Source organism: Eurosta solidaginis, chromosome 3 (genome assembly GCF_040869045.1).
Source record: "Eurosta solidaginis isolate ZX-2024a chromosome 3, ASM4086904v1, whole genome shotgun sequence".
In the NCBI taxonomy this organism is placed as follows: Eukaryota; Metazoa; Arthropoda; class Insecta; order Diptera; family Tephritidae; genus Eurosta; species Eurosta solidaginis.
Window position 1 is genome coordinate 162,671,067 of NC_090321.1, and position 71,105 is coordinate 162,742,171.

Genomic DNA, 71,105 nt, shown 5'->3' on the forward strand with positions numbered 1-71,105 from the left:
ATCGCATATGCAAAGAGGTTAAGTTTGTCCACGCTCAAGGCGGGTTTCAACTTCGATCAACGGCTGTAGAGTTGGGTCGTTTCGTTCTGAACTTGTTCAATTGACCGGGTCTCTCAACTGAACAAGTAAACTAGATCTTCGATTTCGGTTCTATTTGTTCTTTTAGTTCTTTCTCTCTTCTCGTTCCCGAACATTGTAAATTCTTACATACATATGTACGTAGAATTTCACAGTGAACACGAATGTCGGTGATGCCACTTACACTAAAGATATGTATGTCACTGCTACAAAAAGATATGTGTGGACTATTTATGAAAAACATCTTTTGTAAGAAACTAATTATTGCATTTATTAAACTTAAAAAGTTCATATTTACAATTTGTGTCTGTACTCTTTCAACTTCCTGGATCTTCCGAAATTTGTAATTATTTATTATTATTATATTTATTCATAACACATTTCAATATACCTACACAAAGCATTGCTGTATACACACCCCAGGCATGCTTAACGAACGAAAGGATATCATTTCGTTACGATAATCAACGTTAATAAACGAAACGAAGTCATTTCGTTTCGTTTATTAACGTTAAGAACGCCAAATTAACGTTAATTTGACGATCTTAACGTTAATAAACGAAACGAAGTGACTTCGTTTCGTTTGTTAACGTTGATTATCGTAACGAAATGATATCGTTTCGTTCGCTAAGCATGCCTGACACACCCCCATCTATACTTGTTGACTTTTTTCGTAGGTGGGAGCAGCAGTGAACAAATTTGCTTGAAAACAAAGAAGGAACAGATGAACTAAAAGAACAACTTGTCCGTTCATTAGAAAAAGAAAGAAAGAACCGAATCTCTGAAATGAACGAAAAAGCACAACTCTAAACGGCTGTAGCCAATGGCCAGAGAATGGGAGAAAGGTTTGTTTTTTGTTAGCGGTTATTAAATTGAAGCGCCATGAATTGCCCATTTGCGTTTCAAATCAGCTTTTCTTTTAAATGTGTATATAGAAAATCAGTCTACATATTAACATTCATTTCTAAAATCTAGTTAATATATTAAATTTGAGCAGCCAGTTAAGCAAGCATTTTAAAATATGTAAATAAAAATGCAATATACCAGTCGTCTACAAAAATGTTTGAAAAACACTATTGAGAAAATGATTTAAGTAATCGAACAGCGATTGAACAGGTGATCGAGGCTGTTTACTATTGTGAACGTTTTTATCGAACATTCGCCACTTGTATAAATTCACAATGGCCCTTTTTTAAATAAATTGTCGACATTAAAAATTCTATATTTGTTTTTTTATAAATTATTTCAGTTTTTAATTCAGTAATTAAAATTTTCTTTTTGTTTAGCTCCGAGCACACTCGTGAAACAAAACGTAGATCAACTCAGGAGAGAAGAAAGTTTGTCATTAAACACAATTATGCTAAATAATTCACCCTAGAGTAATCTAGTGCAGCTCTATGAACGAGAACGAAGTTCAAGAGAATATCGCCGAGAATCCACTTTATCGACAAAAGCGGTCTATGGTTTCTTTGATATGCGTCTGATTCCTTCTTTTTTCAAATGACGCACAACGCCTTCCAGCGAATTTCCTCGAGCTAAATACGTTTAGTAATTAATCTGCGAATTTTGTTGTTTTGATGGAATGTAAGATTTTACTGTCAAAGTATTTCAATAAACTTTCATCTACTAACGGCCCTACAAGAATACTGACTATCATATGACTATCATCTGATTGTCAGCAATGTCAACCTAACGATCAGCGCCTCACACAAACTTTCTATCACAAACTTAAGGGGACTTGCGCAAATGTGATGTAAACAACTGTGTACGTGTGAGTTTTTGTCTCCTTCTTATACACCAACATCGCCTACTGATTAAGTATATAGCCGTACTGCTAACTCTCATTCCTTTTCCTGGATCAGTGCTGACACTAACTATCAAAAAGTGCCATAAATGATAGTTTGCTGTAGATATCAGGTTTGACTGTTACACTATCATAAATGACAATTGTTATATTCCGCCAAAAATGAAACAATGCTTTTTCCTTTTTATTTACTTTATTTCATTACGTTTTTAATTTTGTACGTGATAAAAGAATGAGAATAGAACAGAATAGCGCTTTCCTCATGCGGAAACACATTTAAAAATGAATCACCACTAACCACTATTATTTTTCGCGTATCAATTTTGAGTGCGCCCCATACATTCCGACAGCTTTTGGTATTTTTTAATATTATTTTCAATTTTTTTTCTTTTAGCATGGAGCTTTGAATTGCTCTCTTTTTCATTTTTTAAACTTATTTTTTATATGGTTTTCGTCGGTTGAAAATGGCGGAACTTAAAAAATAACAAAACAACCGTGATAATCATTTGATTGTCATATGACAGTCAGTAGTGACAACATGATTAAATCGGATAAACTGTTCTCGCATACATAAAATTCCGTTGAGAATTATGTATCTATCTCACATGCACAATGGTATCTGCTGTATGTTCTTTTATTCTGTACCAGGTGTCCGAAGCTTTCTTAGTTTGAGTCCTTTTTCATGATTATAGGCTGTCGTTGGGAACATGCGGATATGCGTGAGCGATCAAAGGAACATACATAAATTTGAGTATCAATGTTTACATCATCGCAGGATCAGCATTTTCAATTACACGTGTGAGTGTATTAGTAAAACTATCAGCGTTTCTTGTAGGGGGCTTAACACAGGGCTTATCATACAATTTTTTGGATTTTGAGAACTTTCTTTCGTTGTTCCTATTTTTACACATCCTCTGGACGTTTAATTGCTCCTTAGAGGTATCAATATTTTCACTAAAATCTTCCCATTTAAGGGCGAATTAATGGTGACTTATAACCATAAAGCCATAACCAGATAAATCAGCTGATCGAACCTACCTTATGGAAAGGAATGTAATCGATTAAAGGTGCCATACCATAACGCTAACGCCATAGCCAATCAATTGATTTTTGGTTTCTCGCCATATCCATAACCTAAAAATATTTGAGTTGGTGAATTTAATAACTTTTTTTAGATTTTCTTCATTGTTTTGGATACGTTATGACTAAGATACTTATTTTTTGTGGAATATGTTTGTAATTTTTGGCGCTTTCATCATTTTTATGAAATTTTCACGATTTTTAGGTTAAGGCACCATTAATCGATCACATTGAGATGGTTATGGATATGGGTATGGTTACGACTATGGCGTTAGGGTTAAGGAAGTTTAATTTGGCTTTTAGTTTTTCCTTTTTTAGATTCGATAATCTGCATACGATTAAATGATTCCTCGTGCTTTTTTAAAAATTGTTTAGCCTCTTCACCTTCAATGTTAACATTTTTGGCTGCACTCATATCTTCCTGCTGTTTCTGAATTATATCGATCTTATAGCTTGCCCATGGCGTAGGCTGCTGTGTACGAACGACGGGTGTGAACTTTTTTGCACCCTATTCTTCTACTTTTTTTTGCAAACTTTTATTATTCAATATCTTTTTCGAAAATGCGTTGCTTTTGTTGCCAGAAAAATCTGGTTTACGTTTGAATGGATTCTTTTGCATCATGTGGAAAAGCAAGACGCTAGTTCAAGAACTGGTGATAAAAAAAAAATCGATTTAACCTCCGATATATTATCACGAACTTTAAGCGGGGCATAGATAAGGCAGTTGATTTAGATTACGTTTATATATGCACTAATCTACAATAAAACCAAATAGGTAGTCTACGCCATCGCGAATCAAACTAAGTGTGACATCTTCTGCATAGACGTCAAAATTCCAAAGTGATTGGATCACCTTGTTGTTGTTGTTGTAGCGATTAGGTTACTCCCCGAAGGCTTTGGGGAGTGTTATCGATGTGATGGTCCTTTGTCGGATACAGACCCGATACGCTCCGGTAACACAGCACCATTAAGGTGCTGGCCCGACCATCTCGGGAACGATTTATATGGCCACATTAAACCTTCAGGCCATCCCTCCCTCCCCACCCCCAAGTTCCATGAGGAGCTTGGGGTCGCCAGAGCCTCGTCTGTTAGTGAAACGGGATTCGCCGCTCGAAGGTGAGGTTGGCAATTGGGTTGGAGAAGCTATATATTGCGCTACACAACCCATTGGATCACCTGTTGTTGTTGTTGTAGCAATGCTCGCCCCACATAATAGCCGCGACCGATCACAAATTGTCATCAATATCCTCTAACGGGAGTCCAAGGAAACTTGCCGTTTCAACAGGGGTGGACCATAAGGAAAAAGGGGTTAGAGGCGTTGGTTCCACATTACAATTAAAGAGATGGTTGGTGTCATGTGGGGACACATTGCAAGCAGGGCATACATTTTGTATGTCGGGGTTGATTCTGGATAGGTAAGAGTTTAACCTGTTACAGTATCCAGAACGAAGTTGAGCAAGAGTGACACGCGTTTCCCTGGGGAGTATGCGTTCCTCTTCTGCGAGTTCTGGATATTTTTCTTCAAGTACTGGATTCACCGGGCAATTCCCGACATAAAGGTCCGACGCCTGTCTATGGAGTTCACCAAGGACCTGCTTGTGTTTTTCCGCTTCATACGGCTGGGTTCTCAGGTGCCGTATTTCCTCAAAATGCTTACGGAGATGACTCCTTAGGCCCCTAGGCGGTGCTGGTTCGTCAATCAGATGTCTGTTGGGATGCCCAGGTTTCTGGGTATTCAACAGAAACTGTTTGGTCAGCATCTCATTTCTCTCCCTGATGGGGAGTATTCTCGCCTCATTATGCAGATGGTGTTCTGGGGACATAAGAAGACAGCCCGTGGCGATTCTGAGAGCAGTATTTTGGCAGGCCTGTAGTTTCTTCCAGTGGGTGGTTTTTAGGCTTGGCGACCATATGGGTGACGCGTAGCACGTAATCGGCTGGCTAATTGCTTTGTATGTGGTCAAGAGCGTTTCTTTATCTTTTCCCCAGGTACTGCCAGCAAGGGATTTGAGGATTTTATTACGGCTCTGAATTCTTGGAACAATTGCGGTTGCGTGCGCACCAAAATGTAGATCCTGATCAAACGTCACACCCAAGATTTTGGGGTGTAGGACAGTCGGTAGCGTAGTGCCATCGACGTGGATGTTCAATATGGTCGACATTTGGGGCGTCCATGTTGTAAATAAGGTCGCGGAAGATTTAGTCGGTGACAATGCCAGGTTTCGCGAGGCGAAAAAACTGGAGAGATCAGGGAGATAGCCGTTTATTTTATTGCATAGCTCATCGATCTTTGGGCCTGGGCCTGTGGCCATTATTGTGCAGTCATCGGCGTAGGAAACGATTGTGACTCCTTCCGGTGGTGAAGGTAGCTTAGATATGTAGAAATTAAACAAAAGCGGGGATAGGACACCACCCTGTGGCACCCCTTTTTTAATTCTCCTTTGTTTTGATGTTTCGTTTCTGAATTGCACCGATGCCTGCCGACCACCCAGATAATTTGCGGTCCACCTTTTAAGACATGGGGGAAGGGTGGACCCTTCCAGGTCTTGCAGTAACGAGCCATGGTTGACCGTATCAAAAGCTTTTGATAGGTCTAACGCTACGAGTACTGTTCTATGGTGGGGATATTGATTCAAACCGCAATTTATCTGGGTGCTAATGACATTTAGCGCGGAGGTAGTGCTATGGAGTTTTCTGAAGCCATGCTGATGAGGGGCTAGCTGCAAATGTGCTTGGAAATAACGGAGCAAAATAGCTTCAAGCGTCTTTGCCACTGGCGATAGGAGAGATATCGGACGATATGACTCACCTACGTTAGCTGGTTTCCCAGGCTTTAGTAGCGGGACCACCTTGGCCATTTTCCATTTCTCGGGTATGACAAAGGTGGAAAGAGACAGGTTGAAGACATGCGCTAAATATTTGAAACCCTCTTTCCCTAGGTTTTTAAGCATCGGCATGGCTATGCCGTCTGAGCCCACTGCTTTGGATGGTTTAGCGCGACCAATGGCGTCCTCAACCTCTCTAGTACGCCAATTACACGGCTCAAGTATCCTTGTGCCAATTACCGATTTGCGCAAGGATTTGCCCGGTGTGTGCACTGGTTGCGCTATTTGCGCAGAGAACTGTGCTAAAATCAAAACGATTTTGATATTTACGCATGTCTGCAAATATTGCACATGCTTTTTTCTTCGTGTGTGGTGAATGTGACACAGTTTACCTGTGGTTTCTGATAATATAACATCAGTAATTGTTGCTTAAAAATGTTAATATCGAAGGCGTAAGGACCATCTCTAGCTTGTAACAGGAATTCACACAAATTCAATAATACATAATAATTTTTTATACAATTATAACAATGTTTCATTTGTTGCGCTAGTTGAAAAATGAATATTGCGCAGTGCTGCAATGAGTTGAGCTGGTCTTGCAACTAAAATAAATATATTATAAATACAATGGAAAATAAACGCTTCTGGTGCGAGTTTTTCGACTTATACTGTGAATTACCAGCACTGTGGAAAATAAATAGTGTTTTTTTATACAATTAGTGCCTTTTTTATACAATTAAAACACATGTTTCATTTGTTGGGCTACATTAAAAATGAATATTGCGCAGTGTTTTTGAGCCGTGTATGTCAAAATTTTTATTTGCACAAATTCCGTAGTTTTATATTTGCGCATGGCTTTTGCATAGTGTACCTATACCAAGTGTGTTCACTAAGCGATAAACGTCAAAACTACAAACAGCCTCGCTCACCTGATGGAAATCTCAGGTCTAGAGTCGCATTTTTAGTCTCAACGACAACATTTTTGACTACCAATCGTATGGACTTTTTCAATTTTTCAATCATTCGGAGCATTCGGTAATGGTATCCATTTTGAATTCGCTGTCATTCCGAATCCAGCGAGTGCCTGTCAGAATGCTTGACAGATAAGTCAACACACTTGTACTTGTACACTATGGGCTTTTGTGTCATGTATGGGCCGTCTAGCGGTGATGGTAATTGGTAAAAATCACCTGATTTGTAATTGTCGCAGTCTCATTCCGTATCTCTTTCTATCACCCGCTGAAGATAGGCGTCGCCATACTCAACACCCTGTCAAAACGCTAAAAAGTAGCCATATTGAACATCCTGTCAGGCAGTTGACAGATAAGATATCACACTTAGTTTGATTCACAATGATTTACGCGTTCACATATATTAGCCGTGTTTTCTTACACGTATATACGTCTACGTTTGCGGGTAAAAAAACGCTCATCCTCACTTAGGCCCGGTTTTTCAGTAGTTAGATAAGCTAAGCTTAAATTAAGTTTGATTAAACTCTAGTCAAATTTAAACTCCACTACGTAGACGATTTCGTATCCAGCTTTCACAACATAGAGGATGCAGATCGCATATGCAAAGAGGTCAAGTTTGTCCACGCTCAAGGCGGGTTTCAACTTCGATCAATGGCTGTAGCGAATGGCCAGAGAATGGGAGAAAGGTTTGTTTTTTGTTCGCGGTTATTAAATTGAAGCGCCATGAATTGCCCATTTGCGTTTCAAATCAGTTTTTCTTTTAAATGTGTATATAGAAAATCAGTCTACATATTAACATTCATTTCTAAAATCTAGTTAATATATTAAATTTGAGCAGCCAGTTAAGCAAGCATTTTAAAATATGTAAATAAAAATGTAATATACCAGTCGTCTACAAAAATGTTTGAAAAACACTATTGAGAAAATGATTTAAGTAATCGAACAGCGATTGAACAGGTGATCGAGGCTGTTTACTATTGTGAACGTTTTTATCTAACATTCGCCACTTGTATAAACTCACAATGGCCCTTTTTTAAATAAATTGTCGACATTAAAAATTCTATATTTGATTTTTTTATAAATTATTTCAGTTTTTAATTCAGTAATTAAAATTTTCTTTTTGTTTAGCTCCGAGCACACTCGTAAAACAAAACGTAGATCAACTCAGGAGAGAAGAAAGTTTGTCATTAAACACAATTATGCTAAATAATTCACCCTAGAGCAATCTAGTGCAGCTCTATGAACGAGAACGAAGTTCAAGAGAATATCGCCGAGAATCCACGATATCGACAAAAGCGGTCTATGGTTCCTTTGATATGCGTCTGGTTCCTTCTTTTTTCAAATGACGCACAACACCTTCCAGCGAATTTCCTCGAGCTAAATACGTTTAGTAATTAATCTGCGAATTTTGTTGTTTTGATGGAATGTAAGATTTTTACTGTCAAAGTATTTCAATAAACTTTCATCTACTAACGGCTTAACACAGGGCTTATCATACAATTTTTTGGATTTTGAGAACTTTCTTTCGTTGGTCCTATTTTTACACATCCCCTGGACGTTTAATTGCTCCTTAGAGGTATCAATATTTTCACTAAAATCTTCCCATTTAGTTTTTCCTTTTTTAGATTCGATAATCTGCATACGACGAAATGATTCCTCGCGCTTTTTTAAAAATTGTTTAGCCTCTTCACCTTCAATGCTAACATTTTTGGCTGCATTCATATCTTCCTGCTGTTTCTGAATTATATCGATCTTATAGCTTGCCCATGGCGTAGGCTGCTGTGTACGAACGACGGGTGTGAACTTTTTTGCACCCTATTCTTCTACTTTTTCTTGCAAACTTTTATTATTCAATATCTTTTTCGAAAATGCGTTGCTTTTGTTGCCAGAAAAATCTGGTTTACGTTTGAAAGAATTCTTTTGCATCATGTGGAAAAGCAACACGCTAGTTCAAGAACTGGTGATAAAAAAAAATCGATTTAACCTCCGATATATTATCACGAACTTTAAGCGGGGCATAGATAAGGCGGTTGATTTAGATTACGTTTATATATGCACTAATCTACAATAAAACCAAATAGGTAGTCTACGCCATCGCGAATCAAACTAAGTGTGATATCTTCTGCATAGACGTCAAAATTCCAAAGTGATTGGATCACCTTGTTGTTGTTGTTGTAGCGATTAGGTTACTCCCCGAAGGCTTTGGGGAGTGTTATCGATGTGATGGTCCTTTGTCGGATACAGACCCGATACGCTCCGGTAACACAGCACCATTAAGGTGCTGGCCCGACCATCTCGGGAACGATTTATATGGCCACATTAAACCTTCAGGCCATACCTCCCTCCCCACCCCCAAGTTCCATGAGGAGCTTGGGGTCGCCAGAGCCTCGTCTGTTAGTGAAACGGGATTCGCCGCTCGAAGGTGAGGTTGACAATTGGGTTGGAGAAGCTATATATTGCGCTACACAACCCCTTGAATCCCATTGAATCACCTGGGGGCCTACTCTGTATTGCGATGCGAAAGAAAAAATACGCGAAATCGCAAAATCGGTACTCTGTATCTTGACATTCGCATGTATATTTTGACTTTCGCATTCACATTTTGCCCATTCGCAATTTGTCTCCCTTTTCGCATTGCCGGCACTGTAAAGCGAAAGCGAATGTCAAACAGCATTCATTTTCGCATTTTTCTTGCTACAAGTAATAGGCATTCGCATTGTTCAAATATGTAAGTATTAATTGATGATTTTATAAATTGATATCTTTATATTCATTTAAAAATATATAGGACAACTCAAAAAACAAAACAAACACAAAAGCAACAATTTGTAATCCTAGTGGACTTAAAATACATAAATAAATAACAAATCGAAACCACTTTTTTATAAAGCATTTCTATTTGAAATCATGTCATTTTTATTTGTTCTCTGATACAACTAGCAATATTTCCCATTCTATGATTTTCCACATATTTATCACGTTCACTTCTTCCAGTTCAATTTCTGAACTGGGAGGATTTCTTCATTTAAATCAATCCTTTCTTTATTTAAATCGTTCCATAATGCTACAGAATCCTTTTTTTAATTTGTTCAACAAAAATTAATCGTTTGCCGAAATTGTAATGGCCTTGTTTCTTTTGTTCTCTTTCTTTGAGTTTGGTCAGTGATGCATACTCAAGCAAAAAATTAGCGAAAAATAAAAAAGCGGCATTGTTAGCGATGCGATAGCGCTACAGAGATCCAATTACCTTTCGCATCGCAATTTATTTTCGCATCGCACTGCCTTTCGCATCGCAATACAGAGTAGGACCCCTGATTTGTAATTGTCTGTCGCTGTCTCATTCCGTATCTCTTTCTATCACCCGCTGAAGATAGGCGTCGCCATACTCAACACCCTGTCAAAACGCTAAAAAGTAGCCATATTGAACATCCTGTCAGGCAGTTGATAGATAAGATATCACACTTAGTTTGATTCACAATGATTTACGCGTTCACATATATTAGCCGTGTTTTTTTACACGTATATACGTCTACGTTTGCGGGTAAAAAAACGCTCATCCTCACTTAGGCCCGGTTTTTCAGTAGTTAGATAAGCTAAGCTTAAATTAAGTTTGATTAAACTCTAGTCAAATTTAAACTCCACTACGTAGACGATTTCGTATCCAGCTTTCACAACATAGAGGATGCAGATCGCATATGCAAAGAGGTCAAGTTTGTCCACGCTCAAGGCGAGTTTCAACTTCGATCAACGGCTGTAGCGAATGGCCAGAGAATGGGAGAAAGGTTTGTTTTTTGTTCGCGGTTATTAAATTGAAGCGCCATGAATTGCCCATTTGCGTTTCAAATCAGTTTTTCTTTTAAATGTGTATATAGAAAATCAGTCTACATATTAACATCATTTCTAAAATCTAGTTAATATATTAAATTTGAGCAGCCAGTTAAGCAAGCATTTTAAAATATGTAAATAAAAATGCAATATACCAGTCGTCTACAAAAATGTTTGAAAAACACTATTGAGAAAATGATTTAAGTAATCGAACAGCGATTGAACAGGTGATCGAGGCTGTTTACTATTGTGAACGTTTTTATCAAACATTCGCCACTTGTATAAATTCACAATGGCCCTTTTTTAAATAAATTGTCGCCATTAAAAATTCTATATTTGATTTTTTTATAAATTATTTCAGGTTTTAATTCAGTAATTAAAATTTTCTTTTTGTTTAGCTCCGAGCACACTCGTAAAACAAAACGTAGATGAACTCAGGAGAGAAGAAAGTTTGTCATTAAACACAATTATGCTAAATAATTCACCCTAGAGCAATCTAGTGCAGCTCTATGAACGAGAACGAAGTTCAAGAGAATATCGCCGAGAATCCACGATATCGACAAAAGCGGTCTATGGTTCCTTTGATATGCGTCTGATTCCTTCTTTTTTCAAATGACGCACAACACCTTCCAGCGAATTTCCTCGAGCTAAATGCGTTGTTTTAGTAATTAATCTGCGAATTTTGTTGTTTTGATGGAAAGTAAGATTTTTACTGTCAAAGTCTTTCAATAAACTTTCATCTACTAACGGCTTAACACAGGGCTTATCATACAATTTTTTGGATTTTGAGAACTTTCTTTCGTTGTTCCTATTTTTACACATCCTCTGGACGTTTAATTGCTCCTTAGAGGTATCTATATTTTCACTAAAATCTTCCCATTTAGTTTTTCCTTTTTTAGATTCGATAATCTGCATACGACGAAATGATTCCTCGCGCTTTTTTAAAAATTGTTTAGCCTCTTCACCTTCAATGCTAACATTTTTGGCTGCATTCATATCTTCCTGCTGTTTCTGAATTATATCGATCTTATAGCTTGCCCATGGCGTAGGCTGCTGTGTACGAACGACGGGTGTGAACTTTTTTGCACCCCATTCTTCTACTTTTTTTTGCAAACTTTTATTATTCAATATCTTTTTCGAAAATGCGTTGCTTTTGTTGCCAGAAAAATCTGGTTTACGTTTGAAAGGATTGTTTTGCATTATGTGGAAAAGCAACACGCTAGTTAAAGAACTGGTGATAAAAAAAAAAAATCGATTTAACCTCCGATATATTATCACGAACTTTAAGCGGGGCATAGATAAGGCAGTTGATTTAGATTACGTTTATATATGCACTAATCTACAATAAAACCAAATAGGTAATCTACGCCATCGCGAATCAAACTAAGTGTGATATCTTCTGCATAGACGTCAAAATTCCAAAGTGATTGGATCACCTGATTTGTAATTGTCTGTCGCTGTCTCATTCTGTATCTCTTTCTATCACGTATATACGTCTACGTTTGCGGGTAAAAAACGCTCATCCTCACTTAGACCCGGTTTTCAGTAGTTAGATAAGCTAAGCTTAAATTAAGTTTGATTAAACTCCAGTCATATTTAAACTCCAGTTAAACTACTGAGCAGTTTTCCAGTCATAGTTTAAGGCCGCCTTTTGGGTATGCTTTTTTGGGCGGCAACATTGGTTATTTTATTATCTAGATAATTTGTAGGTACGGCAACAACTGGATTTTGTTTACCCGACAAACATGGAAAAAAAATTTGCAGCGAAATATATATCTAGTTCCGGAAGTGACACCCAACATCATAATTTAATTATTCTTAAACCAGATGGTTCTCGAGTTTATATCCAACTTCATTCTCCAACCTTTGAGAAATTTGTTAAAATTAAAAGTTTTCGAGTTGATCTCCAACGTCATTAATATTTCCCAAATATCCTAATTTTGAAAGATTTTGATAAATGTCTCAAATGAATATTCAACGCATTTCTCCAGTTGATATCTTACATTGCATATCGAGTTTAGGTGGAGTTGAAAAAAATGTCCATGGTGACACCACCAAAACCAACAGCTGTTTATTGTGAGAAATAAACGCCTGGTTGATAGCAGTAATGAAGCGTAATTAATCAAAATTAAATTATATAGGCGGCCGCCGTGGTGTGATTGTAGCGTGCTTTGCCTACTACACCGAAGATACTGGGTTCACGCCCCAGGCAAAGCAACAACAAATTTTTTTAAAAAAGGTTTTTCAGTTAGTTGTAACTTCTACCTTCGATGGTTAATAAAACAGCAGAAACGCCCGGATTAATTATCTTAATACATTATTCTTCAGTCGTCAATTCAATAATTAACCGGAAGTCCACCATCTTCTCTTTTTCTTCCTTTACAGTGATGTATTTTTGCTTATTCTATTAATTAGTTGACATGGTTGCATTTATGATCTTACATAGTGGACAATTTTTCTAAGTGGGGTCGCCCCACGGCAGTGTTTGGCAAGCACTCCGAGTGTACTTCTGCCATGAAACGCTCTCAGTTAAAACTCATATACCTTGCAGGTGCCGTTCGGAGTCGGAATAAAACAAGTAGGTCCGCCCCGCAAATTTTTTAGGAAAAATTAAAAGGAGCACGACGCAACTTGGAAGAGAAGCTCGGCCTAAAATCTCTTCGGAGGTTATCGCGCCTCTCATTTATTTATTTTTTAAATTATATATATTTCATTTTATTTTCGTGAAAATACTGTAGTATGGATTCTTACATTTAAGTCCATTCAGAGGACCACAAGTTATTACTTGAATTTTTTGAACTTTAGTAATAGAATTTTTTGCTTTATAAAATATTCCCTCTTTTGCTGAGTACGCTATGATTCTCGAATTGAGCCACTGTTTCGAAACAACTTTTGAGATTTTAGAAGTATGCCTAGTTATCAACATGAGCTCTAATGGTACTCAAGCCCAAATGCATGTTGGGTATATTCTACGCCGTTTCGTACGAACGCAAATAACTGATATCTTAACTAGAGTTTAACCCTGTCAGATAGGCCGCTTAAGCTCAGCTTAAACTTCAGTTACAATAAACTGAGAAACTGCAGAATAAGGTTAAGCGCAGTTTAACTGACAAACTGAGTTGAACTTGTACTCAAAAACCGGGTCTTATATAATGTTTAGGAGACCCATATAGCGGCGGTGGTTAAACAATTAGCTACAGAACATGTTGAACCGAAAAGCGGAGATACACACCTCTGTTTGCCATAGTGTATAACCTCTAGCTGAATCGGTTGCAGTGAATAGTGTACACACACCATTTGTAGAGGTAATACATAGAGGTAGTGTAGAGGTGAAACATAGACACATATTTCAGATGCATCTGAGTATAATGCGTATTGAAATTTAGGAGTACAGAAGTTAAGTTAAATTACCCAGGGTAATTTTTTATAAGCGCGGCCAAAGGCCGCCAATGCAGAAAGGTGTTCTGCACAAAAATACTATGGATTCCCCCCCGGTTTCGGAGGGATCCTTCGGATTATTAATACTGATGTCAAGACGCGTCTTTTGACACTTCTCTCGATATTTTTGGTAGCGTTTTAGCAGTCGACCCCTCAACTAGACTATTACCATAATTTTTTCTCTTTGAACTCATATGCACTGTTGCAGAATAATTTTTTTCTTTTCATGGCGTTTCCCTGCAAAAATCGTTGGATTATGTGGTCCACTGGAGTACTTACCATGATACTCCACTGTAATGCAGCAATGGACCAACTCATGTTTCTACACGAACATTCCTGCAAAAATCGTTGGATCATGTCGTCCACTGGAGTACTTACCATTATACTCCACAGTAATGCAGCAATGGACCAACTCATGTTTCTACACGAACATATTTTAAGCCGATCACTGCTCCTTTTTAACGATTGTAATCACTACACGATGCTTATTGGACTGTGGGTACTCCATGGATTACTCTGATGTAATGTGGAGCTGGAGTATATGGTCCAGTCCTAGGACATCGCAATGTTAATTGGACCGTATTTTTTGTATGAATTGTGGTTAATTTTGGAGCACTCGGTTGGTTCATAGCGAGTACTTCATACATGCATGCACGGAGTACTCGCGATTTTTGCAGGGATATTGTAAACCGATAATTGCTCGTTTTTAACGATTGTAATCACTACACGCTGTTTATTGGACTGTGGGTACTCCATGGATTACTCTGATGTAATGCGGAGCTGGAGTATATGGTCCAGTCCTAGGACATCGCAATGTTAATTGGACCATATTTTTTGTATGAATTGTGGTTAATTTTGGAGCACTCGGTTGGTCCATAGCGAGTACTCCATACATGAATGCATGGTGTACTCGCGATTTTTGCAGGGTTGATAAACATTTTCTCACTGACATATGAATTCAGCAAAACAATGTGCACAATACCTTACAGAATCGCATGAAAATGTAAAGCGGAAATTTTGTGTTCAAATGAGTTTTCGATAACTGTACATTTATCAGTTTTTCTGTTATGGAATTGACCCGAACAACGCAACACCCTTTAAGCTATCGGTTTCTTAGGGATGTGCATCTTGCCATAAAAAAAAGGGTCAAAACACTTCAAAAGCTGGCAGCTATTTTTCTTATTTGGCAAATGGGTAGCAAGCATTTAGGCAATTCCGTGATTTGTTGAAAATCTTGACATTAAATTTTCAACTGAGGGATTATTTTCAATAGACATTATGGTCATTACCAATAATATCGCTTTGCCTTCGGATGAAGAATTGACCGTACAGGAGCTAAACCTATCGACCTCGGCACTACGAGCTGGTGCCTTTCATTTAGGAAAACAATGTGAAAATCATAATAATGTAAGTAAGCAAAGCACTTTAACTTTTTTTTTTAGTTTATTTGATTTGGTAATTATTCACAGTTAATTATCTTCCCTAATTCAGTCTTATAAACCTTATATAATTTTCTCCAAAGGTCCTAACCTCAATGTGTTTGTTGGACAACAACTTAATGGCTAAACTATTAAAACTAATTCCATCCTTTACAGGAATTTATGTTGTGTCGACAAGAGTTAGACGACCCAAGAGCATGTATAAATGAAGGGAAAGCTGTAACAAGCTGTGCGTTGGATTTCTTCCGCAAAGTGAAAAAGACGTGCCATGAAGAGTTCGTACAATATGCAACTTGTTTGGATAAGAGTAGCGGAAACATGGCATTTGGACAGTTAGTATTATAAATATGTAAATTTATGTAATATTATTAATTTACTATTCTGTGTTTACATATAGCTGTAGAAAAACGCAAGGTGTGTTTGACAAATGTGTTTTTGATAACTTAGGCATTGAGAGACCAGACTATGGGTACTTCACTCGTGCAAAGGTGAGCATTCAATGACTATGTTGGCCTCCAAATAAACAATAAAACTTATAGATTCACTCAACCGAGCGCCCGGCGCCACCTCAGCCAGAAAAGAGGGAATACCCTGATGCTACTCCTGGATTACCAGCAGATTATCCTCGACCACCAGCTAAATATGAATCTCGTCTTCTCGGGTAAAATCGATCGACTTCAATTAAATATAGTGAAGATTAAAAATGCCGAAGGTGAATAGCCAACATTTGTGTGTATTGGATCTAGACTTTTTTTGATTCGTCTTCTCAAATATTACTGGCTTAGCAAAAATGGTTGGATAAACGATTCATTAAAGTTCTGTAATGCAGAAATGCAGAAATTAATATAAAATTGTTATTAATCCTCTCTACAATATTTTATCACGATATCTTATTTTAATACACACCTGGTTTAGTTAAACAATCTCTTTTTATGACTTCCATTATCTTGACATATTGATGATTTAAGCAACAGCCGCAAAATTTTAGTGGTATTCGAGAGCTTCCTTCTATACGGCGATTGATAGACGCATGTTGGTAGAACATCCAATAATTTGAATCCTCTCCCATAAAAACTGTGATTCTATCAAACCTTACACCATCATAGGTAAATAGCTTGGCATCGCCAGAAAAAATACGCCATTGTGAAAATCGAAAACTTGAATTAAGTGGTAGTTTTGACTTTTCTCCTACTACAATCTGGTTCAACTACATAAAAAAAATATTAGTATGAGCATAAACTTTATGTTATGCAAATGATATTACCCAGTCTCGAATATGTGTTATAGAAGATCTCGGTGTTTTTTTATCTCGCTTCATACATATATGAGGACGGATGGCATCACTATCAAATAATTAAATTTTTATGGTTGAGGAAAATACTTTAAACACTTAACTCCAAAAACAATTAATTTATTTAAAAATTATACTCACAAAGCTGGTTCAAATATCATGCTTAATACCACAAACTCATATTTGCCTCTTAGTATCATGTTTGTTAGAATATTATATATTTTGTCTTCTGAACGCGGAACTCAATAAAAGATATTTAGCACTCAATCGTACTTGAAAGAATGATGCTCAATCACTTCAAGTAAAGCCTTTTAAAGCAGCGTTGTAAACATCTACCTAGTCTTTTGTCAAAAGCCATATGTGTACAACGTCGATGTTCTTAGAATTCTAAATAAACATACATAATTAATTTTTCAGTATGTGATCTAACGATTTGCATTCATAGCCACATACAAGATTGATCCTTTTTAATGTCCTACGAACAGTAAGCAGTTGAATAAACAATGTCCGATATATGTACGCTTTTGTTGTTTTAAACTTACGTCATCTTAGGATACTAGTAACTGTTTTTATTGCTCAGGTAATTTTGAACACTACTTTTGGTTTTAATGAACGTATAAGGTTCGTATACCTTTTTCAACTAAAAAAATTATATATATACGTATAAATCTATATCGACATTTTACCTGCGCTATTGGAAAGGGAGCATTTTCTCGACTGTGAAATTAATTTCATGCCGCTGGGTCGGCAGCTAATATGTCTTTTGATTAACTAGTAACTTATTTTTTTATTAATTCAATGTGCATTATATCCAACGGGTGGTACATTTTAACTCAGTTTTCATCAAAAATACCATTGCTATACAGAATCGTTTGGAGGCCGTATAAGCTATCGTTCGCAATAAAGAATAAAGCCTTAATTTCGAATTGGCCGAACTTCTGGCACTGAAATAACTTAAGAGGATTGCCATACATTTATATTTATTACATTTCGGTTAACTTTTTACAGATTCTACTGTACTTAAACCTAGTGCAAAATTTAGTTAAAATGCCTTATCCATTACGGCAGAATAACCCTTAAAACAAAAACCGTATGCATCTATGTATAAAGGTATGTATGTACACACATCTTAAAAGCGTGTTATTCCGTGTACCATTTAGTCCGTTTTTGTTTTTGCTCTTCCTTTTGCGCTTTTTCTCCGCCCATATTGCCTTGACTGTCAATCATGCGTTTATATTTGTTTACCAGATGTTCTAAATCATCTCGTTCTACCTTTTTCCCCTGTTTTGGTCTATCAATTGATTTTCGTTCGGTTAAATGTATTTGGCGATTTTTTTTTGCCTTCTCTTTACGTTTATTCGCTTTTACATTCTTTCGATGCTCCTGGGCTTGCTCCTGAATTTTTTTATTTGAGCGCATACGAATCATTGAGCCATGTTTTGCAGCAGTACCCACAAAGTTCTCAAACTCCTCAGTAACGGGTTGTTTGGCTTGTATAGATGTCTTAAAAATTCGCGATTCCTCTAATTTTTTTAAATGTACTTTTAGTTTGTCCTTATCTTCACTTTGAATATTGTTCCGATTTTTAAGCAGCTTTCCCTGTTTTTTCAAGTTTTTTATATCTTTTTTCTTCTTTAATTTTTCTTGAAACGTAGGATTATTAATTTTTGATTTTTGTTTTCTTTTTTCCTTAATTGTCTCCACTGCTCGATCCTCAATACTAAAACCTACAATTGGACGCTGAAATGATTGAATTATAATTAAAATGCAATCATATGTTTTTACATATTTTTCAATGTTTAGTTAGTCAATTAAGCTTACATGTTGGACTCCAAAGATTGATGGATTGTTATTAAGTTTCCTCAACGCGATTAAAGCTTCCTGGTGTGTGCTAAAGGACATAAATCCAAAACCTTTGGATTTTCCTTTTGGATGTTCTGGTGTAATTTTATTTTCCCTCATAACCCTACATTCATGTGGTCTGAATCCAGTGTTTGCTATAACGATTTGTTTAAGCCGTTCGTTATCATAATTAACAGGCAAATTATGTATAGACAAGCGATTTCGAGAAACAAATCTGCAATAAAACCAACAGCTGAGCATACTTAGAGTGAAAAATGTAAAAAATTTGCATATACCTATTTAAATTTTTCAAGACCTGAGTTTTCATTTTCTCGAGTTTGTGTCGTTTAGTCATGTCAGAGGCAGATACCCCTTCAGCTGATTTAGAATTAGTCATAATTAACCCTTCTCTAGCTAAATATAAATTGCGAGAATCTTTTTTTACATTTTTATTGGAACTTTGAAGTTTTTGACATTTGACTTCTTCTCTACTTAGAGCTGGGTATGGTTCAAGTAATTGATCCATTAGGGTAACTTCGCCACCACTATGTAGGCATAAATCTGCAGATTCTTTACTTTTAAATTTAACAAAAGCACTTCCCTTTGAGTGGCCGGAAATTTGCTCGCGATTTATAATTGCATAATATAAAGGTCCAAATTTCCGAAATACCTTCCGCAATTCTGTTTCTGTCGCATCGAATGGAACATTTTTTATAAAAATAGTACATCCATTTTGAACGTCGTTTGATACATGTTTTTCCTTCTTAATATGATCAATTTTCATTTTCGGTTTATCTTTATCTTCATCTGAAACTGACGATTGATTATCATTTTCCATGGCATTAGTGTTTGTATCGCCGTCGCGGTTTTCTTCGCCTGAACAACTTTCATCTTCGTCCTAACCAAAGTTGAATTTTTATTAAAAAATGATTTACTTTAGGTGCTTAAAAGTAATAATACCTCCTCTTTAATGTTACCATTTGTTTCAGATTCTTCTGCTTCAACTTTTGGCTCTAGTTTAGATTTTTTGTCACCTGAATATTCTGCATTCTCTTCTTTTTTCTTGTTAATATAATCATTTTTTCCTATAGCCCAATCGATGTATAATGGACGGCCGAGAAACTCTTGCTTGTTTCCCCTTAAAATTGCTTTCGATGCACTATTTACATTAGCATATTGTACAAATGCACAGCCAACTAATTTGCCATCCGGGCGTTGTAAAATATTCAATTCTTCGATTTCACCCCACTGGCCAAAATGCTTTCGAAATGAATCTTCTTTGGCTTTATAACTTATATTCCTGACAATGATTCGTGCCTTTTTCTTTTGCCGTCTATCCTTCTCGTCCTTACGTTGCTGTGTGTTGAAAGGATTCCTCCGCTTCCTATTTGATTTAGTTTCTACATTTTCATTCGTATTTTGTTCCTCTTTCCCCGTTTCAAACATGGATCTGTTTAAGAATGTATTAAATGGTTTTAACAGAAATATTAGCTCGTGCAAAAGCTTTTGACAGTAAATTAATAAGGTTTCTTTCTGTACCTTTTCTGTCTAATGGCCGAGACACAGTGGAGTTTTACATATAAATTCGTTCATGGGGGAACCATACTGACGTCAAAATAGTACTGCGCCGGAAGTTGAATGTATCAAATCAAATTAAAATAGTGCAAATCAGCTGTCACGGTAAAAGTCTATTTGAAGGCTTTCTGCTAATACGCTACCAAAAATATCGAGACGTGTGTTAAATTAAATCAAATCAAATCAAATTAAAAAAGTGCAAATCAGCTGTCACGGTAAAAGTCTAGTTGAGGGACGACTGCTAATACGCTACCAAAAATATCGAGAGGGGTGTTAAGCGACAGTCAGTATTAATAATCCGAAGGCGGAAAATAAAAAATTTTAACTCGTTCAAAAATATTAACGAAAAACCGAAAAATGACCAGCGGGCCCTTCGAAGGGTTGGATTTTATATAAGGTGCCACGAATTTCAAACTTTTGTTGATTTGTAGGGGTAGAGGGGTCCTAAAAATCACCAAAATGGAATCCGCAGCTCTAGGAAACTCTTAGTTTATGAAATATAAGCTTTTAAATTTCCAAATTTAGTAAAATTTCAACTTAAGTCTTGCACTTGAAATTCGGGTCGCACATATCGGTAGCGGTACCAAAAGACGCGTAATTGCGTCAAGATTCAGAATCCGAAAGCAGAAACTATATTTTTTTATCTCGTTTAAAAGTTATTCGTGGAAAACCCGTTGGTACTATTGTCGCTTTATTCGTTGTTGCAATTAAACAAACGAAAACATAAGGTAGTGAATAGTGTTGCCAGCTCCGCAACAATGTCTTTTTATCTTGGTAGAACATTATAAGGTAGGGGCACGTCGACATAAATTCAAACAAACATACACTATCAATGTATTTAGTTTTTGTAAAACTCTTTGAATAATTTGCATTCTAATATTATTTAAGGGTGTTGACATTGCTCGGGTTCAGTTGCATGCGCGAAACTGCTTGCAATTAATTGATTCACTGTATTGACCAATGCAATGTCACTAAAAATGAACTCTTCTCTTCTGTTCTCTTCTCTTCTTTTCTTTTCTCATTCGCTAAATGTGCTAGCCTTTCAATATCCGACGCAAACCCTTGCAATGTTTCACCAGGCCTCTGGAAGCGGTTCAGCAACTCCATTTGTCCATCTGTCTCCTATGCTCAGTTCCGTATCGTCTCTCTAGAGCGCCCATCAATGCTTCATAACAGTTCCGTTCGCTCTCTGGAATGGTTTGTAAAATCTCAGCTGCAGGCCCTTTCAACGCCATGAACAGTGCAGCAACTTTATCTTCAGCATTCCAGTTGTTCACTGCTGCGGTCTTCTCAAACTGAATCTTAAACACCTGGAAAGGAACAGAGCCGTCAAAAGATGGAGTCTTTACCTTTGGATTACTCGCTGAAACTGTTGGGCGATTTAATTGCAACTCCTGTATACGACCTCTCAAGGCTTCTATCTCAGCATCAATTTTGTCCTCGAGCTGCACAATTTTTGTATCCTGTGCTTCCAGCTTTGATGTTACCCTTGCTTCCTGTGCTTCCAACTGCGAAGACATTTGCGCCACCTGCAATGATAAGCGCTCCTCTTGTGCTTCCATCTTACATGTTATACGTGTCTCTTGCGACTCCAGTTGGGATGCCATATATGTCTTCTGTTCTTCGAGCTGTGTAGAAATTTGTGTTTCCTGTGCTTCAATCTTCGATGTTATGCGTGTCTCCTGCGATTCCAATTGTGATGTTACTTGCGACGCCATTTATGAAATGCGTACCTCCTGTGATTCTAGTTGGGATGATATTTGCGACGACATTGATGTTACTGTCGATGTTTGAGCAGCTATTGCAGCCAATATCATGTTCAAGCCTGTGCTCGTAACTGTCTGCGATGTTTCATTTTTCTCTTCAATTATTGTTGTTGTCTCGTCCCCATCAGGATAAAAGACATACTCGTCCACATCGATTCCTTGCGACTCCATTACCTCTCGTAGCCGTGCTTGAAGTTCGATCTTATTGCCGGTTGTATTCAATCCACGGTTCTCCACCTCCTTTTTCAGTTGCTGGATCCTCAATTCATTCAACTTTGCCATGTCCAAGTTGTATTCCCAATCTTCGGAATTTATTCAACAATTCCTCTTCTGACACCAATTGTAACGAATTTACTGCAAATCCTCTTATTTGCCTTTCTACTAAGTTCGAATCACTAAATTGTTGAATAAATAACTCCAATTTGTAATAATGCAAATGGCCTTTATTAAAGTACTTCACAATAACACTCAAACTGTGCAACGAATAGCTTGCTTAATAACCAAACTGATTGATAGCTCAAATGAAACTATTTCAAAATAATACTGCTATTGCTCGCTAGATATCGTCTTAATCGAAACTGCTTGACAACTCAAATCAAACTGAATTCCAGCGCCTCTACAATTGTCGCCTTTTATACTCTTTGATTTCAACCTTCGCATCTTCTAGGCGCTTCCACAATCTATTAGTCCAGGAGCTCTCAAACTTCTCAGCTGTAACTACAATTGCACGATATTAACTCGCGATATTACAATTGCACAATTTTATAGTTTGCAGAATTTTATAGAGTATATCAGATATATGCATGTGTTTGTGCATTGACTCTCCGCTGCTCGTATACGTACATGGTACATATATGTAGACGCAGTTAAGGTAAGGCCACATTAGGCTGCACTACGCAGCACTGCACTACAAAATATTCTTTGCATTTATTCTTATGAGGCAATTCACACCTAGCGTCAGCAGCACTGCGCGACACTTCCCAACGCGCCTTTTTTGCCTAGTTGATCAAATTTGCCGCGCAGTGCTGCTGCCGCTAGGTGTGAATTGCCTCATAAGAATACATGCAAAGAATTTTGCACCATCTTTTTTCAATCTGGGCAAAAGAGTGTGGAACTCTCCTTCCTCATATCTTGAGAATGAGATGTCTTGGACCTATAGCCACGACCTTTTTCTTTTCCTTTCCCCTTCTTCGCACAAAAATGAAATAATTACAGTTTCAAAAACTTTGTCGTCCATTTTGCAAACAAAAATAAACACAAACTTTTGCCGCAATGTGTCCCTCGATTGCCGCTTAATGTGAATTGCCAAAAAATGCTCTCTGTGAGGCGCCGCTGCCGCTACGTGTCGCGCAGCGTAATATGCGCGTACCTTTATTGTTTCGTTTATGTAGATACCAGGCATGCTTAACCAACGAAACGATATCATTTCGTTACGATAATCAACGTTAATAAACGAAACGAACTCATTTCGTTTCGTTTATTAACGTTAAGATCGTCAAATTAACGAAATGATTTCGTTTCGTTTTCTGCCATATCAAAACGAAATCAAATCGTTTATGTTGATTATTAATTTCAAACTATGCTGGCAAAGCTGATTGATGGCGGAGTCATTAAAGGTGAAAGCATTCGCCAAGCTGATTGCAACTTTTCTCTTGAATTTTGACAGTACGAACATTTCTCAGAGTATTTTTGACGTTACCACCAACGAATTACACAAACAAATTACATAGAGTTTGTGTGTGTATGTGCGCTCGTTGTTGCCACCTTACGGCTTCACCATGGCTGTAGCATTGCCAGCACAATTCAAACATAAAGTATCACGTTTTTGTTAACGTTTTTAACGTTAACGAAAGCTTTTCGTTTCGGTTAAAAACGAGATACAATTTATTTTGATAATTTCTTTATCGATAATATTTCGAAGTGTTTCAACGGAAACGGTGGAAATTTTTTGATAAACGATTATGTCATTATAATGATTGAATTATTGATGTGCATTCACGTCACTGCTTGGCATCGGCTTAGAGACGATAGCATCGCTTAGTGCTGCTAACATTCGTTCAAATATTTTGTGCCATATTCGATTGCAGTTTTTAATTGCGAAAAATGTTAGAAAATTTACCAACCAGTGGGAAAAATAATTTCACTTGCAAAGGTGCCAACACCCTTAGCTAAAGCAAATGTCAAATTCTTCTTCTTATGATTTCCTAGCGCAACAAAATTTGGGAGTTGGCTACTTTTCAATATTAGATGGCGCCAGTGTCGCGCATTCTACCGTTCTCCATAAAAATACGCGCAATATACTCATAATTATAAGCTTGTGTTAATCTCATTTATATGAAAAACTGCTTATGTATCGGGGCTTTAAACATACGGAAAACAAAATTTATTTAAATTAGAGTCAAAAGAAGTCTAGATCCAGTCTATCCACAATGGCCCCGTCACATAAGTAGTTTCTTAATATATACATTATGATATAGGTTGCATAAGGGCCGTTTAATCTTGACGATCCATATCCATATACATGGTTCAATTATTAAAGTTTACCCATGTAGCCCTAGACCACCCTGTGCTCTTCACATTCCAAACTCCCAAGTCGCTCCTAAAAATGAAAAGTGTTATTTCTTTTCAAACTCCTTTCTGAATAATGAGCAAAACTTTAAAACAGTACTGCAAGTTTTACTTTCAAAAAAAATGTTAATTGGGTACACTTTTTTAGTTTTAATAGCATTCGTGATAAATTGAATAATTTCGCTGTAAGTTTTGGGTAAATTACAAATAAAAACGCAATTTTGTAACAATGCTGATTAATTGAGCTTTGTATTTATTTTGCAGATGCCACAAATAAGCGCAAATCATGGTTGCTGTGCTGCCGTATGCTGAAGACCCGCAATAGAGAAAGAGTTTATTTATTTTATTTTGTTTATTTATTTATTACGACTCTTAGAGCCTAGATCAACACTTAAAAACATTATTGCATTAATCAACAATATGTCCTATGTATGAAATTGAACTTGAATTAGTATTTGAATTTGAAACATGAATTTGAATTTGAAACATGTAACACAAATTCATTCGAGTCCTAATATTTATTTTATATTCATTGATTTCGCGTGAGCATTTAATCTTTTCTTAAATAAGTTATTATCACAATTCTTAATATTTGCTGGTAATTCGTTGAAGCACTTTAACCCTTTGTAAAAAAGACTATTTTTTCAGACTCCGTTTTGTAATTAGGTAATTTAAAATCATTTCTCTGCCTCGTATTTCTGTCGTGAGCCTCGTAGTTAAATTTAATACTTGTTTTTAGGGCACTTTCTTCCTTTAAGATGTGTTGTTCTTTTCAAAACATTTGGTTCGGCCGTTTGAACTTTCTGATCCGTTTATGGAGCACTAAGCAACTTCCGGAAGTTCCGGCTGTGTGTAACTGCCAATAGTTTGAAGCCTAGCGTTTGCTCAAGCTGGGCATAGCTAAAGGCAGTGCGTGACTGTTTCATTGCAGCTCTCCTCGACGCAGCTCCTGCAAATGCTGTAAAAAGGGATCTCCGTTCTTTCTTCATGCGGGCCAGTGATTGTGGCAATGATTATAAAGATTTATTTTCTTAAATGGTGCATCCCGCCCACCTATGCTGCATCCATCGGTACCTGTTGCTTAGTTAGCTGCAGCCTAAAGCGACCTCTTGCAGCTCCTGACAATCTTAGACGAATGGAGGGGGGAGTTAGGTATCATGAGCGCTGCTTGAGTAACTGGTCAGGTGTGTTATTATATAACTCTATTGGAAAGAATTTTTTTTCGGATTAAAAAAAATTGTTTTGATTTGAAATCTTTTGAAGCGCATTTTTCGTTAAATATAGTTACACAATAAGACTCCAGGACTTCTGCTTGGAAGATACTAGCCGAGTTTGAAAGACGGGAAGCTTTCAGAGCCTAAATTGTAGTCCATATATATCTTAGGATTTATGTATGACGCGTTATGCACACAATCATTTTCCCTCAGTGTCAAATGTGACTAACAGGTTGTTTATTATGGCCCCATTCTCTAACAAAGCTCTTGGCTAAAGCTTTATCAATCATCATGTCTCAAAAGGAGATTTTTATCGACTTTGTGCCTTTTTGAAAATGGGAATTTCATTTTTTTCCTTCTCCACTTCTTCTTAAAAACAACCAAGAGTGCGGAGTGTCACATTTTTAAAAAAGCTACATGCGAAGCCTCGTGTAATTGAATCATGATCCATATAAAACAGCTGATCCAACCCATGATTCAATTACAAGAGGTTCCGGATGTAGCTTTTTTAAAATGTGACACTCCGTACTTATTGTTGTTTTTAAGGAGAGGAAAAAGGGTAAGAATTTAATCCCGTTTTCAAAAAGGTAATACAATTTTACAAAACAGTATGGATTGAAGTTACTAATATTGTTTTAAAATAGCATATAATATCTGACGAAGGTAATGAATTTAATGCCCGGTTTTTTAGTGCGAGTTTAAACTCCATTTAAAGTTGCGGTTGCCTACGTGGTGTGATGGTAGCTTGCTCCGCCTACCACACCGTATGCCCTGGGTTCACACCCCGGGCAAAGCAACATCAAAATTTTAAATAAGGTTTTTCAATTAGAAGAAAATTTTTCTAAGCGGGGTCGTCACTCGGCAAATTGGAAGAGAAGCTCGGCCTTAGATCTCTTCGGAGGTTATCGCGCCTTACATTTATTTTATTTTTTAAAGTTGCGGTTGGCAATTCAACCGCTTAAGCAAAGATGAACCGCAAAAATGTATGTTATTGAACAAAACGGCAAGGTTAAATCCTAGTCAACTTTAACTGGAATCTAAGCTCGCACTGAAAAACCCGGCCTAAGCATCTTATTTGCAAAACTAGCCCGGAGGCACAGTGTTTAATTACCTATAAACATTTTGCCACTCGAAGCCAGACGTTCTGTTCAAAATTTAATGTTTATCTTCTACATTATCGCTGGCTCTTCTTGGACAAATTTGTTTCAATGTTCCAAATAGAACTCTCTGCTCTTATAACATATTTTACATTGAAGTTCGGAGATCTAATTATCTTAATTTTGAAGCTCTCCTTAGAGGACTTGAAGAGTTTCATCGGATCTCTAGAATCTGGATATTGACTTTACGATGTCAAGACCTTTATCTAAGTTACTAATTGAGTCTTACTACCGAGCAAATACAACTGTTCCTTGAACTCATTGTTAATTGGTTTAATAACATTGTAAACGTAGTCAGTAAGGTCTTTTGTCATTGACTTAATAAAGATATGAACATAAATATGAATATGAATAAACGGCAACATCTTTATGGACCAACGCAGTAAAGCCGAAGAAATTGCTCGATCGCAATGTGTTGAATTGCGTTATTCAACTCCTTTTATAACTCAAAAGTACAATTGTTTTGTATTTAAACAGAAGAAATGCATTTATTTATTTATATTAAGTGTACAGTACAAAGCACCCAACAGACTGCACTGGTATTGATAATCTCATGTCTCCATCTAACTTTACACGTTTATGCCAATCATGTATATAGCACGATTTGTTTGGCTTCTCCATAGGTATATTTCACGGAAACGAGAAAATAAACCAAAACGTTCATAATAATCGGCTAAAGAGTTGCATAAATGGCCAAGTTGGCCGGTGTAGTGCCTAAGCCCACTGCGTATAGGCACCTACATTCAACAATCAGGATTCTTCAAATCACAAAATTTGTTCCATAACTGATTTGATTTTGGACAAATCATTATCATTGTCCACCGCCGAAGCTTAGCATTGTGCAACTTCATCCCAATGTCCCACATCTGTTAAATACTAAATACACTCTTCCGCATCCTCTGGGCGTTATTTCAACTAGCTTCCATACATGCGCAAAGCATTGTACAAATTTCAAATTATAAATACCTGCCGTTTTGTCCATAAATACAATTTGGCGTTTTCGGTCTCTTCTTCGTAGGGCACATTTTCATCGGGAATCGATGTCATCAGGGGCCAGTGTACATGAGCGTCATTTTATAATTTTCGCTTTAATTTCAAACGTAAAGATCTTCTATTCACCGAATTCATGGAAGTGATCGTGTTATTGAGAGGAACGCAAAATTGTGATTTGAAAAAAAAAAAACGAAATGTTAATACATACATAAAACAAAAATATAAACAATTAATTTTTGACAATACACGAAAAATATCTTATTTTTTAACGGAGAACAAAATAAACTATCAAAAGTATATAAGTGTACCCAACTTCTACTTTTTTCCTAAAAGTAAAACTTTAAATACGTTTTTAAAATTTGTGTTCAATATTCTGAAAGGAGTTCAAAAAGAAGCAACACCTTAAGTTTTTAGGAGCAATGTGGGAGTTTGGAAGGTGAAAAGTACAGGGTGACATAGTGCTACATGGTAACCTTGTATAATTAAACCATGATCCAACCAACCTTATGGGCCAATTAATGGTGACTTTTAACCATAAAACCATAACCAAATAAAGCAGCTGATCGAAGCTACCTTATGTAAATCAATGTGATCGATTAATGGTGCCATACCATAACGCTAGCGCCATAACCATATCATAAGGTCCAATTAATGGTGACTTATAACCATAAAACCATAACCAGAAGAAACAGCTGATCGAACCTACCTTATGGAAATCAATGTAATCGATTAGTGGTGCCATGCCATAACGCTAACGCCATAACCATACCATAACACAACAATTGGTTTTTGGTTTCTCGCCATATCCATAACCTACAAATATTTGCGTTGGTGAATTTAATAACTTTTTGTAGATTTTATTCATTGTTTTAGACACGTTATGACTAAGAGACTTATTTTTTGTGGAATATGTCTGTAATTTTTTGCGTTTTCTTCATTTTTATGAAATTTTCATGATTTTGAGGTTAAAATAAAAATAAATGTAAGGCGCGATAACCTCCGAAGAGATCTAAGGCCGAGCTTCTCTTCCAATTTGCGTCGTGCTCCTCTTGATTTTTCCCTACAAATTGGCCGGACGTGACCTACATGTTTTATGCCGACTCCGAACGGCATCTGCAAGGCAGATGAGTTTTCACTGAGAGCTTTTCATGGCAGAAATACAATCGGAGCGCTTGCCAGACACTGCCGAGGGGCGACCCCGCTTAGAAAAATTTTCTTCTAATTGAAAAATCTTATTTCTAAAATTTTGATGTTGCTTTGCCCGGGAGTTGAACCCAGGGCATACGGTGTGATAGGCGGAGCACGCTACCATCACACCACGGTGGCCTTTTAGGTTAAGGCACATTTAATCGATCACATTGGAGATGGTTATGGATTTGGGTATGGTTACGACTATGGCGTTAGGGTTAAGGAAGTTTAATTGGCCCTTTATGGAAATCACTGTAATTGCCCTACAAGACAGGTACCCGTTCCCTAATCGATTACTTAATCGTCATCAATAACTTGTTCACCAATTATCGTCTTAATGACTTTTACATTGCTGTCGTGAAAAAGGTAACGCATGCGCTCTCTCAAAATAGTGTACGTGTGACTCGCTTTCTCGCTGTTACCTTTTGTGTTTCCGACATTCCTTCTCGCTCGATGTTATTTACATTTTTAAGTTACTTCATCAGTTATGTTTTCGTTATCGCTAACCAAAACATATGCAACAACAACAACACGGGTAACTGGCCTATCGGTTACCTCCCTGCAAAAACGCTCCATGTCAGTTTACTAGTCATTTTACGGTCATTGTGACTTTCTGCAGCGGTTATATTCATAGTCATTTTTGCATGGGCGGATTAGGTTTTGTGACCAAATTTTCCGTTTCGTTCCTATTAATGTGATAGTGCATTCCGCTCCCACCTATAGGATGTGAGCATAGTACTGTGCTGCTCACACACGTCACAATGCTCGTCAAATGGCGGTCATTTTTCCGTCATTTCACTCTACATTTTCGAGTCATTTGACAATCAATTTTACTGCGGTTTTACCATTTATATAACCGCCATATAACGTGAATTTTACCTGCAGATTTACTCTACCTGGAGCAGCCATATGAATAAAATATGAACCAAAAAAATTGAATTTTCAATATTTATTATTTCCAATATTATTATATATGTACATGAAATTGGAACTTATATTAATCCAGTTCATATAAAACAGAAGAACTTTAATAATAAATAAACTCGCTTAATTGGTTTTTGTTTTCCAATTGAAATCTCTTCTAAGCGAGCAAAAAAATAATATTAAGCTTTAGAAAAAACTCCAATTATTTGAATGATCTACAACTTAAAGCTTAGTATAAATTCAGATCAAAAATATTCAAAGGTGTCGTGGAATCCGATTGCTCTCGTAATTGAAGAACTTAAAAATGTACGACTATTAATTGAGTCAGACTTATTATTGTTCTAAATCTAATCATTCAAGCAATAATTCTGCAACCCTTAGCAGGAGTATTGATTGGTTTCAAATCTAATTCCGACAGCAATCGTATCACAACATCCCTTATTACATATGCACATGAAATTGTAACTTAAATTAATACAGTTCATATAAAGAAAAGTAAGTATTTTAATAACAAATAAACTCGCTTAATTGGTTTTCGTTTTCCAATTGAAATCTTTTCCAAGCGAACAGAAAATAATTTTAAGCTTTAGAAAAAACTGCAATTATTTGAATCAATTTAAATCTACAATTTAAAGCTAATTAGAAATTCAGATTAGATTTACTCTTTTTTTTTCAGATCAAGAATATTCAAAGGTGTCGTGGAATCCGATTGCTGTCGTAATTGATGAACTTAAAAATGTACGATTAGTAATTGAGTCAGACTTATTATTGTTCTAAATCTAATCATTCAAGTAATAATTCTGCAACCCATAGCAGGAGTATTGATTGGTTTCAAATCTAATTCCGACAGCAATCGTATCACATCCCTTATTATATATGTACGTGATATTGCAACTTAAATTAATACTGTTGATATAAAGAAAAGTAAATACTTTAATAATAAATCAACTCTCTTAATTGATTTTTGTTTTCCAATTGAAATCATTTTCTGTGCCTGCACATCGCTAACCTGTGTTGGCAAAAGATATGATTATACTGTCTTCGATCGATAGTCGGACGAGCCGCTACTCGGCGAAGTAGAGATGACCGTTGTGCCCGTGGCAGCTGTTACAACAGCAGTTTCTAACTTTACACCATCCGTACGGTGTGATGAAAGCTTCACTGCCTTTTCCAATTGCTTGGCGCCAGCAATTTTTGCTGTTTGTAACGCTTTAGCTGTAATGCAAATATATAGATGGGTTAAAGTGGTTTTCGTATGTTATTCAACAACTCACACTATACCATCATCACAGCCTCCTCATCGATTTTGAATATGTGTACTGTTTCAGTATTCAGACCCAGTTCGTTTGGTGCAATATTTTCGATTTGATGAATATGTATACTATCCGTTAGGCAGACAATTAGGTGCAATCGATTCATTCATATACTGTGGGTATTTGAGCCGTAGACGCAATGGCAGATATTTTGATTCTTTTTGAAGTGTAACATTTGTAAACAGTTTCTCTGCTGTCACCATCACCACTAGAGAGCTATTGAAGAAACGCTCGACCAAGATAATATGTGAGATTTACACGCATAGATTTCTTCCACCTTTTCACAGTTATTGATGGAGAAAATGCGAAAGCCATATTTACCATCCAATACCGAAATAGAACTGTAGAGGAAGAAACATTTTATAAAATTTAATAAAATCAAAAAATGATAGTTGTGCTAAAATGGGGTAACGTATTGTATGTTAAAGTATAGCGAAGTCTCAGCGGCTTTGTCCTGGTGAAAATTGAGTTTGAATAGGTTTTATTCTTCATTCTTAGAAACATGTACGAAGGTACCTGGTAAGATATTAAAAATCCTCAACGCTTTTTTTGCTATAACTTAAAAAACTCATATTCAATCTTCTGCTTAACTTCTACATATCAATAGCTACCTTTACCACCAGGAGTCACTATTGCTTCTACGCCTATGCTATTGTTTCCTACATCGATGACCTTTGTAATAAAATAAACAGCTATCTCCCCAATCTCTCCAGTTTTGTCGCCTCGCGAAACCTGATATTGTCACCAACCAAATCATCGGTGACCTTATTTAAAACATGACCGCGCCAAATGTCGACCATATTGCATTACCCCACCGACTGTCTTACACCCTAAAATTTTGGGTGTGACTTTCGATCAGGATCTACATCTTGGAGAGCATGCAATAGCAATTGTAACGAAAATCGTCGTTGGTGTGAGGTCTTAGCCGATCTCCAGATCTGTAGAAAAGGAGCTTATTAGCTTAATGCTTAAGATGATGCGGGAATAACCAAGTAAGCTCCTTCCAACCTTTGATTCGGGGGATTGTATAATGGTATGAAGATGATAGCGTGCGACAACATCGCGAGCTTGCTATGGCTGGAGGAAGTGGTTCCAAACCTCCAAAGGCAGGGCACGAACGCTCGTTTTGAGATGGTGGATAAAGCGTAAATCCCCAAGGTAACAAAAGTTAAGGTATGGATACCATGCGTGATGAAGTCAGAGGATACACTGCGACTTTTGCAGAATCAGAATCCGAACATACCGACACAGGATTCGAAGGTCCTTACTGTATCTCGGCCTACGGACGAAGGTTAGTTATACATCTTCCAAATAAACAAGCAGGCGGAGGATATATTGTACGCGCAGCTTGGAAAAATGTCCTTAGGTACAGGCAAAATGTATATGCGACTCAGGAAAAGAAGTCGCGGGTATTAAAGTCCTAACACGGTGGACGTCGAAAAGGACCTCAAAAGCCTAAGGGAAAAAAGACAGGTGGAGGTAGCCCACGTCACCCCGAATGTGTTAGAAGGGGACCAACAGCCAGATGGTGCTGTGAGTCGCACAGAGGAACACCCGGCACAACAGGTACAAGAGGCTGAAGGGGGCTTCGAACACTAAACCAAAAGGGCTAGAGGAGGACGACGACGTCACGATGAAGGTGCTGGAGGGGGACAAGCAGCCCATTGGTACTTCGAGTCATACAGATAAACCTCCAACACAGTAAAGTGGCGTCGAGCGAACTCCTCCTCCTAACGCGCTGATCCAGGAGCCGTGGCTTCCATCGGGAGGAAAGGTTTCTGGACTTAGCGCGCGCGGATTTGGCGTTTACTATGCGCAAACGGAAGGACGGGTGCGAGCTGTAGTAATGGTAAGGAAACATCTGCATTCATATATGCTGCCTAATTACACTACTGAGGACCTCGAAGTGGTGGTGAAATCGCCGGGCTCAGATGGTACATGTCCGGCCATGCTACAAGTTTCAAGTAGGGCGGTCGTAGGATGGCTTAAAATAATATTCGATGGGTGCATAAACTGAATCATGTACCGCACTCTTGGAGAACTGCTCGTGTAGCTTTCCTACCAAAGGCGGGGAAGATCGGTCACGTGTATCCCAAAGATTATAGGCCCATAATTTCTGCTCAAAACCTTTGAGAGGCTGATAGATGTGTACATAAAGTCCAACGTGGATGAAAAGCTGCTCTCCACAACACAACAGGCGTACACCAAAGGCAAGTCAGTAGACACCGCATTGCATAGGGTGGTAATAAGCATAGAAAAAGCCCTGGAATATAAGGAATATGCTCTAGAAGTCTTCTTAAGCATTGCCGGGGCTTTCTAAATGGGCGATTATTGATGGTCTTAATTACGTTAAAGTACATCCAGCCTTACCTAGATGGATCGACTGCATGTTAAACTGCAGTAAGATTACATCGCAATGGGGATTGTAAGCGGCCACGAAATTAGTGGACAGGGGCACTCCGGATGCTATCACCTCTGCTGTGGACGCTGGTCATTAACCAACTGCTTAGGGGATTCTACGAGGGACCAGAAAAACTTACGGTTTACGCAGATGACGTTGCATATGGTCTTGTTTACAAAGAGGTACAAGGTCCCTAATTGGACCAGGCCTAAGTTAGGAGGGGCGACCCTACGGGGAAACCTTGCACAAAATATCTAGGAATGATCCTAAACAGTAAGCTGTCATGGAAGCTCAACGTGGAGGAGAGGGTGAGGAAGGCTTAAACGGCACTTTATGCATGTAAAAGAATGCAAAAGAACCGGCATATACGATCAGAAGGAACTCGATGACGATGCCTCAAAACTAACAACCAAAAGCAATAATTATCATTTCACTGACACAAATATTATAGTTTTTTCTTCCGGAGTTGGACACAATATTTTCATAATTTTACTTAACAATTTAAGATTAGAATTTTTTTTCAATTTGTATTTTGACTTACCAGCAACAACAGAATCATGTTTAATTGTACGCCGCACAATCATTATAGCATCATGTAACGAAGCTCAGTTTCTTTCAAAAATTGTTCGGCACCGCCACGTAAAATCAATGTATATGTTCTAGCATTAACGCAACCTTTAAATAATTATAAACTATAAAAATGAAGTTAATGTCAAACCCACTATCAAACCTTGGAAAATGTTGAAATGTTCACCACCAACTTGACGTTCTTCAAAGTAATCATATTGACCCAAAACACTTGAATTAATATCATTAGCTGTAGTCATAACAGCTCCACCACAAGCTTTCATTGTACGTTTCAAATCTTCTTCTGGTACACTAACAGAACATTTCACGATCTGCAAAATACTGTGTACCAACATCACCAATTGGTAGTTTAGAAAACACAACATTGGCGCCTTACTTACCTATTTTATTGTACAGGAGACACCATTCAGCATTAACAATTTTCTGATACTCTTGGACATTGGAGACCATTGCTGTGGCAGAGCATTTTTCCAATAAAGCACTTTGTTGTTCCTTTGATTGGCGCTTCCACATGTACAGCCATGTCATATTTTGGTCATGCATAATTATAATGCTTTACGTATAGCTTTAATGATGATACGTGCATGCACACCTTCCTCAACATATGGTTTAACTTGTTTTAAGATTTCACCTGCTTAAAGTACTACTGAAGTGGTGCCATCGCCGACCTGATGAGAGAAACATTTTTATTCTACACATTCTAATATAACAAAAAACTTACCTCAGCATTTTGAAATTTGGCGATGTCTACTAGAGTTTTACGGCTGGATTCACAATATCCAATAGTTTCATAATGGTTGCCCCATCATTTGAAATTGTGGCCTTACCACTGGAATCAACAATATGCTTGTCCATACTACGTGAACCCAATTGAATGCGAGGCATTGATGTGGATATGAGTTGAGGTTTACCATGAGAGCTATCGGTACCCAAGCATTTTTTACACAAATACTCATGTACCCAATACAAGTTCAGAACGTTCATATTTATCGACACGCTGTCCGGTATGGCCCAAATGTTGGAAATATGCAGTTGGCACTGTTGACAAAAAATATGGATCAATGAACACAAGTAAAAGTGAAAGAATTTTTTTACCATCTCTTGTTACTTTACACATTAGACATTGGAAACGACGACCAGCATCTACAAGTTGCTATTGAGCCTTGCAACGATTAGATCTAATTGCACCCAATTCACCAAAATTTATAATGGGTGGCTCATATTCACCCTCATCCGTTCGTGCCATTGGTGAGGCGGTAAGTGTAATGGACAAAGCTGTTGTTTTTAATAAATCAGCTGTTGCAGGTATGCAATACAAAGACGACCTGCAAAGAAGAAAGATCAATGTAATTGCCAAACAAAACATTAATTTCGATTATCGATACCTAACGTAACGTGGCGAGGAGTTACCCTGAACTTCTACGACATATTTTGTGGTCACCAATGGTGGTAATAAACCCTGTTCATTAGTAATAAAAGCACCACCAGCGCTATTTTGATTTTCAATGATAACGCTTATCGGATTTGGCATCTAATCGGGATCTAAACGGCGTTGGGCTTGATCATACTGTTGCGGCTGTTGATATTTACCAGTAACAGGTGCAGGTGGTTGCTAAAGAAAATAACACAAAAATAATCATCAGCAAATTTGTAAATTATTAGTTGTATTAGTATACATTATGACCAGGACGTCCGGACGTGTCCGGGTATTGGGGGTTGACATGGCTTGGGTGGTTGACTGAGCATTGGCGTCTGTCCAGGTTGTGCTGGTGGCATCATAAAAGCCATCAATAACAAGTGCCAAGGATATATCCGCGGCATACCTGCCGACCAAAATGATTCAAGGGGTTGTGATTGCCAACCTCACCTACCCGTGGCGAATCCTGTACCTAACAATTTGGTGTGAACAATTGGTGCCAGTTAACCCTCTGAAATAATCGGCGCAATTGTACGCCATTGTGTTGGTATTAATTAGGCAAAATGCAAAAACTTTTCATCCTCCTCGCGTGACCATTCTGTCTTCTTTAAGCTAGGATCAAGCCATTCGTACCAGCGTGCCTTACATTGCTTGGCAGATTTGCGGTGCAGCAGTGATACAATACGTGACCACTGGTTTTTGCCAAATTTCATTACAGCTTCTTTGAGGATTTCATCCTGAAAGTTATCAATTTAGTTAATAAACGGCCAAGAGTAACCAGTCGCGTCAAATGCTTACCTCAGTGTTTCTCCACACACCACCCTGCAAAAACGCTCCACGTCATTTTACTAGTCATTTTACGGTCATTGTGACTTTCTGCAGCGGTTATATTCATAGTCACGTTTGCATGGGCGTGATGAACTTTTGTGACCAAATTTTCCGTTTCGTTCCTATTAATGTGATCGTGCATTCCGCTCCCACTTATAGGATGTGAGCATAGCACTGTGCTGCTCACACACGTCACAATGCTCGTCAAATTGCGGTCATTTTTCCGTCATTTCACTCTACATTTTCGAGCCATTTAACAATCAATTTTACTGCGGTTTTACCATTTATATAACCGCCATATAACGTGAATTTTACCTGCAGATTTACTTTACCTGGAGCAGCCATATGCATAAAATAAAAACCAAAAAAATTGAATTTTCAATATTTATTATTTTCAATATTATTATATATGTACATGAAATTGGAACTTATATTAATCCAGTTCATATAAAACAGAAGAACTTTAATAATAAATAAACTCGCTTAATTGGTTTTTGTTTTCCAATCTCTTCTAAGCGAGCAAAACAATAATATTAAGCTTTAGAAAAAACTCCAATTATTTGAATAATCTACAACTTAAAGCTTAGTAGAAATTCAGATCAAGAATATTCAAAGGTGTCGTGGATCCGATTGCTGTCGTAATTGAAGAACTTAAAAATGTACGACTATTAATTGAGTCAGACTTATTATTGTAACCCTTAGCAGGAGTATTGATTGGTTTCAAATCTAATTCCGACAGCAATCATATCACGACATCCCTTATTATAATGCACATGAAATTGTAACTTAAATTAATACAGTTCATATAAAGAAAAGTAAGTATTTTAATAATAAATAAACTCGCTTGATTGGTTTTCGTTTTCCAATTGAAATTTTTTCCAAGCGAACAGAAAATAATTTTAAGCTTTAGAAAAAACTCCAATAATTTGAATGAATTTAAATCTACAACTAAAAGCTAATTAGAAATTCAGATTAGATTTACTCTTTTTTTTTTCAGGTCAAGAATATTCAAAGGTGTCGTGGATTCCGATTGCTGTCGTAATTGAATTTGAAAGTAATAAAGTAAAGTAAAATATGAATTTAAAAATGTAGGACTAGTAATTGAGTCAGACTTATTATTGTTCTAAATCTAATCATTCCAGCAATAATTCTGCAACCCTTAGCAGAAGTATTGATTGGTTTCAAATCTAATTCCAACAGCAATCGTATCACGACATCCCTTATTATATATGAACATGAAATTTTAACTTAAATTAATACAGTTCATATAAAGAAAAGTAAGTATTTTAATAATAAATAAACTCGCTTAATTGGTTTTCGTTTTCCAATTGAAATCTTTTCCAAACGAACAGAAAATAATTTTAAGCTTTAGAAAAAACTCCAATTATTTGAATCAATTTAAATCTACAACTTAAAGCTAATTAGAAATTCAGATTAGATTTACTCTTTTTTTTCAGATCAAGAATATTCAAACGTGTCGTGGAATCCGATTGCTGTCGTAATTGATGAACTTAATAATGTACGACTAGTAATTGAGTCAGACTTATTATTGTTCTAAATCTAATCATTCAAGCAATAATTCTGCAACCCATAGCAGGAGTATTGATTGGTTTCAAATCTAATTCCGACAGCAATCGTATCACATCCCTGATTATATATGTACGTGATATTGCAACTTAAATTAATACTGTTGATATAAAGAAAAGTAAATACTTTAATAATAAATAAACTCTCTTAATTGGTTTTTGTTTTCCAATTGAAATCTTTTCCTGTGCAAGCACATCGCTAACCTGTGTTGGCAAAAGATATGATTATACTGTCTTCGATAGATAGTCGGACGAGCCGTTACTCGGCGAAGTAGAGATGAACGTTGTGTCGGTGGCAGCTGTTACAACAGCAGTTTCTAACTTTACACCATCCGTACAGTGTGATGAATGCTTCACTGCCTTTTCCAATTGCTTGGCGCCAGCAATTTTTGCTGTTTGTAAAGCTTTAGCTGTAATGCAAATATATAGATGGGTTAAAGTGGTTTTCGTATGTTATTCAACAACTCACCCTATACCATCATCACAGCCTCCTCATCGATTTTGAATATGTGTACTGTTTCAGTATTCAGACCCAGTTCGTTTAATGCAATATTTTCGATTTGATGAATATGTATACTATCCGTTAGGCACACAATTAGGTGCGTTCGATTCATTCATATACTGTGGGTATTTGAGCCGTAGACGCAATTGATATATTGTAACATTTGTAAACAGTTGGGTTTTTCTGCTGTCACCATCACCACTAGAGAGCTATTGAAGAAACGCTCGACCAAGATATGTTGCGATTTACGCGCATAGATTTTTTCCACCTTGTCAGTTATTGATGGAGAAAATGCGAAAGCCATATTTACCATCCAATACGGAAATGGAACTGTGGAGGAAGAAACATTTTATAAAATTTAATAAAATCAATAAATGATAGTTGTGTTAAAATGGGGTAAAGTATCGTATGTTAAAGTATACCGAAGTTTGAATAGGTCTCATTCTTCATTCTTAGAAACATGTACGAAGGTACCTCGTAAGATATTAAAAATCCTCAACGCTTTTTTGCAATAACTTAAAAAAAACTCATATTCATCAAATTTCTGTTTAACTTCTACATATCAATAGCTACCTTTACCACCAGAAGGAGTCACTATTGCTTCTACACCTATGCTATTGTTTCCTACACCGATGAGTTTTGTAATAAAATAAACAGCTATCTCCCCAATCTCTCCAGTTTTGTCGCCTCGCGAAACCTGATATTGTAACCAACCAAATCATCGGTGATCTTATTTAAAACATGGCCGCGTCAAATGTCGACCATATGACATTACCCTACCGACTGTCTTACACCTTAAAATTTTGGGTGTGACTTTCATCAGGATCTACATTTTGGTGAGCACGCAGCCGCAATTGTTCCGAGAAATCAGAGCCGTACCAAAATCCTCAAATCCCTCGCTGGCAGTACCTGGGGAAAGGATAAAGAAACGCTCATGACTACACACAAAGCAATTAGCCAGCCGATTAAGTGCTATGCGTCACCCATATGGTCGCCAAGCCTAAAAATTACCCACTGGAAGCTACAGGCCTGCCAAAATACTGCTCTCAGAATTGCCACGGGCTGTCTTCTTATGTCCCCAGAACACCATCTGCATAATGAGGCGAGAATACCCCCCATCAGGGAGAGAAATGAGATGCTGACCAAACAGTTCCTGTTGAATACCCAGAAACCTGAGCATCCCAACAGACATCTGATTGGTCAACCAGCACCGCCTAGGGGCCTAAGCAGTCATCTCCGTAAGCATTTTGAGGAAATACGGCTCCTGAGGACCCAGCCGTATGAAGCGAAAAAACACAAGCAGGTCCTTGGTGAACTCCATAAACAAGCGTCGGACCTATATGCTAGGAATTGCCCGGTGAATCCAGTACTGAAAGAAAAGTATCCAAACCTCGCGGAAGAGGAACGCATACTCCCCAGAGAAAAGCGAGTCACTCTAGCTCAACTTCGTTCTGGATACTGTAACAGGTTAAACTCTTACCTATCCAGAATCAACCCCGACATACAAAATGTATGCCCCGCTTGCAATGTGTCCCCACATGACACCAACCATCTCTTTAATTGTAATGTGGAACCAACGCCTCTAATACCCCTTTCATTATGGTCCCCCTTGTCGAAACAGCAAGTTTCCTTGGACTCCCGTTAGAGGATATTGATGATAATTTCTGATCGGTGGCACCTATTGGATGGGGCGAAGCACTGCTACAATAACAACGTGTCAAAGATGGTTGCATCATTCGTTTGTTGCTCCCTGTTGCTTTGCTTATATTTTTTTTCTCAATTTTAAACAAATTCGCAACAATAACTAAACTTTTAATTTGTTAACAAAAATAGAAATGCGCAACAAAATTTCAATTGGCAAATCAGCTGACTTCGAAGATTCGAAATTCCTATTCCCCAATTATTGTTCTCTCTAGGAGAAAAGAATTGGAGGAATTTTTCTGCGGTGCTATTAAGGCAATGACCTTTGACCTCGAGTAATTTTTTTTAGCTCGAATAGGATAGATGGGGACTTTTAATTTTAATATTTTTATGGTAAACTAGAGGTCCTCACTAAAATTTGGCTTTGTAGTAATTTTTGTTATTTTAATTGTGTAAATTAGCCGTTCTAATATTAAAATCGCCACTCTCAATACAAATCAAAAAACAAGTATGAAAAAGTTGTTAACGTTACAGTGCTTATGGATTCATTTTAAGAGTGCATTAAAAGAAAAAAAAGTTTTGTTAAGCACATTTTTAAAAAGGAAAGGAAAGGTCGGTAAAAATGAGACTTACCATATATTCATATCGGCTGCTGAGTGGAATATCACCAAATCTCGGCTGCCGTTTCAAAAACTTCCTTTCTCATAATTCGTTTGAAGAACGCCCTATCTTAGAATTTGTTTCATAAACACTCCAGCTATTGTCAAAATGTGTTGTATTTGAGCTCAGATCGGTAATTTTTGAAGCCAAATCTGAGTTAGGGCATTCTTCAACCGAATTCTGTGATAGGGCTTTTCTAATATACGGGGTTATTCAAATGTTTTCTGAGAAAGGTGCTTTTCGAAACGGCACCCGAGACCGGGTGATATTGTTGTAGCAGTGCTTCGCCCCACCTAACTGCTACAACAACAACCGGGTGATATTCCAATCAGCAGGCGATATGGATATAAGGTTTCATTTAGTTGTCCCATTTTTACTGAGCTTTTGTTTTTGTGTCTTTCGTTTTACGGATATGTTTAGATATAAGGTTTTTTTTATTAACTTTTAAAATAAATCCATTTTTAACTGCCGGCCGTTCAAACTCTGAACCCTATTGTATATTCTTACGATTTCAATGAGAATGATTTCCCACACTCTGAGCACGAGTATGATCGCTCGCCGGTATGCATACGTATATGGCGCTTTAGCTTAGATGAAGTTGTAAAATCTGTGAATTAACAATCAGTAAAATGAATATCATTTACAATCACACTGTCTTATAAACCTTTACCCTTGTTGCAGAAATTGCACGTATATTTTCGTTTGGGTTTTGGCGGCTGCTGAAATTTAGTGGCCAAATTTTGCTTTAATTTAGCCTCCTCCTCCTTTAAGGCATATTTCGCTCCCGCGTTTCTGGATCTTCGTCTTTGTGCGTAGTTAAATGCGTACGTAACTCCGTAAAGTGAGGAAAAGTTGATGGGCAAAACTCACATCTATGAATATTTTTGCCCAGATGTGTACGTAAATGCGACAGCACTGGACCGCTTACAGCAAAGGTGCATTCACAGTATTCGCATTTGTATGGTTTTCCACCGGTATGAGTACGTATATGACGGCGTAGATTTAGAGCGTAGGTAAAGCTTTTTAACGGAACCAAAATGAAAAGTTGAAATAAATTAAGGTACGTTAAGATGATGTCTGTATTATAACCTTCCGCCTTTCACAAAATTTACATTTATGCGGCTTTTCATTACTATGAATTAGTTTGTGTGTTTTTAAATGCAATACCACAATATTTTTACCACAAATATCGCACGGTTGTCGCTTGATCCCTTCATGAGTTTCTTTGTGTTTGACCAGGGCAGGATTGTTAGTATATCTCAGTGGACAGTAGGGACATACGTAAGGCTTATCTTCACAGTTATTGAGACGATGCATTCGAAGGTGCCTGTATATTATATAGATAATAAAGTAAAACAAGTATATAATTTATTATCTCACGTAAAAATGTATTGAATTTATGCTCAGATATGGCGTTTTGAAATTCTGAAAAATATCGGGAGTGGTGTCAAACGACGCGTAATGACCTCCACAAACAATGATCTGAAGACAGACAATTTTGTGGTTGTTGTAATGTTGTTGTACAAAGGAAAACATTTTGTGTATAAAGAGTTTTTGCATGGATTTAATTGTGATTTTGCAGGCGGACTTCACCATTATTTTACGACCAAATTGAAAAATCCTATCAAAAACCAGGACCTATGTTATAAAACAACTCCGTCCTCTTGGCAAATACTAGAAGCTTTCTAGGATTTATACCACTTGTTGCTTTTATATCTTTTTTTATTTAAGTCATGCAATAGACGTTGCAGTGATTGTGCTTCTTGATCTATTTCTTGTAGTTCTAAGATTATATTATTAAATTTATACCACGCAATCTTATCAACTTTCAATATGTTGTATATTCACTTACCTTGTTTACAAGGGATTTTAAAATAGTTTCCATCGGCGCTGCGCTTTTTAGCATCTTCTTTAGCCATATCCTTGTTCTCGCTATGTATGTACTTAAATAGTGTGCTGTCAGGATCGGATGCTGTTTTATCACACATTTTTTCCAAAGCCATAAACCTTTCATCAGACGTACGTTGCTGTTGGCATTCGAATATAGTTTCGTCACAAGATGCCTTAGTTGAAAAATTATAAGGAATCCTCTTTCGGGTGCTTTGTCGTTCGTAGCGATCTGTTAATTCATAAAATTTATGGCGATTTTGTTAATAACGCAAAACATATATTTACCTTATTTTCAGATATTTCCTCAACTTCCATTTTGGCTTTAAACTGCTGTGCATCCAAGTTTTTGTTATCAGCTGTTCGGTGGTGGCATACGCTGGCTGCTGCTTTCGTTGAACAGTGAATCGTGGAAACTGTTTCAACAGAGGAAATATTTAAGCGTTAAAGATGCACAACACTGTTTTTTTTATAAATCAACGATGATAGCTAGCCTTGGGAGGTTGTTGCTGCTGCTATCGTGGCCATGCATTACCCGGTTGCTGTTGTGGTATATACCTTGGTATAACTGGATGTGGCGTCATTGCCCCACCTGGTCCAGTTGATGCGGACCACGAACAACAACCACCACGGCCTACACTGTTTGGGTTCACTTTGCTGCTGCAAACACACCTCCGTCACAATAATTAATGGAAACCATGGAGGGGTATCTCAACAAGAGAGGCTATTTTATTGCACACATAGCCGTTTTTTTACACCGAATTTTCTAATCTTTTTTTTTCAATTTTGGATAATAAATCTTAATGGTAACAAGAATTTTTTTCTTGTATGTATGTGGAAATCAAAATTTACTATTCTGCATTAGAATTGCTCACGATTATTTATACTATGCAATTACATATTTCACTTTCTTTCTTTATAAACATGCACACATTGATATGAGTTTTTTTTTTTGCTAAAACACTCTTTAGTAGACCAAAAAATATTAAAGAATGCGTATATTAATTTCTGCAAAATGTAAATCACACAAACTGAAAAAATTTTCCACTTTTCTGCAGAATTAGAAACGGCGGATTTTTTGCACGCAAAAATGACGTATTTTGCTATCCCTATGAAAATGATAGGTGCGAGAGAGCACGATACATTGTGGGAAAGCAAAATTTGTCAGCATGCTATTTTATTTGCACAATTTTTCATTCCAAATCGTCACCCCTGTCAAAAATTCGTGTGGCTGTGTGCGTTTTTGGTCACACGATTTTTGCAGGGCACCTTTTATCATTATTCGCGGCATGGTGCTATATAATTGTGAATTCTTTCGATGAGCACAAAAATCAAATCAAAAATTTTTGTCGAAATAAACAGCAAAAATCATTGTATATTAAAGACTTTGGGAAAATTTTAGAATAGTACCCCCGAGTTCGGGGTAAAACTTGGTATCAAATGAAAGAGGGAGTTCTCCCGATCACAAATATATATATTTTAAAGTGCGCAAACTTATAATTTAAAAGTTATTTGTTGTTAAAGTTTGCAAATTTAACAAATTTCTATAGAACTTTAAATTACAATTTACACATCTTTTAAAACCTTAATCCACATACATATCTATATAAATTGGCAACGATAAACTTAAATTGCATTTTAGTATATTTCACATTTCATTTTTGCATTGTTTTCACTTATTATAAATGTTTTTATTAAATCAATCGCGCTTTTGTAGCAACATGCATATACATATATATATATACATATATTTTATTGATGACATTACAAAGCTCTGCTGCCACATATATATACGTAGACACATATACAATTTGTATAGAAATTTGCAAACTTTAACACCAAATTACTTTTAAATTATAAGTTTGCGAGCTTTAAAATATATATATATGTGATCTGGAGAACTCCCTGTTAATTTTAAATATTTCCGGAGATATTCCATTTAAAACTCTCAAAATTGAAAAAATTTTCGACCACCAAATGTTTTGCTGTCTCTGCTGAATTAGAAATGGCGAATTTTTTTGCACGCAAAAATTACGTATTTTGCTATCCCTATAAAAATATTAGGTGCGAGAGAGCACGATACATTGTGGGAAAGCTAAATTTGTCAACATTTGAAGAATTTTTCATTCCAAATCGTCACCCCTGTCAAAAATTCGTGTGTCTGTGTGCGTTTTTGGTCACACGATTTTTGCAGGGCCGTATCGGTTACCTTCTGTTAAATCGCTTTTTCTATGAATGAAACGCGTCCTTTATGTTCAGATAATATTTAATTATAAATTATTCATATATACAATGTTTTTTTACAATTTAAATTATTGCCTTATTACTCTAGCGAACTTTACATATGTGAATTTTTATATTTATAAACTATATAAATACATTAACGTCTATTCATAGTCATGCCCTTTCCGAAACCTTGTTTTGAAGTTCTTATTTTTCCTGCGCTGGTAGTGTTGCTCATCAGTTTGCAGTCATATTAGTTTGGTAGGTATAGTAACATCAGACGTAGGGAAATTAGGAAGCATGTCAGGAGTATCACCAGAATCCAAAGAAGTATGGTGATTCATTTCGTCACCTCCGTTTTCTTCCATATCCGGATTCATTCCATACTAGTCATTATAAATAGCTTGTAGATGCCACATAGGTGTAACCATACCCTCAAGATATTTCCGTTCAAATCTTGTGGTGTACACGTAAACTTGTATTTGTTCTAAATTATTCACCACATTCTAAACATAGAAAAGATGTATTAAGTGTTTGCGTAAATACCATTGTGATTACAATATGGACAAACATTCAATTCTAAACTTTTCGTTGTTACATCAATTGTTTCAGCGTGTTGTACACGTAAATGAAAATTCATACTTGAATGTATTTTCGTCTTCCAATCGCATAATTTACATTTTAAATAATGACTATTAGGCATATGAGAAATCTCATGGTCCAATAATTTGTTGAAGCTTGGTGTAGCTGCTTGAATATCACAAAATTTACATTTTGCACCACGTTCGTTATATTTAGATTGTAAATGTTCTGGTTTCTCTACACGATGCATAAAGTTTAGATGCTTTTTCCAACAATGTGCTGAATTTAATTGAAATACATACATTGGGCATTGTCTCATGATAAATTTTCCATAAATATACCGAGCCTCTTTATGTAGGCTCTTTTCTTAACATCTAATTCTGGTCGTACCGGATATGACAGTTTTGCTTCAGGTTATAATCCACACTCATACTATTTTCAGATTCTGTTTCATAATTTTCAACATTGGACTTTGCATCAACATCATTATCATCATCGTCATTTTTTGATAACTCTGTTTTAAGCTTCATATTTATCAAAGGTTCATCTTCCTTAGTATTAGAATTAGAAACATTGTCATCTTCGGTTAAGTTTTTATCAAGTTTAGCTTTTTTCCTAGGTTTAAATTCTTTACTATCCGTACTAGAATTAATACCATCATCAACATTTTTCGTGGTCTGTTTGAGTTTTTAAATTTGCCAATGGTTCGCCTTTATCAGTATTAGAATCAGAATGGCCTTGGCCATCTTCACCGTGTTGCAAAGTAGGCGACACATGTTGGTGTTGATGTTTGCGCATATTGCGGATATGTTGGTGGTTCACTAGTCATTAATTGTTTAGAAGTTTTAACTTGTTGCGTTTGTTGTTGTTGTTGCTGGCTGATGATGTGGTGTTAACGTTTGTTGTACAATTTATTCGGGTGATTGCACATATTGTTGGTGTGTTATAGTGCTGGAAAACCTTCCGATATTGAAAGTCCTTGATTAGTGTAATCCCCACGTAGTGAGCTACTCCTGTGACCGCGTCCGCGGTAACTATTACATCTGAAGGCGCTTAAGTTACAGGCATAGCTGACATCGCTTATATAACAGGTTGACTCTAAAGTAAAAACCAAAACAAAATATTAGAATCAGTGTTTATGAATAACATATTTAAAATAAGCTCTTACAACAACGTGATCGGTGGCTACATCCCCGTGAAAGTAGTGTGGTGTTCCTCCTTGTATAAACGTAGATACTGGATGTGCTCAACCGTGCAGTTTTCTTCTAATTTGAGCAAATGTATGTTCTTACAGCCACAGCTGGAATATTTGGGATATTTCTATCCTCACATCGTCAAAATCAAATTACCTAGAATGAAAAAGAAACTCATATCAGTAAGAATAGATTAAAAGTTTTTAATATAAGCCGAAAAGTGTTCCATAAATAGGGCTCCACACATAGCTCTTTTCCAAAGGCACAAGAGAAATTTCAGATAACTAGAATCAGGACCTGGTAAAGTAACTTCAAAGGCGATTTAGTCGCCACTACTTCGTATGCGCATTTCTCTACGCTCCCTTTCGGCATGCATCATCAATTTCGTCATTACTATAAAGGCCATCTTGCTCACAGCAATCCAACAATCTATTTGTCCGCAAATTCGTGGAACTAAATTCCTAATGGAAGGTTCCTCTCCAAAAACTCTGTTTACAGACAGTCTTTCGCCGTGAAAACGAGGGCAGTGAAATATTACATGTTCTGCGCTTTCCAATTCGGACGGACAGCTTGGACAGAAAGGATCCTCCTCTATCCCACGCTTATGTAGATATTCCTTCAAGCCACCGTGCCCGCTCAATATCTGTGTGAGATGGTAATTTAGTTTGCCGTGTTTTCGCTCGTACCATTCCGCTATATTCCGGACTAGCATGAAGGTTCAGCGCTCTTTTCTCGAATCTTCCCGCCGTTCTTGCCACCTAACTATTGTTCGTGACCTTGCGCTTTTCTTAGCATCTTCAGATGGTCGGCTGAATCCAATGCCATACAGATCGGCCATTTCACCTGAGAGTAGATCTACTGGGATTTTCCTGGATAAAACAATGGATCGCGTCGTCGGAACAGCACATGCTATTCGTATAGCAGTAATGCGGTAGGCTGCTAGTATATCTTTTTGGTGGACCATTTTAGATCTGTGCCATACTGGTGCTGCATATAATATTATAGAGCTGGTTACGTTGGATAATCGCTGACGGGTAGCTTCGCTTGGGCCGCCGATGTTGGGCATTATTCGCGTTAGGGTTCCACTAACTCTAGAAACTTTGTCCCCCACCGCCCTGAAGTGCTCCCTAAAAGTTAGTTTTGAGTCAATGATTACTCCTAGATATTTCAAGGAGGGCTTTGAATTTATTTGAAAATCTCCTATGGTTAGGACCAACTCATCCACAGTCCGCTTTGAGCTCATCAGAACCACTTCTGTCTTATTGCTAGCCATCTCCAGCCCCGTGTTCGTCAACCATTCCGTTATTCTTCCCATGGCGTCATTACATAATGCTTGGAGCAGATCAAGTTTCTTGGCCACTGCTACTACGACAATATCATCTGCATAGCCGACAATTTCCGTGCCTCCGGGAAGGTCGATTTGTAGCACCCCGCCGTACACCGCATTCCAAAGAGTTGGACCTAGAACAGATCCCTATCTAATCTATCTATCTATCAAATTATTCGGAGCAGGTACGGAACTTGTCTTGGGACACCCAAAGTGCACCCACGCTTCTCATGGCTCCAGCGGGTTAGCTGCTTCCTAGAACTTAAGCCACTTGCTGCTTCTAGATCTGACATCTGTCAGCTGGAGTCTTAGCCCGGCAAGCGCAGGGCACGAGCACAGAATGAAATCGATCGTTTCCTCCTCCAACTCGCACATCCTACATCTGCTATCACTGACCAAGCCTAATTTAAAGGCATGTGACGCCAGAAGGCAGTGTCCAGTAAGAATATCCGTCATGAGTCTAGTCTACAGTTTAATGATAATAAAAATATAAGAATCAGTGTTTATGAATAACATATTTTAATTAATCTCTTACAACAACCTGATCGGTGGCTACATCGCCATGTAGGTAGTGTGGTGTTCCACCTTGTATAAACGTAGGTACTGTATGTGCTCAACCGTGCAAATTGACATTAGCAGTAACATTATTTACATAAACATAGCTTGGTATTTGTGCAGGCCTCAATATAGCATACATTGGTCCAGTTCGGTGTGCACCAGCCACTGGTACAAACACTTTTGAATGCATAGCTTTCATATAGGATGGATGTCCAGCAGTGCTCCGGTTATGCCAATATGTAATGGGCTGCTCCGTCTCTTGGTACGGCTGTATAGGTATAGGCGGGTGCAATGTATTACTAGGCTCAAGATCGGAAGGTACATTGATGGCTCCAAGACGCCAGAGGGGATTGGAGCCAGAGTTTTCGGACCCAGAACCAAAATATCAGTAACTCTAAAAGCACATCCGAGCATTTTCGAGTGGAAGTATTCGCCATAAGTTAGTGCGCTAAGCTAAACCTTCAGCGCTGATACCCCAATTAAACAATTGCCATACTCAGTCAGGCAGTCAGGTTCCACTAAAGGCACTTGCGGCGTTCGAAATAAAGACAGCACTTGTCCTTTAGTGCGTAGAAAAGCTGAATCAATTAGGAGCACACAACGTAGTACTGTTGGCCTGGGTCCTAGGACACAGGGGAGTGGAGGGCAATGAGCAGGCGGACTCCATGTTTAATTTGTTGCGTCTCTCCCACAAATTGTCAACCCCCCAACAGATCCTTGCAGCGGGTCTGCGCCATACTCTCCTCTTCCGGGAAGGTATCGACCCCAATCCGGGTCCTTCTCCTGACCCCAGTACTGAGAAATGGGTTTGCTGCTTTTGCCGGAAAAGAATCTTTTTAGGACGGTCATATATATAAGGGCCTGAAATATTTCAATGAACTTCCTAATCACATAAAAAGTAGTAATAACTTCAATACTTTTAAAAAAAGTTTATTGGAGCATTGTAAAACCCTTCCAATAAGATAGTTTTTTTTTCTTTTATTTTTTTACATGATATACCGATACTGGAGCGCGAAAAGGGAATGGTAATAATGGTAGCAGCAAAATACAATGCATCCGACCCTAAGGAAAAGAAAATCGGTCGCCGCCTGTAACTCCAGACAGTTCCAACAACTAATTTCGCTGGAATTCGGTATTTCCAGCTGGTATTTACTGTTGCTGATCGGAATCATTCGCATTCCGACAGCATAAATATAACAATAAAATTATATAATGTGTAACAAAAATAACGAAAATAAGGCCAAATAAAAGTTGGAGCAAGGGGGATTGGAAACACGTCCTTTTCAACCTCCCATTATATGTTGAGCTGTGCTAATCGGAATCTTCATGCATTCCGACAGCGTCGTTACTAAACAAAGTTGAGGGGGTGATTGGATACACTTATTTTCAATTTCCAACATCCAAAGACATGTTTAGTTGCATTGATCGGAGACTAATACATTCCGAAAGCTTAAAATACACATATAATTGAAAAATATAAGTGCCAAATTTTGTTGCCTTAAGCTGGGAGCACTGGAGGATTGGAAACGCGTCCTTTCCAACCTTCCTTTAATGAGTGGCTCCCAGACTCGTCCCTCTGTCACGCTAGTAAATATGCTGATCGGAATCACATGGCATTCCAACAGCATATTCAATAGAAATAAGTGATTATAACAATGAATTGTACTTAGTAGTTTAAGTTTTGGGCCTAAACAGCCGTAATAATAAATAAATTAAATTAAAAAAATAAATACTCTTGTCAGTGTTTCACGTGCAAGGGATGGTTGCATCGGACAGGTTGCTCTGGGCTAGATTCCAAAATCCAGCGTCCTCGTAACTTTTATAAATCTTTTGTGGCTCTTGTTGTTCACGGCCTCATTACATTATGAGGAAATACGGCACCTGAGAACACAGCCGTATGAAGCTAAAAAACACAAGCATGTCTTCAGTGAACTCCACAAACAGGCGGCGGACCTCTATGCCGGTGATTCCTGTACTCAAAGAACAAAACTAGCAGAGGAACGCACTCTCCCTAGGGAAACGAGAGTAGTCACTCCAGCTCAACTTCGAGCTGGATAACGTAACAGGTTAAACTCTTACCTATCCAGAATCAACCCCGACATACAAAACATTGTCCTGCTTGTAATGTGTCCCCACATGTCACCAACCATCTCTTTAACTGTATTGTGCAACCAACGCCTCTAACACTCCTCTCATTATGGCCCACCCCTGTTGAAACAGAAAGTTTCTTTGGACTCCCGTTAGAGGACATTGGTGACAATTTGTGATCGGTCGCACCTATTGGATGGGGCGAAGCACTGCTACTACAACAACAGCAGGCGGACAACACGGAAAGAGAGGCAGCAACTGCATGACTCATCGATCCCGAGCCGTTCCTGCCAGTTGGCCCACAGGGGAATTTATTAGCAGAAGGGAGGGAAAAGAGAGAACACTGGCGCAATATGCCAGGCCTGAGTCAATCTAAGTTACTGTTAGGGGGTTACAGCACAACTCGATATAGGGCATTAATAGGCCTCTCAAAAAGATAACCTAAGAACTCCAACGGCTATTCTTACAAGACACTGTAGACTGAACAGTCACATGCAAAAGCTGGGTATAGTATCGAACAACACATACCGATTTTGTGATCGATCAGCAGACGGCGGACCATATCCTCCAAAAATACGAAGCAATCTCAAATCGTAGGGCTAAGAGTATGGGCTCACCATGGCCAATGCATTCCCACATTTAATCCCTCAAGCCAAGAACTCTGCTAGAGTTCATCAAAGAAGTCGGCTACGATGAGGTGCTGTGAAGGAGATGTGCAAGTCACTGTGCAATCCTCAATAAATTATCTATCTACGTTCCGGTAACAAGCACCATTGAGGTACTAACCCGACCATCTCCGGACCTATTGATATGACTACATTGGACCTTCTAGGGATTGAATATTAATAATGACCGCAATGCGAAAGTCTGCTAAAATTTACCATTCTCCATGGAATGCTACATATATAACTTCCCACGTTTTGAATCAGTAATGGAAAGAGCAAAATATACTAAAATTGTAACTGGTTGTGGGTAAGGTGTTGATGTCCTCTCTTAACGCAATGTAATGGCAACGGCGACGCAGGCAAAATAATAAAAATCCTATAAATCTACTGATCATAATTAATTAATCCCTCCCTTTCTATGCAGTTGTATGCATACATACATATGGGTTTTGTTCTCTAAACGCTATTTAAAGAAATCAATTGGTATTTACATGAACTTCGAACTCTTTGGTATTTGCCTTCTTCAGTTAATTATCAACAAAAGCATGACAAATTATCACTAACAAATTCATACATGTTGTTTATATATTTAATATGGTAGGCAATTTACTTACCCTTTCTGGTGCGATGATCCTGGACAATCGGGCCTGACTAGACGAGATTTATTTTGCTTTAACATAGCGTGCTTAACGCGAACCATATCATGTTAGGGCACAATTTCGATTATGCAACCAATCAAAGAAATTTCGTTCTTGTAATACTGCTATGATAGCAGCAGCAGCTCCCGGTGGCGGCACATAAACAACAGTTGCATGCGGATCAGTTGCATTTTTTGCTTCGGCTACCTATTCAATTTTAATTCACATTACATTATCTACTATTGCAATTTTTAATCAATACAAACCAATATAAATTACCGAAGCAAATACTGGAAAACCAAGATGCGTAGTTCCACCCTTTTTTGGGAAAATACATCCAACCAATTTTGTACCGTATTCCAAAGCATGTTGGTTGTGGAAAGTACCTTGTTTACCGGTAAATCCTTGGCAAATGACACGTGAATCTGCATTTAATTGTAGGTTTCTTGTTGTTTTGGCATATCCTGAGCTGAATCGCACCCCGGCAGAGATGATATATATTAGAATAATATAACATTTTTTTTATTATTTAAAAATACACATACGTATGAATGAAAAGCAGAGGTTATTATATATCTCGATTTAATGGTTTACTCCAAGTATGCTAAATTTTTAGTTTTAAGTTCAATTTTTTGTGAATTCGCTTCCCTCTATGTCCGCCATTTTGTTGTCAACCGCATGAATCGCGTCCCTTTATAGCACGCGGTTGAGCTGTGGGGAAACGAACTTGACGCGACGACGTTTAAACACGAAGTGTTTTCATCGTTTTAAAATGTTTCCCGGAATAATTAATAAATTGTCGTATTAAGATGACGCTGTCATTTCGATGACAGCAATAAACGTCGATGTGTTAGTGGAGAGCGAAAAAAGCGTTGAATGTGTGGGTGAACTAGTTACCTCCGTCTTGTAGGGTGGTTAATGGTGCCATACTATAACGCCCTAGCCATAACCATACCATAGCCAATCAATTGGTTTTTCGCCATATCCATAACCTAAAAATATTTAAGTTCGTGAATTTATTAGCTTTTTGTATATTTTATTTATTGTTTTGGATACGTTTACTAAGAGACTTATCGATCAGTCATCGGTCTATCAGGCTGAGTTAAGGGCCCATTACTGATACTTAGCATAGACTTGACTTGACTTGAGAACTGTCACTTACAGTACTGTTAAATGAACATTGCAAGTTACTGATTACTCAAAACTTAGCAACACTTAACTTGACTTAGAAGTCTGTTGAATTTTGATTTTCTATGTAAGTTCTAAGTGACGTTTACATTTTGAGATGCGATTTGTTTGTTTCCATTTCATTTTGACATTTTGTCATACAAATTGACATTTATTGATTATGATGCCAGATTGTATGCGCTTAGTGGAGTATAATCGTAGCTAAGTTTGCCAAGTTTACGCCAAATCAAGTCTATGCTAAGTATCAGTAATGGGCCCTTTAAACTCTAGGTAACCTATCCGTGATCTTCGTTAGTTCGAAATGGCGTCGAATATACCCAACAAGCATTTGGGCTTGTGTACCATTAGAGCTCATGTTGATAACTAGGCATACTTCTAAAATCTCGAAAGTTTATTCGAAACAGTGGCTCAACTCGAGAATCATAGCATACTCAGTAAAGAGGTAATTTTTTATAAAGCAAAAAATGTTATTACTTAAGTGGAACAAATTTTATTAACAACTTGTGGTTCTTTAACTGGACTCGAATGCACGCATTTGGGCTTGAGTACCATTAGAGCTCATGTTGATAACTAGGCATAATCTAAAATCTCGAAAGTTTATTCGAAACAGTGGCTCAACACGAAAATCATAGCATACTCAGTAAAGAGGTAATTTTTTTATAAAGCAAAAAATGCTATTACTTAAGTGGAACAAATTTAATTAACAACTTGTGGTTCTTTAACTGGACTCGAATGTAAGATTCCATACCAGTTTTTTCACGAAAATAAAATGAAATATATATAATTTAAAAAATAAATAAATGTAACATGCTAAGCCCGGAAGAGATTTTAGGTAGAGCCTCTCTTCCAATGTGCGTCGTGCTCCTTTTAATATTTCCTACAAATTGGCCGGACGGGACTTACTTGTTTTATGCCGACTCCGAACGGCATCTGCAAGGCAGATTAGTTTTCACTGAGAGCATTTCTTGGCAGAAATAAAAACGGAGTGCTTGCGAAAAACTGCCGATGGGAAATCCCGCTTAGAAAAAGTGGGTTCCAATTGAAAAACCTTGTTTCTAAAATTTTGATGTTGCTTTTCCGGGGACATGAACCCAGAATCTTCGGTGCGGTAGGGGGAGCACGCTACCATCATACCACGGCGGGCGCCTATATAATTTATTTTTGATTACTTACGCCTCATTACTGCTATCTATTAGGTTTTTAATTCTCACAATAAATAGCTATTTGCTTTGGTGGTACCCTATTGTAGATTTTTTTTCAACTCAACTCGATATCCAATGTAGGATATCAACTGGAGAAACTTGTTGAATATTCATTGAGAACTGTACATTTCTCAAGTTCTCTCGAAATTAGGATATTAATTGGAAAATATTAATGACGTTGGAGATCAACTCGAAAACTTTTAACTTTACAAAATTTCTCAAAGGTTGGAGAGTGATTGGGGAAAAAGTTGGATATCAACTCAAGAACTATATGGTTTAAGAATAATTAAATAATGATGTTGGATATCACTTTCGGAACTAAATATATAATTTCGCTGGAGAATTTTTTTCCATGTTGGTTGGGTAAACAAAATCCAGCTGTTGCCGTATCTACAATTATCTAGATAATAAAAAAACAAATGTTGCCGCACAAAAAGCATACCCCAAAGACGGCCTTAAACTGTGACTTAAAAACTGCTCAGTATATATTTGACTACAGTTTAAGCAAACTTAGTTTAAACTTAGCTTAACCAGCTACTGAAAAACCGGGCATAAGGCACTAATACCCTACAAGACGGAGGTAACTACCCTACAAGACGGAGGTAACCAGCTCACCCACACATTCAAAGCTTTTTTCGCTCTCCACTAACACATCGACGTTTCATGCTGTCATGGAAATGACAGTTCATTAATTATTCCGGAAAACATTGAAACGCAAAAAAAATATATTTGTTTACAACGAAAAATATCTTGGTTTTAGTTGTGACATGTGACGGAAATTAAAGATTTTGTTGCAGAGAACACCTTTTTGCGTTGGCGGCCTTCGCCCAAAATAATATTAAGGGTAACGTTTTACAAGACGGTACACCACCAATTTAAAAATATCAAATAATAATAAAAACGGAGCTCTAGGCGCGTCTTTTGATTCCACGTTTGATAATTTTTGATAAAAATTAGGTGGTGCACCGTCTTTTAAATCGTTACCATATTAAGTTGTATAGAATCGACGGGATGGCCTACAAGGTTTCATGTCAACTAAATCGCTCCCGATATGGTCGGGCTAGTACCTTAATGGTTCCCGGAACGTACCCGATCTGCATCCTGCAAAGGACAAACAAAGTCGATAACGGGGAGTGTCCTTATCGCTACAACAACAACATTATTTACTTTCTGATTTTCAGTCATACGTACATATGTGCATTTTTAAATAATAAAAAAATGTTATATTATTCTAATATATAGCATCTCCGCCGGGTTGCGATTCAGCTCAGAATATGCCAAAATCAGAGGAAATCTACAATTAAATGCAGATTCACGTGTCATTTGCCAAGGATACAAGGTACTTTACAAGCAACATGCTTTGGAATACGGTACCAAACTGGTTGGATGTATTTCCCTAAAAAAGGGTGGAACTACGCATCTTGCTTTGCCAGTATTTGCTTCGGTAATTTATATTGATTTGTAGTGATTAAAATTGCAATAGTAGATAATGTAACGTGAATTAAAATTGAATAGGTAGCCGGAGCAAAAAAGGCAACTGATCGGCATGCAACTGGTATTTATGTGGCGCCACCGGGAGCTGCTGCTGCTATCCTAGAAGCATTAGAAGCAGAAATGTCTTTGATTTTTTGCATAACATGATATGGTTCGCGTTAAGCACGCTCTCTTAAGGCAAAAAAAATCGCGTCTAGTCAGGCCCGATTGTCCAGGAATCATCGCACCAGAAAGGGTAAGTAAATTGGCTACCATATTAAATATATAAGGAACATGTATGAACTTTTTAGTGATAATTTGTCATGCTTTTGTTGATAATCAACTGAAGAATGCAAATACGACAGAGTTCGAAGTTCATGTGAAAACCAATTAATTTTTTTAATTAGCGTTTGGGAGAAAAACACATGTATGTATGCATAGAACTGCATAGAAGGGGAGGAAAAATTAATTATTATCAGTAGACTTGCAAGATTTTTGTCATTTTCCCTGCATCGCAGTTGTCATTACATTGCGTTAAGAGAGGACATCAACACCTTACTACCCACAGCCAGATAAAATTTTAGTAAATTTTGCTCTTTTCATCACTGTTTCAAAACGTGGAAAGTTATATATCGAGCATTCCATGGAGAATGGTACATTTTAGCAGACTTTCGCATTGCCGGCATTATTAATATTCAATCCCTAGAAGGTTTAATGTAGTCATATCAATAGTTCCCGAGATGGTGAGGCTAGTACCACAATGGTGCTTGTTACCGGAACGTAGATAGATAGATAATTTATTGAGAATTGCACAGTGACTTGCACATCTCCTTCACAGCACCTCATCATAGCCGACTTCCTTGATGAACCCCAGCAGTGTTCTTGGCTTGAGGGATTAAATGTGGGAATGATCTGGCCATGGTGAGCCCATAAACTTAGCCCTACGTCTTGAAATTGCGCCGCAATCTAGAAGGATATGGTCCACCGTCTGCTGATCCATCACAAAATCGGTATGTGTTGTTCGATATTATACCCAGCTTTTGCATGTGACTGTTCAGCCTACAGTGTCTTGTAAGAATAGCCGTTAGGGTTCATAGGTTATCTTTTTGAGAGGCCTATTAATGCCCTATATCGAGTTGTGCTGTAACCCCCTAACAGTAACTTAGATTGACTCAGGCCTGGCATATTGCGCCAGTGTTCTCTCTTTTCCCACCCTTCTGCTAATAAATGACCCTGTGGGCCAACTGGCAGGAACGGCTCGAGATCGATGGGTCATGCAGTTGCTGCCTCTCTTTCCGTGTTGTCCGCCTGCTGTTGTTGTTGTAGCAGTGCTTCGCCCCATCCAATAGGTGCGACCGATCACAAATTGTCATCAAAGTCCTCTAACGGGAGTCCAAAGAAACATTCTGCTTCAACAGGGGTGGACCATAATGAGAGGAGTGTTAGAGGCGTTGGTTCCACAATACAGTTAAAGAGATGGTTGGTGTCATGTGGGGACACATTACAAGCAGGACAATGTTTTGTATGCCGGGGTTGATTCTGGATAGGTAAGAGTTTAACCTGTTGCGTTATCCAGCTCGAAGTTGAGCTCAAGTGACTACTCTCGTTTCCCTAGGGAGAGTGCGTTCCTCCTGTGCTAGTTTTGTTCTTTGAGTACAGAAATCACAGGCATAAAGGTCCGACGCCTGTTTGTGGAGTTCACTGAAGACATGCTTGTGTTTTTTAGCTTCATACGGCTGTGTTCTCAGGTGCCGTATTTCCTCATAATGTAATGAGGCCGTGAACAACAAGAGCCACAAAAGATTTATAAAAGTTACGAGGACGGTGGATTTTGGAATCTAGCCCAGAGCAACCTGTCCGATGCAACCATCCCTTGCACGTGAAACACTGACAAGAGTATTTATTTTTTAATTTAATTTATTTATTATTACGGCTGTTTAGGCCTAAAACATAAACTACTAAGTACAATTCATTGTTATAATCACTTATTTCTATTGAATATGCTGTTGGAATGCCATGTGATTCCGATCAGCATATTTACTAGCGTGACAAAGGGACGAGTCTGGGAGCCACTCATTTTAGGAAGGTTGGAAAGGACGCGTTTCCAATCCTCCAGTGCTCCCAGCTTAAGGCAACAAAATTTGGAACTTATATTTTTCAATTATATGTGTATTTTAAGCTGTCGGAATGAATTAGTCTCCGATCAACACAGCTAAACATGTCTTTGGATGTTGGTAATTGATAATAACGTGTATCCAATCACCCCTCAACTTTGTTTAGTAAATACGCTGTCGGAATGCATGAAGATTCCGATTAGCACAGCTCAACATATAATGGGAGGTTGAAAAGGACATGTTTCCAATCCCCCCTGCTCCAACTTTTATTTGGCCTTATTTTCGTTATTTTTGTTACACATTATATAATTTTATTGTTATATTAATGCTGTCGGAATGCGAGTGATTCCGATCAGCAAGAGTAAATACCAGCTGGAAATACCGAATTCTAGCGAAATTAGTTGTTGGAAATGTCTGGAGTTACAGGTGGCGACCGATTTTCTTTTCCTTAGGGCCGGATGAATTGTATTTTGCTGCTTCCAATATTACCATTCCCTTTTATTTGGCCTTATTTTCGTTATTTTTGTTACACATTATATAATTTTATTGTTATATTAATGCTGTCGGAATGCGAGTGATTCCGATCAGCAACAGTAAATACCAGCTGAAAATACCGAATTCCAGCGAAATTAGTTGTTGGAAATGTCTGGAGTTACAGGTGGCGACCGATTTTCTTTTCCTTAGCGCCGGATGCATTGTATTTTGCTGCTTCCAATATTACCATTCCCTTTTCGCGCTCCAGTATCGGATATATCATGTAAAAAATAAGAGGAGAAAAACGTTATCTTATTGGAAGGGTTTTACAATGCTCCAATAAACTTTTTTTAAAAGTATTGAAGTTATTACTACTTTTTATGTGATTAGGAAGTTCATTGAAATATTTCAGGCCCTTATATATATGACCGTCCTAAAAAGATTCTTTTCCAGCAAACGCAGCAAACTCATTTCTCAGGACCGTGGTCAGGAGAAGGACCCGGATACCTTCCCGGAAGAGGAGAGTATGGCGCACACCCGCTGCAAGGATCTGCTGGGAGGATGACAATTTGTGGGAGGGACGCAATAACTTAAACACTAAGTCCGCCTGCTCATTACCCTCTACTCCCCTGTGGCCTAGGACCCAGGGCAACAGTACTACGTTGTGTGCTCCTAATTGATTTAGCTTTTCTACGCACTGAAGGACAGGTGCTGACTTTATTTCGAACGCCGCAAATGCCTTTAGTGGGGCCTGACTGCCTGACTGAGTATGGCAATTGTTTCATTGGGGTATCAGCGCTGAAGGTTCAGCTTAGCGCACTAACTTATGGCGAATACTTCCGCTTGAAAATGCTCGGATGTGCTTTTAGAGTTACTGATATTTTGGCTCTGGGTCCGAAAACTCTGGCTCCAATCCCCTCTGGCGTCTTCGAGCCATCTATGTACCATACGATCTTGAGCAGACTAGTAATACATTGCACCCGCCCATACCTATACAGCCGTACCAAAAGACTGAGCAGCCCATTACATTTTGGCACAACCGGAGCACTGCTGGACATCCAATCTATATGAAAGCTATGCATTCAAAAGTGTTTGTACCAGTGGCTGGTGCACACCGAACTGGACCAATGTATGCTATATTGATGCCTGCACAAATACCAAGCTATGTTTATGTGAATAATGTTACTGCTTATGTCCATTTGCACGGTTGAGCACATACAGTACCTACGTTTATACAAGGTGGAACACCAAACTATCTACATGGCGATTTAGCCACGTTGTTGTAAGAGATTAATTAAAATATGTTATTCATAAACACTGATTCTTATATTTTCATTATTAAACTGTAGACTGTAGACTCATGACGGGTATTCTTACTGGACACTGCCTTCTGGCGTCACATGCCTTTAAATTAGGCTTGGTCAGTGATATCAGATGTAGGAAGTGCGGGTTGGAGGGGGAAACGATAGATTACGTTCTGTGCTCGTGCCCTGCGCTTGCCAGGCTAAGACTCCAGCTGACAGCTGTCAGATCTAGAAGCAGCAAGTGGCTGAAGTTCTGGGAAGCTTCTGGTATTTGTCAAGAGGACGGATTTATTTTATAACATGTCCTGGTTGTTGATAGGGTTTTTAGCTTGGTCGTTAAAACAAACACTACGGACTCATTCAGTCTATGTGAGGTCGCCATGAACCCGCCAGTTCAACCTAACCTATATTTTGTTTTGGTTTTTACTTTAGAATCAACCGTTTAAGTAAGCGATGTCAGCTAACTAAGCGCCTTCAAATGTAGATCCATAAGGAACATGGGGTCGCCAGAGCCTCGGCTGTTAAAGAAACAGGATTCGCCACGGGTAGGTGAGGTTCACAATTGGGTTGGAGAAGCTATATATTGCGCTGGCAACCCATTGAACGGGTTGCGCTACACAGCCCCCTGAACCAATTTGGTATTTTAATCGCCTGTTGTTGTCATTTTAATCGCCTCTTACGCAGGCATGCCTACCGCGGGTATACTCTAAGCCCCCTAAACCGCTGGAGCCATTAGAAGCGTTAGTGACCTTGGGTGTCCCAAGGAAAGTTCCGTCGTGTCTTGTGTTGTTGGGTGAGCGGCCAGGCAGCAGCGTGCAACAAATGCACCATTCAGGAGGATACCCTTGCAGCAAACGAGTATATTCTGTAATAGCATATGATCAACTTGGAGATAACCAAACGTTTACTTTCCTGTCCAACAGGGAACTGGTTCTAGACCCTGCTGCTAAATAAGGATAGGCGTCGTCACATCCATTCGTTCCCGGGTTACTCGGGGAAATCAGTTTTAGCAGTACTTTGCACTTTTCATACTGCACGTCCATACAAGAACTTCGGATAATGAATTAAACAGTTGTTGTTGTTGTTGAATTAAACAGTCATCTGCATTTGTTTGTTTTTGTAGCACGTCTAATTTCCATCGTAACATCAATCAATTATCCCTTGTTATAATGTTGTGTTCTCTATGAATGCAACAGCGTAGTATCCTCGGGTACCCCTGATTCTAGTTATCTGAAATCTCCTTGAGTCCCTTGTGCCTTTGGCCTCAGAAAAGAGCTAATTGTGGAGCCCTATTTATAGAACACTTTTCGGGTTAAATATATTAAAAACTTTAATCTATCCTTACTGATATTAGTTTTTTTCTCATTCTAGGTAATTTGATTTTGACGATGTGCGCATAGCAATATTCCAAATATTCCAGCTGTAGCTGAAGGAAGAACATAAATTTGCTCAAATTATAAGAAAACTTCGACAACTATCCCCCCGCCTTTTTAGTACCACAGATAAGGCGCTAACAAGCATACTATGGGAAAGGGTCAAGACCAAAGGATCAATATCACCTATAAATCGACTTTGATAGCACGAATTGGGGCTTCCGGTATTATCCCTACAAAACTCATATGGCTCTGCAAACTGATGTTGAACAACACCACCAGCGCAGGAAAAATTGGGCGTCATCACTGAGCTTCGAAAGTTTCAGAGAGGGCACAGCTATTAATAGACGTTATTGTACTTAATTAGCTTGTACATATCAATATACACATATGTAAAGTACACTAGAGTAATAAGGGAATAATTTAAATTGTAAAAAAACATTGTATATATGAATTATTTATAATTAAATATTATCTAAACATTCATGGAAAAAACGATTTGACAGAAGGTAACCGATACGGGTAACCGATAGGCTAGTTAGCCGTGTTGTTGTTGTTGCATATGTTTTGGTTAGCGATAACGAAAACATAACTGATGAAGTAACTTAAAAATGTAAATAACATCGAGCGAGAAGGAATGTCGAAAACACAATAGGTAAGAGCGAGAAAGCGAGTCACACGTACACTATTTTGAGAGAGCGCATGCGTTACCTTTTTCGCGACAGCAATGTAAAAGTCATTAAGACGATAATTGGTGACCAAGTTATTGGTAACGATTAAGTAATCGATTAGGTAACGGGTACCTGTCTTGTAGGGTAGTTCACCCACACATTCAAAGCTTTTTTCGCTCTCCACTAACACATCGACGTTTCATACACGTTTTCCTTCTGCTCCGCCTGACTCTTTTTACCTACCCTAGAGTCATCTTCCCCCTCCCCAACCGATTAAATTTTAGCCAGCCATTTCAATTTCTTTCTTTCAATAAGACATTTTAATGATAAACAAAAAATTACTATCTATTCTAACAAAATTTAATCAAAGATTCGTAAACTTCCGGCTGTGAATTTTACAAGAATTTCCTAAATAGACAGTGTATATGACAAGGATTGTTCTAAACGTGTTTACAACAAAAAATTATATTTCACCTCCACATACGCAAAACATTACATATAAATTCATCATTAAATTAGGTATAGGTTTAGGTATACATATCCTCTCAGGCGGTAGGCGAAAAATTATTTCAAATCAAAAAAAATTCAAATCATACAAAAAAAAACAAACAAGGCTGTAAATTTTGTTTGACCCCGATAAAAAAATACATGCATATAATAAAGTTTTTAATCGAATCGTGCCACACCTTAACAAAGTTGCTTGCATTCGATTACATACAACAAAGTATAAAAACGTATGTACAAAAAAAAAACTGTATGGTAATTTTAACAAAATGTCGGATTGCAAAGTGACTGCACAGTTATAAAGTAAAAATTTTTTTTTTGTAAGTTTTTGGACTTTGGATGAGAAATTACAGGATCTGATCAGTTACCCAAAAAAAAAATTTCACGAACATATGAATGCTATACATATTTATATACGGAAACTCTTTTTATATGAATCAAAAATGTTTGCATCAATGTGTTAAATAAATTGTATACTTCTCACGGGCCTATAAATCGCCAAAAGTAAACCAAACGACTCCACACTCAACTTGAGTAAAAAATTTTCGGCTACCTAAACCACCCTAATGCCTACCTAAAAGAGCTCTTTTAATATGGCTGAGGGGATTTGTTGGAAGCGAAATGTATGTATCTGCCTCTGCGCAGTAAAAAAAAAACTACTTTTGAGTCAATTTACACGTTTGGTATATTTTCTTTGTGTCCGACCTCAAGACTCCCGTTTACACTAAATGATATTTTCACAACCTTAATTTTAGCAAGTCTTTGATATAATATAGCCGCCTAATATTTCAATTGTAGCAATGGTTCCACAACCTTAATTTAAAAATTGTTTATTAAAAATATGACCGCCTACTGGACTGCTTCTGGTTCAGGCCCTTCCGGTTTTGCATCTTTCGGATGCATTGCAATAAAGTTTATAAAGTAGCGCAACTAACAGCTGATCGTTGAAAATTCGCACATTCACACGCACAGTTCTCGACTCAGTTTCAAAACAAAACTTTAGATTATTTAATTCAAATTTTAAAGTGAGATAATCCTTACAAATTTATGTATACAGAATATATATGGCGTTTTTGTTGTTATTAAAACAATAGTTTTATTTATATTAAAGCTTTTATAATTTTTTTTTTTAACTTTGCAAAATCTCCGAACACCATTCCTTCATTATATGACATTCGACTGCCTAGTCCACTGCCTTCCACTCTATTCGCAACATAACCTCTACTTAAGCTGCCAAACTATATAGTAAACAATGGTTTATACCACTGGTTGCAGTCTCTGCTGCTGAAATCCACGTTGGTGATAAAATTGATGATGTTGTAAAAAAATAGTCTCCCTGGCAGCTTTTGTTTGTGTGGAGATGGTATGTTCCCTGTAGGAACAATAGTTGCATTTACCATTTGGGCGCACGTTGAAGCTATTGAAGGTTTAGGATTCGATCGAACTAAATCCTAACCAAATTGATGCTTTCGAAGTTGGACGGTTGACTTTACCTTTTTTGCCGTAATAAAAACACTTGCACGGTTTACCTTTTAGGTTAAACAAAAAATATTGCTTTATTTTAACAAAATACTTTTGTAAAACGTCCGACGTATTTAGGGGACAAAAATCAAGTGGCCTGATAAAATTACTGTTCATATTTCACGAAGGTTACAGCATAAAAGAATTTGGTTACCGCTAGGTCTATATGCTATTGCTATGTACTGGAAAAAGTTAATTGAAAAGGTGACTATGTAAACAAGTTTAAGAAAAGAGAGTTAAATTTGCAATACAAAGCGAATATGTAAAAATGTTTGTACAGAATATGCAGAGCTGTTATGCTGACTATTAGGGTACTCCACATTACTCCCCTCCTAGACGAAAGTTACATGTACCGACTGGGGAATTTCACTTGTCGACCACTTCGTGTAAATTTCGTCGATGCGTTGTTTTTGTTTTTATCTGGCTGAGGGTTTCGGATAGAGCTATGCGTAGGCGTCTTTGATACGTTTACATCCGGGGTTAGTTGTGGCCCTCTGAGTGTTGACGGAGATTGATAATCGGAGCTTGTTAAAAATGCGGGTTTTAGTCTATCGATGCTTATGTTGCGTGGTTGCCCTCGAATGAGCACTGTAAAATATTTTGGAGTTTTATGCGTTACTGCAAACGGTCCGTCGTACGGATTAGTTAGTGCGGGTCGCACGGAATCATTCCTTATAAAAACGTGTGTTGCGGTTTGTAACTTTTGTGACACAAACGTAGTAGGAGGCGAATGGTGGGCAGTGTCACTAGCCCGAAGCTTTTCCATTGACTTACGAAATTCTGCTACCGTATCACTGGTTACATCTGTTGGCCTAGTTGGGTGGAAAAATTCTCCAGGAACTTTTAACGTCGTACCGTAGACCAGTTCCGCTGGGGATGCGCCGATATCCGGTTTGAATGCCACTCTAAGTCCAAGCAAAATCGTAGGCAGATAGTGCGTCCATTTGCTGGAGCCTTGGCAAAGGATTGCTGATTACAGACAACGGTGCCAGCGTTCGACTATTCCGTTGGATTGGGGGTGATACGACGTAGTACGCAAATGAGTTGCTCCCAATGATGAAATAAGCTCCTGAAATATTGCGGATTCAAATTGTCGCCCACGGTCCGACGTTATGCGCTCGGGGACCCCAAATCTCGATATCCAAACGGTTATTAACGCCTTGACGACAGTCTCGGCGGTCATATCAGGAATGGGGACCGCTTCCGGCCATCGTGTAAAACGATCGATGATAGTGAGGCAGTAACGCTGTCCTTCGCATAAGGGAAATGGTCCGACTATATCGATATTGATGTGCGTAAATCTACCTTGAGGTGTAGCATATCTGACCAGTGGGGATTTCGTGTGACGATGGGTCTTTGATCGCTGGCATGCTTCACATCTTTTGACGAAATCTGCAACGCTCTTTTTTATGCCTTTCCAAACGAATCGAGCTGTAACCAGCTTCGTAGTGGCGCGCACTCCAGGCTGTGCCAGGCTGTGCATTTTAGACAATATCTGGTTTCGAAATTCTTTTGGAATGTATGGACGAATATTTGGCGTAGACGTATCGCAGATTAATTGAACGTTCGTTCCTGTAGGAATAAACGGTTTTAATGATAAAGAAAATTTAGCGTTTGTACCTGATGCCAAAAACGTTTGCAACTCGGGGTCGGTTTGCTGTGCCTGTGCTATGGCATTATAATCGATTACTTCGCCCAGTGACTGAATTCGAGATAATAGATCTGCCGTGATGTTAGCTTCTCCCGATATATGTCTTATATCTGTCGTAAACTGCCCTATGTAGTCAAGCTGACGCGCACGGCGAGGAGCTGTTTTTTCCAGTTTTTGCCTGAATGCGAAGACAAGAGGGCGATGATCCGTAAGTATATGACAGCGTCGTCCCTCTATCATGTAGCGAAAGTGTGACACAGCTTGATACATTGCGGTTAGTTCCCGATCGTACGTACTGTACTTGCGCTGTGCTGGTGATAGCTTTTTGGAATAAAATGCTAGGGGTTGGAACTTGCCGTCAATTATTTGGTGTAAAGCAGCTCCTACAGCGAAATCAGAGGCGTCGGTATGCAGTGACAATTCCGCGTTTCCTGATGGGTGAAACAATAGCGTCGCGTTTGCGAGTTCTTCTTTACAACGTTTAAACGCATCCTCGGCTTCAGCATTCCAAACGAGGGCCGTCATGTCGTTTTTCTTATTTCCTCGAACGAGCTGCTGTAATTCAGACTGGTAGTCGGCAGCGTGAGGAAGGAATTTTCTATAAAAATTGATCATTGCTATAAAGCGTTTCAGATTCTTGGCGATAGTCGGTTTGGGAAAGTCTACCAGCGATGCAACTTTTTCTGGTAGCGGTTTGATTCCAGTGGAATTAACTAGGTGACCTAGAAATTTTATTTCCGGTTTTCCGAAAACGCATTTGGAAATATTTATTGTCAAATTATTTTCCTGTAGTCGCTGAAAAAGTAATCTTAAATGTTGCTGATGCTGTTCTATCGACTCTGACGCCACACATATATCGTCAATATATGGAAAGACAAAATCCAAACCGCGCAGGACCTCGTCGATTAGACGCTGAAATGTTTGTGCCGCGTTGCACAGCCCGAATGTCATAAATTGAAACTCATATAAACCGAAGGGCGTTGTTATTGCGGTCTTCTGCACGTCGTCAGCGTGGATTGGCACCTGGTGGAATGCCTTTTTTAGATCGATCTTTGAAAACAACGATTTTCCGAAAAAAATATTGGCGAAGTCTGTTAGATAGGGCAAGGGATACCGATCGGGGAGGGTTTGCGAGTTTAGAGCTCTATAGTCTCCGCATGGTCTCCAGGACCCATCGCCTTTCCTAACCATATGGAGTGGGCTTGACCAACTACTGCTTGATGAGCGGCACACTCCCGCCTTGAGCAAAAATTGGAACTCGGATTTTGCGGCTTCTAATTTTTCGGGCGGAAGACGGCGAGGCCTACAGAACACTGGCTGTCCCGTCGTTTGAATTCGATGAAAAACCGTTGATTTAGATTTTGTGCCATCTAGCGCCAATTTCGTGATGCTTGGAAATTCGTTTAAAATTTCATTGAAAACCCCCTCGATCGTAAATGTCTTTAATTCTAACACATTGTATTTTACTGTTGGCGATAAATTCGTAGCTAAGGTCGTCGTATTGTCGATCAGTTTACTTCGACGCATGTCTATGAGGAGATCGTAAAATTTTATAAAATCCGCGCCTATGATAGGTTGAGTGACGTCTGCGATTATAAATGACCAGACAAAATCGCGCCGGAGACCTAGGTCAAGTTTTAGTTTCATCTTACCTAAGACTTTGATAGCAGCACCGTTTGCAGCATATAGTTTAGTGGCAGTTGGTTGGATGTCATACGGTTGCGATGTCAGCGGAAGGATCGATACGTCGGCCCCCGTATCGATAAGAAATGTCGTTTTTGAAATATTGTCTTTTACTTGAAGGCGGAATACTTTGCGAGGTCCTAAAAATGTATTACGGGGTTCCGCAGCGTGATTATCTAGTCATTGTTCACCATTATCTGTCGTCACTGCAGCTGTGCGATGTCTATAGCGGCACGGGCTGCGGCACTTACGAGCGTTTGTGCCGTACTTTTTGTGGTACCAGCACTGGGTACTAGCTGATGAATCCGGATTGGCTGTTTCTGGTCGATTTGTGCTTCAATATCGAAATTTACTTGCTGATCTCTGCCGAGTGCGTGAACGTGAGCGTATAGAGAATCTATCGAGACGCTTGCCGAGGTCTTCTACGGTTGAGCGGAGCTGACTTATTTCACTCGCAACTCCTGATTCCACTCGATGAACGTGGTGCGGTGTAACTGCGTCGATGATCGAGTCCGCAATCTTCGTAAATTCCGCAGCAGTACCCGAGGATGCAGCAACGACGGGTTGCGCAAATTCTGGGAGACGTTTAGTCCACAAGCCTTTTAAGGCGGCTTCTCCTAATGTATTTCCGGCGACGCGTTTCATTTCGAAATATAGTTCGGAAGGTTTTTTATCACCGAGTGGAAGTTCGGATAGAAGTCGGTTCAGGCGCCTTTGTTCGCTATCGGCGAAATGTTCTATTATTTTAATCTTGACGTACTCAAATCTATCCTGTTGTGGCATAGTTGCGATCACCTCGGATAGTTGACCAATTACCGTTGGATCGAGTGCGGCGAACACAGTTGCCGCCTTCTGTTTGTCGGAGGTGATTCCCGACGCAGTGAACCAAAAGTCCATTGACGTGAACCAAGCTTCAATATTATTACTGGACATGGCAGGGATTGGTAGCCGGGCGTAAACTGCAGCAGCTTATCTTTCGACTAGCGGTGTTGATTGGATGGAATTGTTGGAGTTCTGTGGAGGCGTGTTAGCCGTTGGTGCCGAAGAAATTCCGCTATCGTTTGGCATCCTTGTGCTTTATGCTAGATTCGCTTACTAGTACGTGTTCGAAATCGTTGCAATGACACTTTTTGCCGGGTCACCACTTTTAGGATTCGATCGAACTAAATCCTAACCAAATTGATGCTTTCGAAGTTGGACGGTTGACTTTACCTTTTTTGCCGTAATAAAAACACTTGCACGGTTTACCTTTTAGGTTAAACAAAAAATATTGCTTTATTTTAACAAAATACTTTTGTAAAACGTCCGACGTATTTAGGGGACAAAAATCAAGTGGCCTGATAAAATTACTGTTCATATTTCACGAAGGTTACAGCATAAAAGAATTTGGTTACCGCTAGGTCTATATGCTATTGCTATGTACTGGAAAAAGTTAATTGAAAAGGTGACTATGTAAACAAGTTTAAGAAAAGAGAGTTAAATTTGCAATACAAAGCGAATATGTAAAAATGTTTGTACAGAATATGCAGAGCTGTTATGCTGACTATTAGGGTACTCCACAAAGGCTTCCACGCCAATTGGACGTTCCTGACCATGAATCCATTTGACTGGGCGCGCCGGTATTAGGGTGGTTGTGAAACACTCACAAATTAATCCCAAAAAAATAATAAATTTACAAAAAAAAATTTCTTTTAAAGAAAAGGAAAACTTCGGAAGAAAATTACTGGAATTTCCTCTAATTCAACTGTACCCACATACGCATTATGTTGGGTCAAAATTGTTCGAGAATTGGTGGCTGTAATCGCCGAATGTGAACCCCGAATTGGCGCGGAAGAATTTCACAGATTTAAAAAAAAAAGGATTTCGTTCACTTAGGACTTACCCGTTTAAACTCGCTCCGATCTAAAAAATGCCAAACGCTCAAAACTCCAGCATGATATCTGCATTGACAAGAAAGCCCACAGTGCCGGGTTAGCTGGATGCCTCCGCTTCTCGACTCCGCCAAACTCTATTCTCTATTATGGTTACCTCCTTTCGCCTTTAATACCATTATTACCCCAAACTAACCAGCAGTTCGGCCGCACAAAACTTGTTTATTTCTATTTTTCTTTCAAATACGCACTACTTGCTAGTCCGTTTTGGACTTCGCGCGCAGGGAAACTTATTGTCACGAATATCACAAAAAAAAATCTTTTTATTTTAAAATTTAAATCAACCGCGCACTGCCAAATTGGTTGTCTGCTTCAATATATTTAATCTTCTTGCCCTACAGTTACCCCCTTTTATATCGGCAGAATCGATCACTGATACCGTTTTCCTTTGCCGTTTTTGTATTATCATTCTTTCCTATACATATATTCAATCGCCAACATCATAGACCTATATCTCTCCCTTTCCTTATTCTCGCTAACCCTCAATTACCATTTGGCAACTTTTTAGCAGAGCTTTTTCGGACTTATCGTTGGTGAATTTCCGAACGCTTCCGAGCAATCGACATTTCTCGTGTTTATTTACAATCTTGCAATTTATTTTATTCGTGTGTGCCAATTAATAATAAATAAAAAAAATTACATATAGTCTTGTGGATATATTAAAATAATTGTGCATACAGACCCCTTATGCTCCCAGTGGTTTCACGGTTCTGTGTACATGTACAATAGACCAATAGCTGCATTAATCTTCCTGAACTAACCTGGCGATACCCAAACATAAACATTGTGAGTTCTATCAGTACAGTTTGTGATTTATTTTTAAAAAAACTTAATCTGTAATAAAAAAAAATAAACGCTCGTGGACCTTTATTTTATTTGTACCTTCTCCTGGTTGAGTTTATGGGTTCGGCCAATCTCACGCTCACATTAGACCGTGATCTATTGTTTGACAACAAAAAAAGTATTTCCGGATATTTGCTCTGGGATACGCCAGTTGCTCGATTCGTTATGCCAGCTCTTTACTTGGATTTACGTTGCCTCGAGAACTTAGCCGGGCATATGTTACGGGAAGTAACGAAAATTGTAATATATATATATATGAACTCTTTCTTTTTAGATGACTTCAGAACGGGCACCTTTTAGAAACATCCTACGCCGCCGACTTGACCCTCATCGACGGTGTGGTATTCCGCAAGTAATGAAGTATATTTGTATGAAGTTTATTATAATTTGCTCTTTTTTTCAGGTCATCGAAGCGGCATTTTAGTATTAAGTTATTTAGTTTTAGACTACTTAGCCTTAAGCCGTTTAGCTTTAAGTTATTTAGCATACATTAATTTTGTTTTAGGTTAAATTATTGCCTCTTAAGTTATAGTTTAAGATCTTTAGCATGCCAGGCTCCCAAACTCTTCCCTGCCAGTGATTCTGATAGGTACATGTTGTTCCCTTATGCCCTTGTAATACGAAACTTTGTGAACTTGCAACAGAATTTGGAATTTACATTCTGTTTAAAGTCGCTAAATACAAAGTTACGTTTATAGATTTCCTGACCAGGTTTGAATTGTATTTCACGGATTCTTTTATTATACCGAACTGCGTTTGCTTCGTATGCTTCGTGCAAATTTTCTTCTATCCTTTCGCGCATTAATCTTAATTTATCACTGTGGTCAAGAAAGAAGGCTTCATTGTCGCTCATGCTATCCAGTTTCCGTGCCAATGCATAGTCTGCCCCGTTCGTGAACATATTGAAACCGAACAGCGCGAAGTATGGTGACGCCCCTGTTGCGGAATGTACTGCACTACGAAGTGAAAATTCTATCTCAGTTAGATACAGGTCCAAATCCCGATGGTCGTTCTATATATAAGATCAAATAGCAGCTAACACAGACTGATTCGCTCGTTCAGCCGCATTCGATTGTGGTGAATAGAAAGCTGTTTTTA

The 71,105-nt window shown here is 38.1% G+C and overlaps 5 protein-coding genes and 2 long non-coding RNA genes across 20 annotated transcripts; 2 read left to right on the forward strand and 5 right to left on the reverse strand.

The window, feature by feature from the left end:
* The first annotated feature begins 15,134 nt into the window (after nt 1–15,134).
* ND-19 (NADH dehydrogenase [ubiquinone] 1 alpha subcomplex subunit 8) lies at nt 15,135–16,383 on the forward strand. The gene is made up of 4 exons (XM_067773600.1): nt 15,135–15,428; nt 15,617–15,792; nt 15,858–15,948; nt 16,000–16,383. The coding sequence occupies exons 1-4, from the start codon at nt 15,300–15,302 to the stop codon at nt 16,123–16,125; spliced, it is 522 nt and encodes a 173-aa protein (XP_067629701.1). The 5' UTR covers nt 15,135–15,299; the 3' UTR covers nt 16,126–16,383.
* On the reverse strand, nt 16,001–17,579 carry LOC137244523 (uncharacterized). The gene is made up of 3 exons (XM_067773601.1): nt 16,893–17,579; nt 16,725–16,803; nt 16,001–16,667 (listed from the first exon to the last, which is right to left on the reverse strand). Exons 1-3 carry the CDS (start codon nt 16,949–16,951, stop codon nt 16,356–16,358), a joined length of 450 nt encoding a protein of 149 aa, XP_067629702.1. The 5' UTR covers nt 16,952–17,579; the 3' UTR covers nt 16,001–16,355.
* A 135-nt stretch (nt 17,580–17,714) lies between these two features.
* On the reverse strand, nt 17,715–20,286 carry LOC137244521 (RNA-binding protein 28). Its single transcript, XM_067773599.1, has 5 exons — nt 20,133–20,286; nt 19,554–20,043; nt 18,890–19,491; nt 18,573–18,828; nt 17,715–18,491 (listed from the first exon to the last, which is right to left on the reverse strand). The coding sequence occupies exons 2-5, from the start codon at nt 20,037–20,039 to the stop codon at nt 17,892–17,894; spliced, it is 1,944 nt and encodes a 647-aa protein (XP_067629700.1). The 5' UTR covers nt 20,040–20,043; nt 20,133–20,286; the 3' UTR covers nt 17,715–17,891.
* A 9,823-nt stretch (nt 20,287–30,109) lies between these two features.
* LOC137246729 (protein transport protein Sec24C-like) lies at nt 30,110–36,329 on the reverse strand. Of its 8 annotated transcripts, none has more exons than XM_067777745.1 (9): nt 35,957–36,329; nt 35,666–35,892; nt 35,376–35,605; nt 35,002–35,318; nt 34,661–34,948; nt 34,423–34,591; nt 34,234–34,367; nt 31,260–31,632; nt 30,110–31,193 (listed from the first exon to the last, which is right to left on the reverse strand). In XM_067777745.1, the coding sequence occupies exons 2-3, from the start codon at nt 35,809–35,811 to the stop codon at nt 35,434–35,436; spliced, it is 318 nt and encodes a 105-aa protein (XP_067633846.1). In that variant the 5' UTR covers nt 35,812–35,892; nt 35,957–36,329; the 3' UTR covers nt 30,110–31,193; nt 31,260–31,632; nt 34,234–34,367; nt 34,423–34,591; nt 34,661–34,948; nt 35,002–35,318; nt 35,376–35,433. The 8 variants fall into 8 exon arrangements, with proteins under 8 accessions (XP_067633846.1, XP_067633841.1, XP_067633840.1 ...); XM_067777740.1 differs by having other exon boundaries at nt 31,260–31,404; nt 34,423–34,601; XM_067777739.1 differs by having other exon boundaries at nt 31,260–31,568; nt 34,423–34,601.
* Nucleotides 36,330–36,895: 566 nt separating this feature from the next.
* LOC137244526 (uncharacterized) lies at nt 36,896–44,896 on the reverse strand. Of its 6 annotated transcripts, none has more exons than XR_010951080.1 (7): nt 43,090–44,885; nt 42,767–43,033; nt 42,295–42,697; nt 41,585–42,241; nt 41,422–41,521; nt 38,581–38,943; nt 36,896–38,521 (listed from the first exon to the last, which is right to left on the reverse strand). XR_010951080.1 is itself a non-coding variant. In XM_067773602.1 (6 exons), exons 1-3 carry the CDS (start codon nt 43,117–43,119, stop codon nt 42,215–42,217), a joined length of 324 nt encoding a protein of 107 aa, XP_067629703.1. In that variant the 5' UTR covers nt 43,120–44,887; the 3' UTR covers nt 36,896–38,521; nt 38,581–38,943; nt 41,422–41,521; nt 41,585–42,214. The 6 variants fall into 6 exon arrangements, 4 of the variants coding, with proteins under 4 accessions (XP_067629703.1, XP_067629704.1, XP_067629705.1 ...); XR_010951081.1 differs by lacking the exon at nt 42,295–42,697 and having other exon boundaries at nt 43,090–43,766; nt 44,773–44,798; XM_067773602.1 differs by lacking the exon at nt 42,295–42,697 and having other exon boundaries at nt 43,090–44,887.
* A 153-nt stretch (nt 44,897–45,049) lies between these two features.
* Nucleotides 45,050–52,838, reverse strand: LOC137244527 (uncharacterized). Its single transcript, XR_010951082.1, has 5 exons — nt 52,621–52,838; nt 52,342–52,544; nt 52,052–52,282; nt 46,775–46,955; nt 45,050–46,704 (listed from the first exon to the last, which is right to left on the reverse strand). It is a non-coding gene; the product is annotated as an uncharacterized lncRNA (long non-coding RNA).
* Nucleotides 52,839–55,149: 2,311 nt separating this feature from the next.
* On the forward strand, nt 55,150–61,698 carry LOC137244524 (uncharacterized). Of its 2 annotated transcripts, XR_010951078.1 has the most exons (4): nt 55,150–55,309; nt 55,708–55,909; nt 55,981–56,194; nt 61,202–61,698. It is a non-coding gene; the product is annotated as an uncharacterized lncRNA (long non-coding RNA). The 2 variants fall into 2 exon arrangements; XR_010951077.1 differs by having other exon boundaries at nt 55,150–55,909.
* The last annotated feature ends 9,407 nt before the right edge of the window (nt 61,699–71,105 follow it).

Coding starts and splice junctions, on each gene's coding strand:
- ND-19 (XM_067773600.1), top strand. CDS start 15,300: ATGGTCATTACCAATAATATCGCTTTGCCTTCGGATGAAGAATTGACC. Junction 15,793..15,857: donor GGAAACATGGCATTTGGACA/GTTAGTATTATA, acceptor GTTTACATATAG/CTGTAGAAAAACGCAAGGTG. Junction 15,949..15,999: donor GGTACTTCACTCGTGCAAAG/GTGAGCATTCAA, acceptor TAAAACTTATAG/ATTCACTCAACCGAGCGCCC.
- LOC137244523 (XM_067773601.1), bottom strand. CDS start 16,951: ATGATACTAAGAGGCAAATATGAGTTTGTGGTATTAAGCATGATATTT. Junction 16,804..16,892: donor ATGATATTTGAACCAGCTTT/GTGAGTATAATT, acceptor ATTATTTGATAG/TGATGCCATCCGTCCTCATA. Junction 16,668..16,724: donor TAACACATATTCGAGACTGG/GTAATATCATTT, acceptor TTTTTTATGTAG/TTGAACCAGATTGTAGTAGG.
- LOC137244521 (XM_067773599.1), bottom strand. CDS start 20,039: ATGTTTGAAACGGGGAAAGAGGAACAAAATACGAATGAAAATGTAGAA. Junction 19,492..19,553: donor ATGGTAACATTAAAGAGGAG/GTATTATTACTT, acceptor AACTTTGGTTAG/GACGAAGATGAAAGTTGTTC. Junction 18,492..18,572: donor CAATCTTTGGAGTCCAACAT/GTAAGCTTAATT, acceptor CAATCATTTCAG/CGTCCAATTGTAGGTTTTAG.
- LOC137246729 (XM_067777745.1), bottom strand. CDS start 35,811: ATGCCAAATCCGATAAGCGTTATCATTGAAAATCAAAATAGCGCTGGT. Junction 35,606..35,665: donor TCCTCGCCACGTTACGTTAG/GTATCGATAATC, acceptor TCTTCTTTGCAG/GTCGTCTTTGTATTGCATAC.
- LOC137244526 (XM_067773604.1), bottom strand. CDS start 43,119: ATGGAAGTTGAGGAAATATCTGAAAATAAG. Junction 43,034..43,089: donor AGGAAATATCTGAAAATAAG/GTAAATATATGT, acceptor ATGAATTAACAG/ATCGCTACGAACGACAAAGC. Junction 42,242..42,766: donor TAAAATCCCTTGTAAACAAG/GTAAGTGAATAT, acceptor TATAATATACAG/GCACCTTCGAATGCATCGTC.